Source organism: Carettochelys insculpta, chromosome 1, assembly GCF_033958435.1.
Source record: "Carettochelys insculpta isolate YL-2023 chromosome 1, ASM3395843v1, whole genome shotgun sequence".
In the NCBI taxonomy this organism is placed as follows: Eukaryota; Metazoa; Chordata; order Testudines; family Carettochelyidae; genus Carettochelys; species Carettochelys insculpta.
In genome coordinates, this window is record NC_134137.1 from 8,521,270 (window position 1) to 8,592,735 (window position 71,466).

Sequence of the window (71,466 nt, forward strand, 5' to 3'; positions counted from 1 at the left end):
GCACTCTGAGTGCTTTACCTAAGCCACTCAAGGAGAAACAGGAGACTACAGACAATTTCTTAGCCCCCAACCCTTCACACCTGCTATCATATAATCATGGCATCACAGAAACTTGTAGAACATCAGCATCTGTACAATGTAAGCTTGTTAAGATAGTTCACTTTCCCTTCATAGCGGGGAAGATGTACAACTGCCTTTGTTTAAAGAGTGGAGATTTTCCCAGCCACTTCACTGATAACACGGTAGATATGAGAATACCTATAAGAAGTTCATTAACCACAGAAAGACAGATTTTGCATTAGTATAGCTATGGCCAACAAATCAAAGCAGATTACATTGCAAATATGAAAAGCTGCAAACTGGACATAACATACGAGATTGACAGTAGAGGAATTGATTGATTATTGTACTACGGCTCACCAAATGAAAGTAATGGGTAGCAGGTTTAAAACTTTTAAAAGGCGGAGCACTGTAGGCCTGTGGAACCTCTTGCCAGAGAATGTTGTGAAGACCAGGATTTTAACAGGCTTAAAGAAACTATTATACAAATTCATGGAGGTTATGCCCATCAATGGCTGTTATCCATAAGAGAGAGGAATTATGTCCTTATCATCTACTTGTCAGGGGCTGAAGATGGATGACAGGAGAGGGATTGCTTGATGATTACCTTTTCTGTTCACTCCCTCTGGGGCATCTGGCATTGGACTCTGTTGCTAGACAAGACAGTGGGTTAGATGGAGCTTTGGTCTGACCAAGGATGGTCATTTTTTTATGACTGGAATTAGGAATTTCTCACCCCAAATCATGATACAAGGAATGCACCAATTTTCCTGGTGCAAGCTAAAAATGTCTCATCCTGGGACCATCCCTTCCTTCTCTTTGTTTTTTGACATGTTTCCAGGAGTTCCCTTACGTGGGAGGAGGAAGCAAAGCCAAAAAATGATGTCACTCCTCACTATATAGTGTCAGAGGTGTAGCCGTGTTAGTCTGTACCTTCTCAGAGCAAGCTAAGTTCTGCTCCAGAATCTGTAGAAGTGGATCTTTCCCACAAAAGCTCTTTACTTGCTAAATAATACTTTTAGTCTTAAAGGTGCTACAGGACTGCTTGCTTTGTTTCACTTGCTTCAGCCTTATTTCTGAGAGCAATATTTGGAAAAATAAAGGTACCAAAATGAATTATAGTAACAGAGATAGCTGTGCTACTCTATATATTATCAAGACAAAAAAGCGGTCGAGTAGAACTTTAAAGACTAACAAAATAATTTATTAGGTGATGAGCTTTCGTGGGACAGACCCACTTGATCTGAGGAAGTGTCATGTGTTATGGTGACGTGACCGACAGAATCATTACCGCCATCACTCCTCTGTTAACTGAAATATTTACTGGAAGGGTAAGTTCCTCCAGGGCCATTTTCATTGCTGATGAGGAGTCAATGCTATCTAGCTCCTTTACTGATGCTCCTGAAAAGCTACTTGTGGGTGTTAACCACAGTTTGCACATTTGAAATGCAGTTACGTAGTCAATATTCATTAATTCAAGCATAAAAATGATACATGAACACAAATAAAATAACCATATTCAGTAAATCGTACTTCCAATCTCATCTCCCAAGAAATATCTTGTGTGAGATGCATGAAAACATTGTCACAATCATTTCTAAATTAGACCAGTGGCATGGATACGGGACGCAGCATCACAATCTTCTCTGGCTCCTCAGAAACATCAGTTTTAGAGCACCACTCAGGTGTGGGCTTCTCCTGCATATCCTCTGCAGGGAAGACCCCAGGAAAGAATTTTTTTAACCTCTCTTCTACAGTCTCCTGTAGATGGTTAGAACATTTAGACGCTCTTTTGGATAGTGACCCTATTCATTTTTTGGCTAGTTTACAGCTCCTGATATGCCTTGAAAAAGATGCTTTTATTTTTGCTATTCTTTGTTAGGTGCCCTTCCTACTTTTTAAACTAAGTGGCCTAATGGCCAACCCCATTCAAGCATCATAGGCATGTCTACACCAGCCAGTACATTCAAATCATTCATCCCTCTTTCGAAAGAGAGCATGGAGCGTCTTCACACGAAGCACACCCTTTTGAAAGGAAATTGAAGGAGTGTATATAGTTCTATTCCCAGTTGTTTACATCTACACATTGCTGTTAAACATGATATAGTTTATTTAGTCTAAATAACAGGGTGCTGTGCACAAGGCGAAGTGATGGGGTGAGGGGAGTGTGCTGGGGTGGTGATGGGGAGGGGGAAGTGCGTGGTGTGGTGACAGGGAGCCTGCTGGGGGTGGCTGGGGAGTTGCTTAGTGGGGCACCTGAGAGAAGTGCTCACGCAGGACCTCTCAGATGTGGTCCCTGTCCCGGTGGGTTTGGAGGCTAGAGGCAGCAGCTGGCTGTTCATAGGCCGAGCCAGAATTGGCTTCCCAAAACTGGTGGAAAGTTTCACCCTTGCTCTCAACAATCTTTTGCAAGGTGCAACAAGCACCCACCACGTGGAGGATTTTTGGTCAGGAGACACTGTCACCAGCCCTTCAAACGCCCGAAAGCTCACTCCACCACATTTCGGGAACTGTTGAACTGGGAGTTGCAGAGCTCCTGGCAGGGTCTTGGATAGCCTGTATACGGACGGCCTCATGAGCCAGGCCTGGAGGGGATAGGCGGCGTCTGGGGCACAGTGGTTTGGTCAAGTGGAAGCTCTCTCCAGGCAATGGAGGTCCCTGCTGCCATGTGGCGGTGTTGGCCAAAGTTGCTGAACACCTGAGCATTGTGCTTGTGGCCCGCCCAGCCCACATAGATGTCCTGGAACTGACCCCTGCTGTCCACCAGGGCATGGAGCACCACGGAGTCATAACCTTTCCTGTTTATACGCTGTCCCCTGCTGTGCTCCAGTGCATGGATCAGTATGTGAGTCCCATCCAGGGCACCAAAGCAGCTAAGGAACTTGAGTGCTGCGAAGCTGGCAATGGCCATACCCAGGTCCATTGTACGGATCACCCTTTGCAGCAGCATGGTGTTGATGGCCTGAACCACCTGCATGGGATGGAGGACACGTGCACTAATGAGGGCATAATGGAGAGTGCCTGGCTCCTCTGCCCACCAAGGCCTTTCTGGCCCCTGCCCCCATGTCCTTCCCATCCCTTTTCCTCCTCAAGCCCTTTCTGGCTCTCAGTCCCTAATGATCCCGCTATCCTGGCAGCCCCCTCTCCCTGGTGGCTGTGTGACCTGGGCAGGACTTACTTCCATTAGTACAGCCCAGATTGTGGCCTTGTCCAAACTGTTGGCCAAGAGAGCGGTAGCTATCCAGGGTGGCTTTCTTCCACAGGGCTATGGAGACCCTCTTTTTGATGGGAAGAGCAAGCTGAATCTGTGTGTCCTAGTGTCTTGAGGCAGGAGTTAGCCACTGGCAGGTCTCTGTGGAGGTCTATCTCCTCATCCTAAAATTCTGGAGCCATATGACATCATCCCATTCCCCCACCACTAGCTGCTCCCACCGATTGGAGCTACTGGGATGGCTCCAGATTCAGTGGGGCACTCAGGTGAAGAGCTGTCAGGATCCCAGGTCTGGGGGTTTCACGGCCATGGCAGAGGGGAGATTCCCAGGAGAAGGTGGAGGATGGCCACCACTGCTATGGACAGGGGAGAGAGAGCACACCGTTTGGGAGGGCCAGCAGGAGCTCCAGGCCTCAATTGTTCTGTCCAGTGCCTGCACTCCACCCACCGGGCTCATGGCAGCTCTGAAAGCCTGAACGTGTGTAGGTTAAGAGTGTTGGCAATGGGATGATTAAGGGAGCCCCTGGCTGCGGGGCTGGGAGATCTTCCCCACCATAAAACCCCACCTGTGTCATTTCCTGGCCCTTTCTTTCCAAATGCCATTTGTGGCAGTGTGGACGCTCTCTTTTGAAAGAGCACCTCACCTTCTGGGAGGGCGGCTCGGAGGTGCTAGACACTGCTCGTGCCAGGACACTGTATTCCAAAAGGCATCTTTCAACCATGGATTTCAAAAGAGCGTTTTTCGAAGTCACACTGTGGTGTAGACATTGTTTATGAGTAACACCTCGCACTAAGGTTTCCTCACTAGGACTTACATTTTAAAGAATGACTTTTATACTCTCACTGCTTTTATTCTCTAACTTTTTTTTTTAACTATGGTGACACTTTTTTGATTCTCCTGCTTTGGTTTTTAACTTGGTGTTGTGCATGTAAGTTTCACCCCCATTATAGTGTCTTTGAATTTTCTCCATGCAGGGATTTCATGTTGGGCAATGTACTTTTTAATTTTTGTCTGACATATACACTTTGTTTTGTGTAGTCTGAAATTTTGAAATTTAATGCTCCAGTGTTGGGATGCAGTGATTTTTTCCCTATCTTAGGAGTGTTAAATTTAATCATATTGAGGTAACTATTGCCAAGAGCTCAAGTATTAACACCTCTTGGACTAGATCCATGCTCTACCTAGCACCCAATCCAGAATTGTCTCTTCTCTGCTGGCTACCAGGAGAAGATGCTTTATAAACACTCCCAAATTAACTGTCATAATGTAGTAAGAAAAGCCAAAAAAGAGTTTGAGGAACAGCTAGCCAAAAATTCAAAAAACAATAGTAAAATGTTTTTTAAATACATTAGAAGCAGGAAGCCTGCTAAAAAAGCAGTGGGGCCCTTGGATGATAAAGATATAAAAGGAGCAATCAAGGAAGACAGTGCCATTGCGGAGCGATTAAATGATTTCTTTGCTTCAGTCTTCACGGCTGAAGATGTTACAGAGGTTCCTAAATCTGAGCCAGCCTTTTTAGGCGACAAATCTGAGGAACTCACTCAGATTGAAGTGACATTAGAGGAGGTTTTGGAATTAATTGATAAGCTGAATAGTAACAAGTCTCCAGGACCAGATGGCATTCACCCAAGGGTTCTGAAAGAACTCAAATGTGAAATTGCGGAGTTATTAACAGTGGTTTGTAACCTATCCTTTAAATCCACTTTGGTACCAAATGACTGGAAGACGGCCAATATAACACCAATATTTAAAAAAGGCTCTAGAGGAGATCCTGGCAATTATAGACCGATAAGTTTAACATCAGTACCAGGCAAATTAGTAGAAACACTAGTAAAGAGTAAAATTGCAAGGCACATAGAAGAGCACGAATTGTTGGGCAAAAGTCAGCATGGTTTCTGCAGAGGGAAGTCGTGTCTGTCTAATCTATTAGAATTCTTTGAAGGGGTTAATAAACATGCGGACAAGGGGCACCCAGTGGACATAATATACCTAGATTTCCAGAAAGCCTTTGACACGGTCCCACACCAAAGGCTTTTATGTAAATTAGGTGGTCATGGGATAGGAGGAAAGGTCCTTTCATGGATCGGGAATTGGTTAAAAGACAGAAAACAAAGGGTGGGAATAAATGGTAAATTTTCACAATGGAGGGGGGTAACTAGTGGTGTTCCCCAGGGCTCAGTCCTGGGACCGATCCTGTTCAACTTGTTCATCAATGATCTGGAAAATGAGGTAAGCAGTGAGGTGGCAAAGTTTGCAGATGACACCAAGTTGTTCAGAACAGTCAAAACCAAAAGGGATTGTGAAGAACTACAAAAAGATCTCAGCAAACTGAGTGATTGGGCAGCAAAATGGCAAATGAAATTTAATGTGGGTAAGTGTAAGGTAATGCATGTTGGAAAAAATAACCCAAATTACACGTACTACATGATGGGGTCAAATTTAGCTACGACAGATCAGGAAAGGGATCTTGGAGTTATAGTGGATAGTTCTCTGAAGATATCCACGCAGTGTGCAGCGGCAGTTAGTAAGGCAAATAGGATGTTAGGAATTATTAAAAAAGGGATCGATAATAAGACAAAAGATATCATACTTCCCCTATATAAATCTATGGTACGCCCACATCTCGAGTACTGCGTGCAGATGTGGTCTCCTCACCTCAAAAAAGATATATTGGCATTAGAAAAGGTTCAGAAAAGGGCGACTAAGATGATTAGGGGCTTGGAAAGGGTCCCATATGGGGAGAGGCTAGAGAGACTGGGACTTTTCAGTTTGGAAAAGAGGCGATTGAGGGGCGATATGATAGAGGTATATAAAATTATGAATGGTGTGGAGAAAGTGAATATAGAAAAATTATTTACCTTTTCCCATAATACAAGAACTAGGGGACACCAAATGAAATTGATGGGTAGTGGGTTCAAAACTAATAAAAGGAAATTTTTCTTCACACAGCGCACAGTCAACCTGTGGAACTCCTTGCCCGAGGCGGCTGTGAAGGCCAGGACTCTGTTAGGGTTTAAAAAAGAGCTTGATAAATTTTTGCAGGTCAGGTCCATAAATGGCTATTAGCCAGGGATAAAGTATGGTGCCCTAGCCTTCATAACAAGGGCAGGAGATGGATGGCAGGAGATAAATCACTTGTCTTCTGTTCTCCTTCTCTGGGGCGCCTGGCATTGGCCACCGTCGGCAGATGGGATGCTGGGCTTGATGGACCTTTGGTCTGACCCAGTATGGCCATTCTTATGTTCTTATGTTCTTATGTTCTTATTACACTATCATTTAAGATATCAAGAAGCTTTTTCTCTGCATCCCTTCCTGAAGTAACAAACCCAGTTAATGTGGAGAAAGTTGAAATCCATTATTTTTATGGGAAGTGTCTCTCCAACATTCCTGTTCTTTTCATACTTCCTAGCACCATCCTGGTCTGGTGAGATCCCCACTTCTACAATTTTATTATTTGGGAATGAAATTTCAATCCATGGAGGTTTATGGTAGATTTTGGCTCACTTAAGATTTTTAATTCATTATATTCCCATGTCTGGGAACAAGGGATGTGGCCATCTTTGCTGGAAGGTGGTCCCAATGGTGGGAAGCAATGACTCTAAAGCCGTGTCTACACGTGCACGCTACTTCGAGGTAGTGGCACTAACTTCAAAATAGCGCCCGTCACGGCTACACGTGTCAGGCGCTATTTCGAAGTTAACTTCGACGTTAGGTGGCGAGACGTCGAAGCTGCTAACCCCATGAGGGGATAGGAATAGCGCCCTACTTCGACGTTGAACATCGAAGTAGGGACCGTGTAGTCGTTGCGCGTCCCGCAACGTTGAAATTGCGGGGTCCTCCATGGCGGCCATCAGCTGAGGGGTTGAGAGACGCTCTCCCCAGCCCCTCAGCTCAATGGTGGCCACATGGAGCGGCCCCTTAAAGGTCCCCTCCCGCTCCTTTCCTGTGCAGGAAGCTGAGGGAACGTGCAGGCAGCAGCTCAGACACGCGGCCATGCTGCACGTCCCTCAGCAGCCACAGGAGGCACAGGACCTTTAATGGCGGCCCGGCAGCCCCCCCAGCGCCGCCAGGGGACCCCCCCCAAGGGGAGCCAGGGCAGCCAGCCCAGCCAGGCTGGCAGCCAGGCCGGCAAGCGGCAGCGGGGCCCCTCCTGGACGGAGGCCGAGCTGCGGGACCTGCTGGCACTCTGGAGCGAGGAGGAGGTGCTCCAGGTAATGGGGAGCAAGAGGCGGAACGCAGATGCGTTCGCTCGACTGGCCGAGGGCCTGGCCGCCCGGGGTCACCCTGCCCGCACTCCTGATCACTTCAGGAGTAAGGTGAAGGAGCTGCAGCAGGGTTACGCCTGGGCCCGGGATGCGGCCAGCCGATCTGGGGCCGCCCCCATCACTTGCCCCTTTTACAGGGAGCTCAGGGACATCCTGGGCCCCCGGCACACCTCCTCCCCTCCGGCCACCCTTGATACTTCAGCCGACGAGCCCCAGCAGGCCCTGCAGCCGGACTCCGCCCCGGAGGTAAGCCCTGCACCCGGGGGCCCCCCCGGAGCCCACCACCGGGCCATCGTGGCAGGAGGAGGAGGAGGAGGAGGAGGAGGGGGGCTCCTCCTCCGCAGAATCTGGGCTGCAGATCCTCCTCCTGCCATCCCGGAGCAGCAGCCGGGCCTCCACCCCCCAGGGATCTCCGGACCGTGGGAGTGGACCAACAGGTATGTACCCCCCTCTGGTGTACACCCCTGGGCTTGAGGGGCGGGGGGTAATAGATGTGTGTCCAGGGCCCCCCACATGCTCACATGGCCATGGCCCCAAAGACAGCAGGGCCATGTCCCCCACAGCAGTGCATCAGCCCCTGCCCCCTCCCACCCAGCACGACACTGCCATGCCCCATCCCCGGGGCAGGGGGAGCGGAACCTCGAGAGGCCCCCGGGAGGAGGGGGTGAGACACCCCGCAGCAGCAGCAGCAGCAGCAGCAGCAGCAGCAGCAGCATGTGATGGAATGGGGGGAGTGCAAAACGGAGACTCAGGCTAGATATGAGCAACAAGAGCCGAATGGCTCCCAGGGCCAAAGGAGGATCCTGGGGCTACAGCTGGCAGGTGACACCTCTGCCCTGAACAAAGAGGAGGGAGGAGCCGAGCTGGCTTTGAATGGCGGGGGGGCGGGGGCAACAGGTAGAGGCTAGGGGAAGGGAGAGCTGGAAGGCAGCCAGCCTGAGGAGGGGGAAAGCTACACCCCAGAGGGGCACCCCTTGGGGTCTTCTCCCCAGGATGGGTTGGAAGGACTGTCTCTTCTGACAGCTGGTGCTGTCACTCCTGAGAGAAACTGGGCATCTGTGGCCTAAGAAAGCTCTCCTGTCAGACCCTGCGGAGTGAAGTGAGAGTCGCTCCCACCAGGGGATGGGGTGCAGTGCAGGGGGACCCCTGAACCCCATCCATCACAGCAGCATCTCCCGGGGACAGGGATGGGGAACCTGCAGCACAGGGCTGGGGGGACAAAGGCCACTGCTCGGGGCCCACACTAACGCCTGTCTCCATTCTTCTTCCCCCCCTCTTCTCCTGTGTCCCGCAGCTGCACCATCGGAAGGACCGGAAGAGAGCGCCGGCGAGGCATCAGTGGTCCCGGAGACCCCTCCAGGGCCAGTGCTCCAGGCAAGCCCCTCGGCCGAGGACCGACCGGTCCCACGGCGGGCTAGACGGCGGACCCCGCACCACCACCAGCCGACGGCGACGGACCCCCAGCTGCTGGCCATCCACCATCGGCAGCTGGAGGTCACGGAGCAGCACCTGCACCTGCAGGAGCGGGCTCTGGCCTGGCGCCAAGAGGCGGGGGGGGCCTACATGGACACTTTCAACCGCCTGGTGGACTACCTGGTCCCCCATGCCGCGCCGGCCGCCACAGCGCCCGCCCTGCCTGCTCCACCCATCGCACCACCAGCTGCTCCGCACGTCACCATCCCGTCCGCCGTCGCCCCGCCACCCACCACCGAGGGCCAGAGTGCCGAGGGACCCCTGGAGCCAGCTGAGACTTGCCGGGCATATCTTTCGGTCCGCCCCACCCCCAGCCAGCCCCGGACAGGGCTGCGGCCGCGGCGGGGCTCCCGGCCGCCCACGCCCAGTGCCGGACTTTAGGGGTGAGGGGCCCGGGACATGGCCCCCCCACTTGTATATAGTTGTGACTTATTAATTTGTGCCCCCCGTTTGCCCCGTCCCCCCCATGTAAATAGTTCTCCCTTTTATCATCCCTGGTTTTCTTTTTATTACTGAACAAACTTTTTTATTACTATCGTTTTATTTGTACATATTACTTTGGTTCCACACATGTTGTATATAGTTTGTTCTTGTTTTATTTATAGTTAAAAAAAAAAGTTCTAAAAGAAAAAGCAGTTTAAGTTCAGCCACAAGTGCGTGCTGTCATTTGTCCAGGAAAAGTGGGGTGGGGGGTGCGGTTGGGTGCTCCATGGTGTGGGCGTTGGGGCAGGGAGTGTTGTGGAGGAAGGGGTGGGCAGTGGGGGGCCTGGCAGAGTTCACCCTGAGGCCTCATCATCGAAGTGGGCCCGCAGGGCCTCCCGGACCCTGGTCCCTTCGGGGTCCACCTGCTGACTGGGGGCAGCGGGTGGCTGCATGTCGGCCCTGCCGGCCTCCACAGCCCAGCCCTGGAAAAAGGCCTCCCCCTTGCTCTCCATCAAATTGTGCAGGGCGCAGCAGGCACCCACAATCAGGGGGATGTTGTTGGGGCCCGCATCCAGGTGGGTCAGGAGACATCTCCAGCGTCCTTTCAGGCGGCCAAATGAGCGCTCCACCACCTGGCGCGCGTGGTTCAGGCGCTGGTTGAAGCGCTCCTGGCTAGCAGAGAGATGACCCGTGTACGGGTGCATGAGCCAGGGCCGGAGGGGGTATGCCGCATCTGCGATGACGCAGAGGGGCATGGTGGTGTCCCCCACAGGGATCTCCCACTGGGGGATGTAGGTCCCCGCCTCCAGCTGGCGGCACAGGCCCGAGTTCCGGAAAACCCAGGCGTCGTGGGTGCTGCCAGGCCAGCCCACATAAATGTCCTGGAAACAGCCCCGGCTGTCCACCAAGGCCTGGAGGACCACAGAATGGTAGCCCTTGCGATTGATGTAGCGTCCTCCACTGTGATGCGGGGCGCGGATGGGGATGTGAGTCCCATCCAGAGCCCCGAAGCAACTGGGGAAGCCCAGGGTGGCAAAGGCCGCGATGGTGGCATCTGGGTCCCCCAGCCTCATGAGCCTGTGCAGGAGCATGGCATTGATGGCACGCACAACCTGCAGAGAAAGCACATGGGAGAGCACCAATGAGGGGTGAGCAGGGTGTGCGTGGCCCTGCCCTGCCCTCCCCTCCCCTCCCCTGCCCTGCCCTCCTCTGCCCTGCCCTCCCCCCGTGGGTTCTCTTACCTCCATGAGGACAGCCCCGACGGTGGCCTTGCCGACACCAAACTTCTGTCCCACGGACTGGTAGCTGTCTGGAGTGGCCAGCTTCCAGACAGCGATGCCGACCCGTTTCTCCACAGGGAGGACACGCCGCATGGCAGTGTCCTGGTGCCTGAGTGCTGGGGTGAGACACTGGCACAGCTCCATAAATGTCTGCCGGCTCATCCTGAAGTTCCTGAGCCAGCGGTCGTCGTCCCACTCCTCAAGCACCAGCCGCTCCCACCAGTCGGTGCTGGTGGGGTAGCTCCACAGCTGCTGGCGTGTGAGGTGGGGTGGGGGTCGGGGTGCTGCAGGGTTGGGGGTTGAGCCCTGCTGCCCTGGGGGCAGCTCCTCTTCCGGTGTAGCAAGGAGGTGCTCAGCTGCCTCCCACATGGCATGGATCAGGGCAAGCCCTGCTCCTGCCGGGAGGGCTGGGTGGACCTCTGGCTGCTGCTGCTGCTTCTGCTGGGGGTCCATGCCTGCGTCGCCCGGGGTCTGTGTGCCTATGGCTCCTCAGACCGCGTGCTGTGCAGGCTGAGTGTGTCTGGGAGGGGCCCTTTAAGGGAGCGGCTAGCTGTTGCCCCGGAAGCGCTAGTCCGCCCTGTGACCCTGTCTGCAGCTGTGCCTGGCATCCCTATTTCGATGTGTGCTACTTTGGCGTGTAGACGTTCCTTCGCAGCACCTATTTTGATGTTGTGCTGCGCAACGTCGAAGTTGAACATCGACGTTGCCAGCCCTGGAGGACGTGTAGACGCTATTCATCGAAATAGCCTATTTCGATGTTGCTACATCGAAATAAGCTATTTCGATGTAGGCTTCACGTGTAGATGTAGCCTAGAAGGGTCTTCACAAAACACCATTAGCAGATCTTGCAGGCACTGCATACCCCAACAGGTCCAGCTTGCACATACATGCTGAACTTGGTCTGACAGGGAGTGGGAGGGGGTCCTGAAACAGGAAAGGAGACCAAGAGATAAATGGGGATGGGCCCAGTAACCAGAGAATCACTGAGAACCTTGTGGAAACTTCCTTTCCTGGCTGCATCCCAGGTGTGTTATGCAGGAAAGGGGCATGACAGAGAGAAATCTGATTCTGTGTACTTATTTTATTTTATTTTTATTTAGTTTAGTTTAGATTATAAAGATAACAGCTGCAACAGCATTAAGGTGACCACCTCATCATCCTTGAAGGAGCCATGTCACTTATCAAACCTCTCTGAAAAAATGGTAACAAGCTCAGAGTCCAGGAAAGGAGCCTGCAGCTGGGCTTGTGCTGCATTCCAGTTGTTTACCATCACTACCCAGCCCCTGTGATTTGGCCGAGTGCACTTTGCTATTGGCTGTGGTATGGTTAACGCTGGCACAAACAAAGCGAAGCAGTTGAGGTTCCCTGATGGCCAAGTGGCCCCCAAGGGGATGTGCCGGCATGCTTCATAAATGCAATGGCCTCCCTCTCTGAAAACACACTACCTTCTGCCACTGCCACCTCTCTGATAACTGCACGTCCATTAGGGTGAACACCTCTGGAGTCAGGTCTCCTGATGTATCTGCAATTGGGTACGTTGCCACATTTCCCTGTTTTTAAAATGTGCCCTGTTGGTGCAGTTTGTAAGTGGTTCATATTTGCTGATGCTCTGTTCTTAAGTAGAGGATGCAGATGGATTGCTGGGCTAGGTGAGTAACTGGGCTGGAGGTCAGGCGCAATGGAAGAGAGCTGGGAATCTGTCCCTTGCATTAGCTCAAGCTTTACAGTAGTCTGTTCAAGCTTCACAGAACTCTGACGTTAACAGTAAGACTGAATAGTAACAGAGAGGGAGCCGTGCTAGTCTATACACTATCAAAACAAAAAAACCCAGTCAAATAGCGCTTTAAAGACTAACAAAATAATTTATTACGTGAGCTTTCGTGGGACAGAGCTGATAACAAGGTTTGTTGCATGGATGGGTCCCTGAGTTAGAGTGACTGTGGTGCAGTGTAGAGTTGTTGGTTAGGATTTGCTTCAGGTTGGCAGGTTGTCTGTGGGCAAGGACTGGTCTGCCTCCCAAGGCCTGTGAAAGTGGGGGATCATTCTCAAGGATGGGTTGTAAATCCCTGATGGTGCACTGTAGAGGTTTTAGCTGAGGACTGTAGGTGATGGCTAGTGGTGTTCTGTTGGTTTCTCTCTTGGGCTTGTCCTGTAGTAAGAGGTTTCGTGACACACGTGTGACTCTGTTGATCTGTTTTTTCACTTCCTCAGGTGGGTATTTCAGTTTCAAGAATGCTTGGTAGAGATCCTGTAGGTGTTTGTCTCTGTCAGAGGGGTTGGAGCAAATGTGGTTATATATTAGTGCTTGGCTGTAGACAATGGATCATGTGGTGTGTCTGGGATGGAAGCTGGAGGCATGAAGGTAGGCATAGCGTTGCCAGCTCTGCCCACACATCTACAGCAGCAACACCATTACAGGACCTAACCAGATCAGCCAGACCATCGTGGGTTCATTCAGCTGCACATCTACCAATATAATTTATGCCATCATGTGCCAGCAATGCCCCTCTGCTATATACATCAGACAAACTGGACAGTCTCTACGTAAAAGAATAAACGCACACAAATCAGATATCAGAAATGGCAATACACAAAAACCCATAGGAGAGCACTTCAATCTCCCAGGCCACACAGTAGCAGACTTAAAAGTAGCTATCCTACAGCAAAGAAATTTCAGGACCAGACTCCAAAGAGAAATTTCTGAGCTGCAATTCACCTGCAAATTTGACGCCCTCAGCTCTGGCTTAAACAAAGACTGTGAATGGCTGGCTAAATAGAAAAGCAGCTTCCCCTCCCTTGGTGTTCACACCTCCAGATCAACTGCTGGTAGTAAGCCTCACCCTTGCTGACTGAGCTAACCTTGTTATCCCCAGCCTTGCTCTGGCTTGTTTATACCTGGCCCTGCAGATTTCCAAGACCAGCATCTGATGAAGTGAGTCTGTGCTCACGAAAGCTCATGCTCAAAACTTTCCTGTTAGTCTATAAGGTGCCACAGGACCCTTCGTTACTCTGAACTCAGACTTCAGACAGACATAACAGAACCTGAGGAGAACCAATCAGCAATTACACCAGGGTTACAGGAATTACTAGATGGTTGTTTGATGACCAGCGGCAGAATGTGATCTCATTACCTAAGACAGAAGATCGCAGGAATTTGGCTTGTTTAGTATGGGCAAGGGAAGACTGAGAGGGGACCTCAGAAAGTCTTTAAAGTGCCTAAAATATTGTTACAAGGAGGAGAGAGAATAATTATTCTGTTCTGGTCTGGCTATGGTCTGAAGAAGTGGGTTTGTCCCACGAAAGCTCATCACCTAATAAATTATTCTGTTAGTCTTTAAAGTGCTACTTTACTGCTTTTTTGTTTTTATTCTCCTTCCAATGTTATGATGGGATAAGAAGCAATAGGCTTAATGTACAGCAGTGATAGTTTACGTTGGACATTAATAAAAGCTTCTTAAGTATCAGTGGCTACGTCTACACTAGCACACTACATCAAAGTAGCTTATTTAGACGTAAGGACATAGAAATAGGCTACTTCAACACGTATCGTCTACACGTCCTCCAGGGCTGGTGCCGTTGATGTTCAATGTCGAAGTAGCCACAGGGAAATTTGAAAGGAGCTGCCCCGGAAGGAAATGTGGAGCGTCCACACACACAAGCACTCCCTGTCGAAATAAGGGGCCAGCAAAGCCCCAAGCTGCTCCCTTAAAGGGCCCCTCCCAGACACACTTGGCCTGCACAGCACGAGATCCACAGAGCCGACAACCAGTTGCAGACCCTGTGCATGAAGCATGGACCCCCAGCTGCAGCAGCAGCAGCAGCAGCCAGAAGCCCTGGGCTAAGGTCTGCTGCATGCGGCGATCGTAGAGCACTGGACAGAGAGTCTCTCATCCCTTCAGCTGATGGCCACCATGGAGGACCCTGCTATTTCAAAGTAGCGGAACGTGGATCATCTACACACACCCTACTTCAACGTTGCACTTCGAAGTAGGGCGCTACTCCCATCTTCGGATAGGAATAGCGATTTCAACATCTTGCCGTCTAATGTTGATTTCAACATCGAAATAGCACATGGTGCGTGTACACGCAACACGTGCTATTTCGATGTTGTTCCAGCTACTTCAAAGTAGCTGGCTAGTGTAGATGCACCCAGTGTGCTTAAGCTTTGGAATAATTTACCTACGGAGGTTCTTGAATCTCCTTTGTTGGATGGAGAAACACAATTTAGTCATGGTCTAGATGGTGCTTACTCCTGCCATAAGGGCAGGGGACTGGACTTGATGACTTCTTATGGTTCCTTCATGTTCTGTGAATCTATGATCTTGCCAGATTCTGCAGAAATCCAGATGACAGACACTACACTGCAAGTCCCACTCTTGCTGTGAAATCCTCCCTGAAACCAGGTCAGAGGGGAAAGACTGGACTGATCCGTGTGTACCAAAGTGTAGATGTGTAAAAGTTATGCCAAAGCTGTACACTGCATTACAGACATTATAAACCAAACTTCCAAGACATGCTTATATAATGAGAGAATTCAGCAAAGCTGTTGGAGTTTCTACAGGAAGGAGCTGTGGTAACTTCACTATTTAATGACTTTTGCTTTTGAACGCATTTCAGAAGTACTCCAAATTCTGTTTGCAAGGGTTTTCTGGTTCTCTGCTCATACCCCTTTGCTCTGTGAAAAGAAAAAAAATAAAAAAGTTTGCTCCTGTCTCCTGGTAATGAGCAAGAAATTTTTTTTTTAACACTGACATTCAGAGCCATGAGCATTTACAATGTGAAATACGTGTACATGACTTAATAAAAGATCCTGAGAGACCAGAACTGCTGGTCTGTGTTTCAGTAAAGAGCAGAGCTGAGGTTCAGGAAAGGAACATATATATATTTCACCATCTGTTACACACATATTGCTGAATAAATTGACACACTCAGTAGATATTAGTAAAGACCTAGTGTTTGCACTGTTCATTCATGTGTGATACCTATGGCTTCACTGTCAAGCTGAAGTAACTATGTGTCATCCGGACACTTTGCATATAGCTACAGATTGCAGATACCTGTATGGGGAGAGGGTGCAGGTCCCATCAGGAAGAAGAGAAGCCTGTAGGATGATTGAATTCTCTGGATTTAGCCAAAACTTGCCAAACAAAGCACTTCAGCTTCTCTTGCCGGGATTCTAGGGTAGTGAAAGTGTATCAGGAGATGTTAAATTAAATTTAATAAAGCCCAAGTCCAATTGAGCTGGTACCTATAACTCTGGAAGGCTGCCACAGCAGTCGTTGTTGAGTTGAGAAGCTACCCCGAATAGTTTATCCCATGAATAGCAGAGAGACAGTGACATTCTGCGCACTCTCAGGAGTTGAAAAATAGAAAAAAATACATATAGAATCAAATAAATATGTTTATAAATAGCTTTAGCACAGGGAAAACAAGTACGATGATGATTTTTACCAGGCAAATGCCATGTGGTGATAGAAAGGGCCACCTTCAGAAGTGGAGGACCAGAACAGATATCTGTGGGAAGGTCACTATAGTAAAATCACTCACAACATAACAGGCTGTAGTGCTCACAGGTAAAACATATCAAAGGATCCAAGAGTTTAGAAGAATTCAAGGAGGGTCTGGATGATTCTAAGGCAAACAAGCAAAAACAATTGCAGTGGGGAGGAATTTTAAAAAAATGGTCTCATAAGGGCTCTTAGAAGCCTTCCTACTTTATATCACAAAATTTGCCTAACTTCTGGGTGTCAGGGACAAAATTTCTCTGAAAGCAGGTTAACTCATAGCTATTTACTGCAGGGTTTCTTTCTCTGTCCTCTGCATTGTATCAGAGAGGTAGTCGTGTTAGTCTGTAGCTTGGAGAACAACAAGAAATCTTGTGGCACCTTATAGACTAACATTTGGGAGCATAAGCTTTCCTGGGCAAAGACCCGCTTCATCAGATGCATGAGTGGGATGGGGTTCAGATATTTAAAGAGTGGGGTCCCAGTAAGAGGGAGGGCCAGAGCTGACAAGGTCTTTTCATCAAGGTGGAAATGGCCCAGTAACAACAGTACCTACCAAAAGAGGAAAAAAGTAAGTCAGATCAGACAGGGGGGTGTGAGCCTTTGTCAGAGTCTAATGGGGAGATATTAGCACCCAGAGCAGAGAAACTGCTTTTGTAAGCTGCAAGACACTCCCAATCTCTGCTTAATCTATGGTTAATGGAGTCAAATTTGCAAATAAATTGCAGTTCAGAGATTTGCCTCTCCATTTTATTTTTAAATTATTTTTGTTTCAGGACTGTCACCCTTAAATCTGCTACTAAGTGTCCAGGGAGATTGAATAGTAACAGAGAGGAAGATAATCTGCATACTTGCATAAAAAGACGTCTGCATACTTGGCTCAGTCTAATTCTTGACCTTCCCCTCCACTCTCTGATTTGCTCACCTTGATTATCTTTTTCTGATTTGTCCTCCTTGCTTACTGTTTTTGGTTCTCTGTGCCTTAAATATTGAGTCTGTTCTGGTGTGGCTATGGTCTGAAGAAGTGGGTCTGTCCCACGAAAGCTCGCCCAATAGACTATTTTGCTAGTCTTTAAAGTGTTACTTGACTGCTTTTTGTTTTGAGAGGGAGATTGAAGTGTTCCCCCACAGGCTTCTGTACATTAATGTTCCTGATGTCTGATTTATGTCCGTTTATTCTTTTATGGAGAGACTATCCAGTTTCATCATCATCATCATCAATAACCGTGGGCTCAGCGCCCATTGGTGTCTGATGCCTCTCTCACTATTTCCTTCCATCTTTTCCAATCCAGTGCAGAGTGGCTTAGTTTCTGTAGACTAGCTCCGCACCAATCTACTACATCATCTATCCATTCTCTCTGGGGTCTGCCTCTCCCATTCGAGCCATCCATTTTGCTGAATACTAGGGTCTTGATTTTTCGTTCGTCGTTCATTCTGCAAATATGTCCAAATAGTTGTAGCTTCCATTTTATAACCTTCTGCAGCAGGTTCTCTTTTGGCTGTATCTTCCTATATAATTCCTCACCGGTGACCTTCTTCATACAACTTATTCTCAGAATCTTTCTATAACAACTCCTTTTGAACGCCAATATTCTTCTTTTCCAATCTTTCGTTATCACCCATGTCTCACATCTGTACAACATGCTGCTGAATACACGTTTTCAAAACACGCAGCTTTATTCTTAAGCAATTGCTTTGCTTTTCTGGATCTTATCACTCTTGATTTCGCTATTCTAGTCGCTATTTCCTTCCTACAGTCTAGATCATACGTTATGTTGTTCCCCAGATACGTGAACTTCTCTACATTTTCTAGTTCAATACCATCCACACTGATCTTCCTTCCTATTTCCTTATCTCCAAATACCATTGTTTTTGGTTTATTGATGTTCATCATCAGTCTGTACCACTTCCCTTCTTTTTTTAACATCCGCAAGGTTTTCACTAGCTTCTCCTCATCTTCCTCAATGATAACTATATCATCCGCAAACCTCAAGTTGTTAATTCTCTCCCATGCACAGATATCCCTTCTACCTCTTCCTTGATCTTGTCCATCACTCTCTCCATATGTGCGATGAAGATACTTGGCAATATTGGGTCTCCTTGACTCGTACCTCTACGGACATGCCGATCAAATGACAGGAAGTCCAAGAACATGATAGATATGATTTTGATAAGAAGAAGATGTATAACATCAGTACAGCAGTGCTGAACTTTCCAAGAAGCGGATATAGACTCAGACCAAAGCCTAGTGATTGCAAAAATTAAGAAAGAACTCAAAAGAAAATGTAAGACACTGTCCAGTTTGGCCAATGTAAATTTCAGTGGGGCACTGCTGGCACATGATGGCCTATATTATATTTGCAGATGTGCAGATCAAAAAGCCCCTGATGGTATAGCTGGTCTTAGGTCCTGTGATGATGTCACTGGTGTAGATGTGTGAGCAGAGTTGGCAGCAGGGACTGTTTCAGGGGCTGGTTCCAAGCCTAGAGTCACTGGTTTGTGATTTGTAGTGGCTGGTGAGGATTTGTTTAAGGTTGGCAGGCTGTCTGTAGGCGAGGACACTCATGCATCTGATGAAGTGGGTCTTTGCACATGAAAGCTTATGCTCCAAAATATCTGTTTGTCTGTAAGGTGCCACAAAACTTCATCTTGTTCTCGGTCCTCTGCATAGTTTTGTACCATCCACTGGATAATGGGACAGAAGAACTATAGGTCTGATCCAGTCTGTGTCAACCTTCCTATTTGTGATATATAACCAAGACAAAGTTCTTGGTGTTTTATCTGACATCCAGCTAGTTTCTATGCTTGTACACAGAACAGAATACTGTGCAACTATGTATCAAGTAATGTCCTATTCTTTTTTCAATTTAGGAAAGAAAGCTAAAATCCAAGTGGATCAACCCAGTACGCTATGTCATCTGTCAATGACAGCACATTCACACATACAGTGCTCCTTCTCACTGGGATGCCAGGGCATGAAGATGACTATCTCTGGATCGGTATCCCCTTCTTTTTAATTTATGTTATTCTGATACTAGGAAATTCCCTTATTCTGTTCATTATAAAAACAGATTCAAACCTGCATGAGCCCATGTACATTTTCCTTTCCATGCTGGCTGCCATAGACCTTGGTTTATCATTAGCCACCATACCAACAATACTGGGCATATTTTTGTTTAACTCTAGGGAGATCGGCATCAATGCCTGTTTTGCCCAGATGTTCTTCATCCACTTTAGTCAATTAACTGAATCCACTGTGCTCTTGTATATGGCTTTTGACCGCTTTGTGGCCATCAGTAACCCTCTGAGATACACTTCCCTCTTAACCCTGCCGAGAATAGCCAAGATGGGGTTAGCATGTATGCTAAGAGGGTTCGCCATTATACTCCCACTCCCCCTTCTCCTTAAACGATACAGATACTGTCAAGACAACGTTCTTTCCCATTCCTACTGCTTGCACCAGGAGGTCATGAAACTGGCTTGTTCAGACTTCACAGTCAGCAGCATCTATGGTTTGTCTGCTTCACTTTCAACAGTGGGGTTGGATTTTGTGCTCATCTTCTTCTCTTATGTGATGATACTCAAAACAGTGCTGAATCTTGCATCCCGAGTGGATTCTCTTAAAGCTTTGAAAACCTGTGGATCCCACATCTGCATCGTCCTGCTCTTCTACTCACCCAAGATAATCTTGTCTCTGATACACAGATACATGAATAGTTCTTCACACTTGCTTCAGATACTTGCGAGCTATGTAAATATATTTGTGCCACCCCTTATGAACCCAATTGTGTACAGTGTGCGAAGCACGCATCTGCGTGGGAGGTTAAGTAGGATATTTGTGAAATAAATGTTTAATTCATCAAAAGGCTCCAGTGGTGGTGAGACAAGAGAAAGAACATGGTACATGGCTCCATATTCCATACTGGATCCTTACCTCCAAGACGAGGTGAGAGCCTCATCTCCCCTCTCCGGTGTTTGTGAAGAACTAGGACACTGGCAGGATGTTGTCCCACAAAGAGCTGTGTTCGTTACTGCTCTGATCTCGGAAATCCTGTTGATATACTCAATAAAGAACAGGGAAGAGGACGTAGTTTCTCATAACACCAGCTGTTGTGCAGTCACAAATCAGACCTTTCTTTAGCTCTGTGGGTGCTGTGTGATACAGGGCTTCTGCACCAGGTATAAACAGCGGCTGATCAAGGGAAGCAGTGAGCCACCTTTCCCTACACCCTCAGCCAGCTGCTTGCCACTCTGTCTTGTGAGAGAAATGGGTTTCTGAAGAGCCTCATGAGAAGCCAGTCAGGCAGCTTTCACTCGATTGATGGCTCTGCACATCACACAGCTGAGGTGTTCACTCCTACCACAGCAGACCCAAGCTGTGTGTGAGTGAATGCCTTGAATGAAGGCGACTCAGGCCCCTTTGGGTTGTGCTGTGTTTCTCCAGAACTCCTGGTGAATATTATCAGGCCCTGGTGACTTTTGATGTTTATTTTTTTCAGTTTGTTTTATACCTCTGTGACAGATGGTAGCTTTATGGTACAGTCTCAGAGCTGACAGATTTTACATTATTATACCGATGGCCAATGTATCAAAGCACGTTACCTATTAATATGGGAATTAGATGTAACATTCTAGATTGATAATTGGTCAGTCAATCAGTAAATTAATTATTGAATGCTACCAGAGGAACTAGGGGTTACCAAATGAAATTAATGGCTAGCAGGTTTAAAACTGAACAAAGCAAGTTTTTGTTTGTTTGTATTTTTTTCTTCTTGGAGAGCACAGTAGATCTGTGGACCTCCTTGCCAAAGGATGTTATGAAGAACAGGACTTCAACAGGTTTGAAAAAAGAACTAGGTAAATTCATGGAGGTTAAGTTCACCTATTATCCAGAATGGGTAAGAATATTGTCCCTATCCTCTGTTTATCAGAGGCTAGAATTGGAAGACAAGAGGGGGATCACTTGAAGATTAACTGGCTGTTCACTCCCTCTGGGCCATCTGGCATTGGGTTCTATTAGAAGACAGGACACTGGGCTGGACGGACTATTGGTCTGAGCCAGTACGACAGTTCTTATTCTTTGAATTAGGAAAAGCTAGCCCCAAATCATGATAAAAGTCATTAGTTCAGATTTAAAAATGATATTTGCACACAGATAATATAGTCATAGTCTGCAAATCATATCATGTCCAATCACAACTGACAAGAAAAATCTTGGTACAGATGTATGATAATGATGTTGTAATAATTTCAAAACTACACCACTGGGATCAATATGGGGCAAAGCATCACAACCTTCTCACTGTCACACAGGTCCTCAGAATCATCACCTGAAGAGCACGGCTCAGGTACGAGACTATGTCGCATATGCTCTGCAGGGAGGACAAAACGAAATAATTAATTTAACATCTCGGTAACAATCTCCTCTACCTTGAATGATCATTTTGAACCTTAGTCATCTATTGGCCCCATTCATTTATTGGCAACTTACAGCTTCTGATGTCCTTTGAAAAAGATGCTTTTTTTTTCTTTTTTTTAAGTTGCCCTTTCGACCTTTCAAACATAGTGCCTCTTTGGTAAGTCCCATTGAAAGAATGGGAATCATAACTTACACTAGGGTTTCCTTCCTTTTTAAAGAATGTTTTTTTTTCCTTGCTTTGTTGTTTAACCATAGTGGCATTTTTTTTATTCTCATACTTTGGTTGTTCATTTGGGATGCACACGTAAGTCCAACCTCTATTATGGCGTCTTTAAAATTTTTCTTGTACCTTGCAGGCTTTACATTTTGGGCACTGCACCTTTTAATTTTTCTTTATCTTATATTCTTAGTTTTGTGTGTTCCCCTTTTCTGAAAATAAATGCTCCAGTGTCAGGATGAAGTGCTGTTTTCCCCATCTCAGGAGTGCTAAATTTAATTATACAATGCTTATTCTTACCAAGACGTCAAGCATTTTATCCTCCTGGACCAGCTCTGTGCTTTACTTAGAATCAAATCAAGAATTGCCTGTCCTCTTGTAGGTTCCAGGAGAAGCAGCTCCATGAAACTGCCTTTTAAGTTATCAAGAAGCTTTAGCTCTGCATCCTGTCCTGAGGGGACATACTGAGTTAATATGGAGAGAACTGAAATTATTATTATTATTATTATTATTATTATTATTATTATTATTATTATAGCATCTCCAATCTCACTGAGAATTTCACAGTTAATAGAACCATCCCGGTCAACTGATATCCTCACTTCTACAATTTAATTCTTCGAGCATGGAATTGCAATCCAGAGATTCTATGGTCGATTTTGGCTCTTTGAAGATGTTTACTTCATTAGATTCTACTTTGTATTTCACATGTAATGCTGCTCCCCTACCAGCATGAATTGTTCTGTTATTTTGATAGATTTTATGCCCTGTTAGTGCAGTTCCCCATTGACTACTGTCATTCCTCCAAGGTTCTGTGATACTTAATCTGTGGGCTTGGCTTTTTCATCAGACATCAAGTCTGCCTGGTAAAAGTAGAAACAAAGCATAAACCAGGATATGAGGGCCCGGCTCAGTGTGGAAAGGATGCAGTAGAAGGTGCGAAATGGGAGACATCATGAGCTTTTGGGTGTTCTACTGACAGAATATAGCCAAGTGCTTATAATAGCCCCTGGTAAATTGGAAGTGCACAGAAGCAGGAGAAAATATAAACAGGGGTGAGGGATTTAGCATGGAAATTATTGGGCGAAGACTGAGACTAGAACTTCCCACCTGGGAGACGGTGATCGGATCATTGCAATAAAAGGGGAAATATCAAAAAGTCTTGGTGCTCAATCTTCAATATGGGGAGGAGGTAAATGGGGGATGCTTATTTCCTCTCCCTTCTGGAGAAGTCCCTGGTTCAATGCATGATAATCTCGTAACTGAAGACTCCAGTCCTCTGGTGTTCCCGTGTGTCCGCTCCGCAAGCCCAATGATAGTGGGATTCCAGCAAACCACTAAAATATGGGTCCGCAACCCCCATCATGCATACCGAGACTGGTACGTGAGCCGATTTGCCTTGTCATATGAGATGGAATCTCAGCCCTTCCCATCACGTGCAGCTGGGAGCTTATTGAAAGCCTGTAGATTAACAAAAGGCCATTTTATGCTACCACCACCACCGAACTGGTAAAACTCTGCATCTTCATTTATTATTGAAGCTATTGTAAGTTGGACTATTAGTTATTTTAAAAAGTATCACCATCACTTGGACCATCCATAGAAGTTAAAATGTTGCTGACTCCTGCTCTAAAACATACTGTCCTCATCTACATGGGCTCTTTCTGTCCACAAAACTGGGATTTTGCCAACAAAACCTGTGGAGCATCTACAAAGCTGAAGCACTGTGTCAGAAGTTTGTCGACGGAACCAAGCTCTTCAGCAAGCAGCTTTAAACCTCTCCCCTATCGGCTATAGTGTCTCGGTCGTCAGTGTTTTGTCTACAGAGTGCCTGTGTAAGCAGTTCTTTTGAAAGATGGGGCTTCTGGTTCACCGTGCAGCCCTGTTTGCAGAGCTTCCAGTCAGCTGCTCTGTCAAGAGAAGTCCGGGCGGTCTGGCTGCTCTCTGTTAAGAGAGTGGATTGCTCTGTTCTGCTTTATGCGTAGCTGTAATCCGTCAACAGAGGTGCTGCCAAGGTTTCTGTCAACAGTGACCTCTTTTAACAGAGTCTGACCATGTAGAAGTAGTGATTATATCAAATCCTCATAAAGTACAAGGTATTCTAGTTCACCCATCTTCACATTTAGATTCCTATCCATATTTTATCATCATCTTTCATCCTCTTCTCTTTACCAGAAAAAAAATGTTGACTATTAAATTCTCCACAAACGATGTCTCTCTCCAAACCATGTTCTCCTCTGCATCTGCCCAACATTTTCTGAAAGTCCAAGTGCACTAAAATATGTCCCCAGATCACCCTTTTGCATGCTTGTTGGGTCCCTCAGAAATTCTGAGATTAGCGATGCATGATTTACCTTTTAAAACCTGTATTGATTATTCCCCAACAAAGTGCCTGTCTATGTTTCTGATCAGAGAAGTTATACTACACAGGGGGTCCCTGACTTACAAACACATTGACTTATGACCACCCGTACCTGTGACCAACCTCCAGTTTACCCCATCCCCGTGTATGTCGCAGCTCACCTCCCCTAGCAGGGGGCTCCAACTACACTCCTGGGGCTCCCCTCCAACCCCCGCTGACCTGGCTCCAACCCCTGTTCCCCAACCCCCCTGCACACCCAGATCTTGACCCCATCCAACCCAGCCCTAACCTCCTTGAACCTGTCCCCCATGCCCCCAGCTCCCAAGTGGCCCAGATCACGCCCCCCGCGCAGCTGGCTCACCACTCACAGGGTTCCAACCTAGCCCCCATTCAATCCCCCTGCCCCGATCCACCCCTTCTGAAGCCTTATTTGAAAACAAGCATCACATTAGCTGTCTCCAGTCACCTGCCTCAGAGGCTGATTTAACCATTCATTGCCTATGGCAGTTTGAATTCCTTCGGAGCTCTTCAGTGACTACCATCTGGTCCTGGTGACTTTCTACTGTAAAATTTATCACTTTGTTGGAAAACCTCCTCTTGATGTGCCAGTGACCTGTCACCCACACATGAGATCACAACTGTGGGAATCTCCTTCACCCACTGCAGTGACGACAAATGCAAATAACTCATTTCATCTCTCCACAAGTGCATTATCTTCCCTGACTGCTCCCCTCGCAGCTCCATTGCTGTAGCTCACTGATGAACTTTTATTTTTTTAAGTAATTGCTATTAACTTTGTCTTTTCTGCTACTTCTTCATGGATGGGCGTACATGGACCTGTTGTGCTGACAGATTCATGGAAATGAATTGTCGCACAATTGTAGATGGCTTCTCATTAGCATAATCATGCAGCTGATTAACATAGCCACCCAATATCTCCCTGCCAGTGGCAGGTGCTGGCAGTAAATGGTCTTGTAGGAAAAAAACCTCTGTTGCCAGCTCCTTGTGCCTGAATTTTTTGAGCACTTGTTAGTGCATCTGATTCAGTGTTTCTAGCTTTTCTGCAACACATTTTTACAAACAAAACCCTTCCTTGGTAAAACAGGGAGCTGAGGTTGCTGTAGAGTCTCTCGATCCCAGAAGTTGGGTTTCTTAGGAAGACAAGACATAGTGCAAGACTTGCAATAAAATCCCAGAAGTTGGGAGCACACGGAGAGTGACAATGAGTTGATGTTTTGCTCACACAGTCCATTAGCTGTAGGAAGGTTGCTTCACTCTGCATTGCCCCTACATGTCAGTGCTGCACAATTGACAGGCAGCCGTAATGGTGGTTGTCTTGCAGTGTCCCTGGGTACCTGAGTAACGGCTTAGAGGTGTTTCTCCTCACAGTCAGGCACATGAGGCAGTTGTCAGATGGAGTTTGACAGGATTTTTCACCAGACGACATGCCTGGTGTCCCCTGCCATAGCAGGGAACTGGGCTCAGAGACTCAAGTGATCACTTTTAGACCCATGTCCTATTGGTCATGTTCACTCATTTTGTTTATACCAGGCAGTCCGGGGGGTGTTGTGTGTTCACTCAGACCAGGAGTGCTGGAGATATTTTTAAAGTGGGGGTGCTGAGTTGTGCCCCTCCCTGTACCTGTTTGCACCCTTCACTGCCCCACCCTGGGGTCATATCTTGGGCTGCCAGTCCTCCCAGACCAGCTTCCATTGCAATAAAAGGGGTCTGGTCTGCCCCTTTCAGGTGAGCTGGCACAATAGCCACAGCTGTGGAGCCTATAGCGCTGGTGGGCTGGACCCTGGGGCTGGTCAACTGCAGAACCTATAGGGCTTGCTGTCAGTGAGATCCAGTGGTACCCCAAAGAGATCACTCGTGGTGCAAAACCTGAGGCACCTCCACCTTCCCTGCCTGGGAAGTCAGAAAGTCTGGTCCCCACAGCACACTGGCAGCAGAGGGATATCTCTGGGGGTGGGAGAGGCCTGTTTCTGGAACTGAGCACATCAGCAGGGGGAGATTTTCCTGTGGGAGTCTGGGGGAAGCCCCGGTGGGCACTGTGGTGGGCAGGGCGACATCACCAGGGGTCACCTGAACTCTTGTCAAGAGTGGAAGTAGAGGCCATAGTGGGGGGCAGGGCACTCAATGGGGTTTTGCAGGGAGGTGAGGCTGACGGAAGCAATCTTGGCCACAGAGGAGGCCGTGGAAGCTGGGCAGGAAGGGAGGCTGATCACATTCTGGACTTTCCCAGAACATGTTCATGACTACAGTGAGGTGGACAGACAGGTGGGTGGGCACGTCTCCTATTATAACAGTATAGTTTTATTTTAATTTATTTCTGCAAGAACACAGCTGTGATGGCATCAAGGTGACCACCTCATCACACGTGAAGGAGCCACGTGATTTATCAGAACTTTGTGATAAGTTTGTGACAAGCCAAGTTCCTAGGAATGGAACCTGCAGCACGGTTCTTTAGCCTTATCCCCTTTAGCCTTACCTGAAGTCCAGTTCTTTAGCCTTACCCCCATCCTCTCAGATTTTGCCTTCTGCATTTTGCCACTGGCTGTGACAGTGGCTAATGCTGTTGGACACAAATCCAATCACCTGAGGTTCCCTGATGGCAAAGAGGCCCCCAAGGGAATGTGCCAGGATACTGCATAAATACAATTGCCTCCCAATCAGAACACACACTGCCTGCTGCCTGTGCAACCTCTCCGCTGACTCCATGTTCACTAGGGTGGTGACCTGAGGTGTCAGGGCTCCCCATCTAACAAGAACTGGGTACGTTGGCAGATTTCACTGGCTTTAAAATGTGCCCCGATTCTTCAGGTTGTGAGCGGTTCACACTTGCTGGTGTTCTGTGCCGAGGAAAAGGATTCAGTCGGGTTGCTGGGGTAGCAGAGTGACAGGGCTGGAGGGCAGACATTGTAAGAGAGCTGGGAAACCCTCCCTTACATCAGCCCAAGCTTGACGGTAGGTTGTTCAGGCTTCACAGAAATCTGACATTAACAGTGAGCTTGGAGCAGTAAAAACCTAATCCAGCTTTTCACAGCTGGTCCTATTTCTAAAGGTGCCTGGTGCTCTGTACTTGAACCTGTCTGGGGCTGAGGATGAGGAGACAGTATAGTCACCTCTGAGTGGTCCCTTGACAGGTTTGAGTTCAGAGCACTGGCACCTCTAGAAATGGAACCCAGCACAGAACATCAGCAGAAACTCCCAAAGCACCTACGGTGAGTTTCCTCCCACAAATGTACTGTGTAAAGGTAATAACATGACTTTATTCTCTGGCTAGTTTCTGAAGACAGGACTCAGAGCTTCATTGCTGGCTGGTAGAAGGTTCAATAGGGCACAATTTTCTTTCCGGACTAGATGTGTGCTCTGATATTTCCACACAGTAGATTCACCTGAGTTACAGGGCTACCAGCATCTCAGACCCTGTCTGCACTGTAAGCGCCAGAAATCAGCCCTCCTACCCAGCCCTCTCATGGGATGGGCTCTGACACTACTCCAGCTTCAGACAGAACCCTGGACTACAGCATCGTCTCGGCCCACCGGGCCTGGCTGGCAGTTCCAAAAGGGTTTGACACCTGTGGTCCTTCCCAAAGGCAGGAGCTGGTAAGTGGTGCGATTGGGGAGCAGACAGCTTCTTCACCCAAAACACTTTTTAAGCAGAACAACAGGAATTAAGCATAACGTGGGCAAATAAGAGGGTTTTAAAGAACACTCTACATGTCTCTGACCTCAGATCCTCCCACTTTCCTGCAGACAAAGGGCCTTCAGACTTCCCAATGTTGTCTGTGCCTGTCAGTCGGAAGGGTTTCTCAGCAACTGCACACTGTCTCCCACCCCGGGAAGAACAAGAAGCATAATGTGCCTGGAGCCCAGAAACAGGCTATTCCCAGCTGGTAGCTCTGGTGTGGCCTATAATCCTCCCTGAAGCGCACACTGAGATATGCTTGCTTTTTAACTGTTGCTTCCCTTCCTGGTGGTATTTATGCAGCGTAATGTTGAACTAAGAGAAGCCAGACTGGTAATCCTAATACAGCCATGACATAGAATATCCAACCATCTACTCAGCATAAGCTCACAGCAAACACACCAACACCCAGGTTTAACAGAAACATTCATTAAGGTCCCACTCTGGATTGAGGCAGCAGGTGAACAGAATGGAACCTGTGGAGAACCAGTCAGCAATTACTCCTTGGAGAGAAAGCAGTCAAGTAGCACTTTAAAGACTAGCAAAATAGTTTATTAGGTGAGCTTTCGTGGGACAGAGCCACTTCTTCAGACCATAGCCAGAGTCTGTTCTGGCCTGGCTATGGTCTGAAGAAGTGGGTCTGTCCCACGAAAGCTCACCTAATAAACTATTTTGCTAGTCTTTAAAGTGCTACTTGACTGCTTTTTGTTTTGATAGTGCATAGACTAGCATGGCTTCCTCTCTGTTACTATCCTTAGAGAGAGGAACTACGAGACGTTTGTATGCCAACAAGTGGCAGAATGGGTGCAGAGATGCTGTGATCTCATTACATTTGAGAAAAAGTTGCAAGAATTGGACTTGTTTAGTCTGGACCAGGGAGGACTGAGAGAGGACATGCTGATGGCTCTGAAGTATCTAAAATATTGTTATTAGGAGGAGGTGAATAATTATTCTCTTTGCAATCTGATGACAGGAGAAGAAGCAATGGGTTTAAACTGCGGCACGGAAAGTTTAGGTTCGGTATTAGTAAAAAACTTCCTGAGTGTCAGGAAGCACTGGTATTAAGTGACTTCAGAGGTTGTGGAATTTCCATCCGTGGAGATTTATAAGGACAGGATGGACATATACATCAGTGATCGTCTAGATGGTTCCTGGTCCTGCCATGAGGGCAGGTGACTTGACTCGATAACTTGTTGTGGTTCCTTCCTGTTCTATAATCTATGATCTTGCCAGATCCTGCAGAAATCTAGACAGCCAACGCTACTGTAAGCCCCAAAGGACAGATGTGTAAAAGTTAGGCCAAAATTATACAATGCTTTACAGATGTTATATCAAACTTCCACAGCGTGCTTTTATAGAGCACCATCGGCAGAACTGATGAAATTGCTACAGGAAGGAGCCGTGGTAACTTTACTATTTAATGATTTTTGCTTTCAAAAATATTTCTGAAGTACTCCAAATTCTGTTTTCAAGGGGTTTCTGCTCTTAACTCTTTATTCTCTGAAAAATGGTATGTTCCTGTCCCCTGGTAACAAACCAGCAGCTGTTATACCACATACATGACTGAACTCTCTGGATTAAGCAAACATTGGCCAAACAAAGCACTTCAGCTTGTCTTGAGGTGTAAGAGTGTGTTACCAGAAGCCTTGGTTAAGGGCAATTTAATAGACCCTGGTCTGATTGAAATAATACCTATACATCTGGAGGGTTGCCACAGATGTCACTGATGTTGAGTCAAGAACCTTCCCCTAAGAATTTATCCCATGTATGTCAGATAGGATTTGTGTATTGTGTACTCTCAGGAGTGGGAACATAGAAAAAAATACATATAATGAGTCTAACAAATACATTTATAAATAACTTTAATGCAGGAACAATAAATACAATGGGAATTTTTACCATGCAGCAAGCATGAGTTTATATGTGTGTGTATATATACAATGGGTCACCTTCAGAAGTGGACTGTCAGAGCCAAGGTCTGTAGGAAGGTCAGTACAGTAATATGTCTCAATGCACAGCAGGCTCTAGTGCTCACAGTTAAATAACACAAAAGGTCCCAAAAACTTAGCAGGACTGAAGGAGGGACTGGATTATTCTACAGTTTATAAGCAAATGAAATTACAGTAGTGAGGGCTTTTAGACTTCCTTTGTCCTTTATACTAAACAAATTGTATAACTTGTGACTGGCACAAGTTCCCTGCAAGCAAGTTGTGTCATAGTTATCTATTTCAGGTCTTCTTTCTCCATCTTCTCCACTGTCTTCTACTGGCCACTGGACAGTGGGATTGATTGACTAACAAGCTGATCCAGTCTGGCAGTGCCTACATTCCTATTTGAGATATAAAAGCAAGACCATGTTCTTCGTGTCTTCCATGAGTTTGGGGGAGTTTCTAGGTTTGTGATGAGCACAGAACGAAGTGTCATTATATATCGTCTGAAGAAGTGAGTTAACTCACGAAAGCTCATGCTCTAAACTTTTCTGTTAGTCTATAAGGTGCCACAGGACCCTTCGTTGCTCTACAGATCCAGACTAACACGGCTACCCCTCTGATATTATATATCATGTAATCACCTTTTCTTTTTCCATTTAGGAAAGAAAGCTAAAACTTCATTGGATCAACCCAGTATGCCATGTCACCTGTCAATGACACCACATTCACACATGCAGTTTTCCTTCTCACTGGGATACCTGGGAAGGAAGATATCTATCTGTGGATCGCTATCCCCTTCTGTTTCATATATGTTATTTTGATCCTAGCCAACTCCATCATTCTCAATGTTATAAAAACAGATTCAAGTCTCCATGAGCCAATGTACGTTTTTCTTTCCATGCTGGCTGTCACAGATCTTGCCTTATCGATAACCACCATGCCAACAATATTGGGCATATTTTTGTTTAACTCAAGGGAGATCAGTTTCAATGCCTGTTTTGCCCAAATGTTCTTCATCCACTTTAGTCAATTTGCTGAATCCTCTGTGCTCTTGTTTATGGCTTTTGACCGTTTTGTAGCGATCAGTAACCCCCTGAGATACGCTTCCATCTTAACCCTGCCAAGAATAGCCATGATGGGGCTTGTGTGTGTGTTAAGAGGGTTGGCTATTATACTCCCACTTCCACTTCTCCTGAAAAGGTACCGATATTGTAGAGACAATGTCCTCTCCCATTCCTACTGCCTACACCAGGAGGTCATGAAGCTGGCTTGTGCAGACATCACAGTCAACAGCATCTATGGGTTGTCTGCATTAGTTTTAACAATGGGGTTGGATGCACTGCTCATCTTCCTCTCTTATGTGATGATCATGAAGACGGTGCTGAACATTGCATCCCAAGCGGATTGTCTGAAGGCCTTGAAAACCTGTGGATCTCACCTCTGCATAGTCTTGCTCTTCTACTCACCAGAGATAAGCTTGTCTGTTATGCACAGATTCATGAATAGTTCCTCACACTTGCTTCAGATAATCCTGGGCTATATCTATCTTCTGGTGCCACCCCTGATGAACCCAATTGTGTACAGCGTGCAAAGCACACACCTGCGTGCAAAGTTAATCAGGTTATTTCTCAAGTGAATATTAGTTCACCACCAGGTTTCAGTGCTGGTGACATAAAACAAAGATGATGGGACATGGCATCTTACTCCATCATAGATCCTTACCTCCAAGATGAGATGAGATCCTCACCTCCACTCTTCTGTGTTTGTGCAGAAGTAGGACATTGATAGGATGTTGTCCCATAAAGAGCTGTACCTGTGGCTGCTCCAATCTGAGAATTCCTTTTGATATACTCAATAAAGACAAGGAATGGGGATGGGGGTGCTTTCTCATTACACCAGCTGTTGTGCATTCACTGTCTAGGCCCTTCTCGAGAACTCTGGATGCTGTGTAATCCATGGGCTCTGTAAGAGCTATAAAGATCAGATGTTCAAGGGACACAGTGATCCCCCTTTCCCTACAGCCTGGGCTGGGTGCTTGCTACTGTACCATTTCACGCACATGGTTATCAGAGGAGCCTCAGGGAAACTAGTAGCATCTCAATACTGCTGAGCCCACTCCCACCACAGCAGACATGAGCTGTGTTTGAGTGAATGTCTCGCATACAGCAGGCTCAGCTCCCCTTGATTTGCACTGCATTTCCTCAGAACACCAGGGTGAATATCATCTGTCCCTGGTGATTTTCACTGCTTTATTTATCAATTTGTTGTTAAACCTCTGTTACAGGTTGTCACCTGAGGGTGCAGTCCAAGGAAACTGCAGAGCCCCTTAACCATTCAGCTGTGCCCGCCTCTCCCACAGTCCTCTTCTGCTGATATAGCCTGTCTGTCCTGGCCCTTTTATCACCCACCAGAATAAAAGTTAGCACCATGCACCAAACTGAGCATGCTGAATACTTTACCCTAAGACACTGATAGAGAAACAGAAGACTACAGCCAAATTCTCAGCCCACCCAACCTTGCACCCTTGTTGATGTACAAACATGGAAGTAGAGAATAGTGTATCACACAAGCATCTCTATCATGTGTACTTGTTAATATATGTAACAGAGAGGTAGCCGTCTTAGTCTGTAGTCCAATAAAACAAAGCAGAGGACATGTAGCAATTTAAAGACTAACAAAATTATTTTGTTAGTCTTTAAAGTGCGGCATTTCCTCTGATTTATTTTGTTAATATAGGTCACTTTCCCCTCACGGTGGGCAAGACATACCACTGCCTTTGTTTACAGAGGGGAGATTTTCCCAGCCACTTCGCTTAAAGGAGGGTGGTTATGAGAAAACCCCACAGAAATTCATTAAATACAGAAAGACAGATTTTACATTATTATAGTGATGGACAACAGATCAAAGTAGATAACCTAGCAAATAAGCAAAGCTCAAATTTAACATAATATGCTAATCTGATAGAAAAGCGATCAATCAATAGATTGATTAATGAATGCTAACATAAGAACTAGGAGTTACCAAATGAAAGTAATGGGTAGCAGGTTTAAAATTAACAAAAGGAAGTTTTTCTTCACCCAGAGCTTGGTTGGCCTGTGGAACTCCTTGCCAAAGGAAGTTGTGGGGACCAGGACTTTAACAGGATTCAAAAAATAAATAGATAAATTCACGGAGGTTAGGTTCATCAGTGGCTATTAGCCAGAATGTTCAGGAATAGTGTCCCTAGCCTCTGCTTATCAGAGTCTGGAAATGGAAGACTGGAGAGGGATCACATGATAATTACCTGTTCTGTTCACTCTCTCTGGAGAATCAGGCATTGGCCTCTGTCAGAAGACAGGATACTGGGCTGGATAGAGCTTTGGTCAGACCCAGGATAGCCGTTCTTGTGATTTGTATTAGCAATTTCTCACCCTGATGCATGATCAAAGGAATCCACCAAGTTTCCCTCCCGCAGTTCTCTCTTTGTCCTTCTTGGCTGTGGCCAAACTAGCAAGGGCCATTGAAAGGGATAATCCCGATCTGTAATTTCGAACAGAGTCATTTCGATGTGAAGCATATACACACAAAGCGTGGCTCGATACTGCACTGCAATGTCGAAAAGACCCCTCGTCCTTTCAAAAGAGAGTGGCTACACCTCATAGAGCCTCCTTTCGAAAAAATGGGTCAGGAAATGGGGCAGAAAGGGTCAAATGGCCGACAAGCCCTTCCTGGAGCATGGACCAGCCGCCACCTTAAGGTGCCCCTCCCAAACACCTCCCCCCATTATATGCTGAGGGTTCAGGATGCATGCCGCGCACGTCCTCCAGCTCAGCATCGGTGGAGCCTTGCTCATCCCCAACCCTGCAGCATGCCATGGACCAGCAGCACCTCCAGGACGAGGCCACCCTCCACATTATGGCCAGCCTGATGGCCATCCTTGCTGCAGTCCGTCTGAGAATCCGGACTACCTGCCACATGACTGGCTTCCTGGAGACCCCCACCTCTGATGGTGCACCCAGAACACCTGCTTCCCCAGGCCTGACATCTCCTCTGGCAGTACCCCACCAGCAGGGAATGGTGAGACTGCATCATTCTGGAGGAGTGGGACAACGAGCGGTGGCTCCACAATTTTAAGATGACCAGGGCCACCTTCATGGAGTTGTGTCAGTGGCTGGCACCAATACTAAGCCACCAGGACACTCTCATGTGCCCTGCCCTGTGGACACTGTCATGTGCCCAACCTGTGGAACTCCTTGCCCGAGGAGGCTGTGAAGGCCAGGACTCTATTAGGGTTTAAAAAAGAGCTTGATACATTTTTGCAGGTTAGGTCCATAAATGGCTATTAGCCAGGGATAAAGTATGGTGCCCTAGCCTTCATAACAAGGGCAGGAGATGGATGGCAGGAGATAAATCACTTGATCATTGTCTTCTGTTCTCCTTCTCTGGGGCACCTGGCTTTGGCCAGCGTTGGCAGATGGGATGCTGGGCTTGATGGACCTTTGGTCTGACCCAGTATGGCCATTCTTATGTTCTTATGTTCTTATGTTCTTATGCCCTCCCTCTGGAGAAAAGGGTGGCCATCGCTGCATGGAAGCTAGCTACCTGGACAGCAATCACTCAGTCAGCCAGCAGTTCAGGGTGGGTAAGGCCACTGTTGGGGTTGTCCTTCTTGAAGTAAGTCAGCTGGGGCTATGAACCCACAACAGGACCCGGGGGGGGTTAGGGAGGGGGATCAGGGTTGAGGCTGGGGAAGGGGCTGGGGTAGGCCAGAGGAGGGGGGCAGAGAGGAGACCCCCATGCACCCCTCTTGAAAACAAAAATAAAAACCTTTCTTGGTAAAACTGAAACCTGAGATTCCTGTGCACCCTCTTGATTCCAGGAGTTGGGGGTTTCAGAAAGAAAAGAAATAGCACAAGACATTCAATAAAAACCCAGAAACTGGGAGCACCCGTATACAGAGAACCAACAAATGAAGTCACTGGAATTAGTTGATGGTTTTGGCCACATAGTCCCTGAGCTACAGAAAGGTTGTTTCACTCTGCACTATAGCAGGGAGCCCCCAGTTCTCAGGGCTATACTGTCAACAGCCGGACATAATAATGGTTGTCTTGCTGAGTTACAGGGTACCTGAGGCACAGCTCAGAGGGGTTTCTCCTTATGTTCAGGCAGGGGAGCTGGTTGTAAGAGGGTGTTTGACAGGTTTATGCACTGGATGGTATAACTGGGGCCACCTGCCATAGCAGGGAACTGGTCCCATTGACAAGGGAGGTCATTTCTAAACTCGTGTCCAAATGGGTCATATTCACTCATTTTGCCTCCTCACTGGAACTCCTGTGGCATTGCTTCCTCACCATGACCAGCCACACTGGAGCTAGCTTTAGGATGGGGGTTCTGAGTTGTGTCCATCACTACACATGTATGTGCCCTTCCTGCCCCTAACCTAGGGGTCACATCACGGGCTGCCAAAGCTCGCAGCCTGGACACAATGGAAGTTAATGGGGTCTGTTCTGTCCCTTTTGAGTGAGTTGGCACACTAGCCACAAATGGAGACAGATGCAGAGCGTCCAGGGCTGGTGGCCTGGACCCTGATGCTGGAGGACTGCACAGCCTGTGGGACTGGCAATTAGTGCGACTCCAGGACGTAGTGAATAGTGTGGGACCCCATTACGGGTCACTCAGCATGCAAAACCAGGAGCACACTTACTTCCTGCACATGTATGACTATGACCCTGCTCTGGGCCCTGGCTGATGGATTTCCTCAGTAGATTCAGGAGAAAGCATGACTCAGTGTTATTGTCTGTTAAAGGAATTGAAATAAATAGATGGTTGGAGATACACATCTCCTAGAACTGGAAGGGACCTTGGGAGGTTATCTAGTCTAATCCCCTGCCCTCTTAGCAGCACCAAGCACCATCCCTGACATCTATTTGGCCCACTCTCTAAATGGCCTCCTCAAGGATTGAGCTCACATCACTGGATTTTGGAGGGCAATGCTCAATCAACTGAGCTACCCCTCCCCCTTGGGCTCCTGATGTTTTGGGTTCCTGTTTAGTGCTGTCACAGGAGTGTAATTCCCTGCATTTCTGGTAATCTCCGAATGTGAAACTGCAAGATGTCCCTCCCAGCTGCTACCTCCTTGGAGGAAGAGTCGTTCTGGGGTTAATGTGCTGACCGGGGACTCAGTCGCTCTGGGTTCAGTTCCAGGTTCTTCTACAGACTTCTGTGAACTTGGGCAACTCACCTAGTCCCACTGTGCCTCAGCCATATATACACGAGCCCCCTTCCTTTCAGAAAGGGCAAGTGAATAAGCGAGTTGAAAAGGTGCTAATGAGGCACTGTTATGAATACGCAGCACCTCATTAGCATAATGGTGGCCATGGCAATTCGAAAGTGCCGCTTTTGAATAGCGCGCTGCCTGTGGAGACAGGGCCTTTCAAAAGGACCCCCCAGTCTTCAAGAGCCCCTTCTTCCTAACAGATAGGAAGAAGGGGCTTTTGAAGTCCGTGGGGTCCTTCTGAAAGGTGCCCATCTCCCCAGGCGGCACCCTATTCAAAAGCGGCACTTTCAAATCACCACAGACACCATTCTGCTAATAAGGTTCTGCATATTGATAGCAGTGCCTCATTAGGATCTTTTCAACTTGCTCATTAACATGCTTTTGAAAGGAAGGGGCTCGTGTAGACACAGACTGTGTGTTTGGATAGGGCTCCGTGTAAACAGGTACATCTGGGAACAAGGGGTTTTGGCCATCCTTGCTGGAAAAGGGACCCAATGCTGGGAGGCAGTTACTCTGAAAACTGATCAAAACCCCATTAACAGATCTTAAAGACACTGGCTACAACAGCAGGCCCAGCTTGCACATCTGTGATGAACTTGGGCTGGCAGGGGGTGGGCAAAAGTCCTGGAAAAGAAAGAGGTCCAGAGACAGTGGTGGATTGGCCTAGATGCCAGCAGATCACTGAGATCAATACCTAAATTTAGTCATCCCTGGAGCCTTTTCAGTCCTCAGATATGGCCCAATAAAATCCCCAGGGAGATGGGAAGGGACCTGCCATGCTGGAACAACGTGAGGCTTTAGAGCCTTTTGAAATCTTCTTTTTCTTGCTGCATCCTGGGTTTGCAATGCAGGAAAGGGGCCTGACAGAGAGAAATCTGCTCCGATTTTATCATTATTGTTATTTGATTCTATTTTACTTTAAGACAACCACCTTGTCAGGCCTGAAGGAGCCGTGTGAGTGGTCAGACATTTATGAAAAATAGTGACAAGCCCCAGTACCAGCAATGGAGCCTTGGGCAGGGCTGTCCCTTCAGACCAGTTATTTAGCATCACCCCCTGTTATTTGGCCTCCTCCCATTGGCCTTTGGCTGTGATGGGGTTAACGCTGGTGCATATGAAGCCAGGCAGCTGAAGTTCCTTAATGGCCAAGTGGTCCCCAAGGGAATGTGCCAGCATGCTTCATAAAGGCAGTTTGCTCCCTGTCTGCACACACATTGCCTGCTGCCTGCGCAACCTCTGCACTGACTCCATGTCCTTTAGGTTGATGATCTCGGGTGTCATGTCTCCATATTTAACAAGAATTGGGTACGTTGGCAGGGTTCACTGCCTTTAAAATGTGTCCTGAGGGTTCAGGTTGTAAGTGGTTCACATTTGCTGATGTTCTGTGCTGAGGCAGAGGATGTTGACGGGTTGCTGGAACAGCAGAATCACTGGGCTGGAGACCAGGCAGCGTAAGGTAGTGGATCCCCTTCCTTACATCAGTGTGAAGGTCGGTTGTTCAGGTTTCACAGAAATCTGACTTTAACAGGGAGCTTGGAATGGTAAAAACTTGATCCATGTTTTTGGAGCAGATTCCATTTCTAGAGGTGCCAGGGGCTCTGGGCTTGAACCTACCTGAGGCTGAGGGTGAGAAGATAACATGGTTTCCTCTCACTTGGCCTCTGATGGATTTGAGCTCAGAGCACTGGCACCTCTAGAAATGGAACCCCACACGGAACATCAGCACGAACCCCCAAATCACCTCAGGGGCCTGTTCTTCCAGAAATGCAATCTGTAAAGGCATTTACAAGGACTTTATTTTCTGGCTTGTTTGTGAAGGCAGGAACTCAGAGCTTCATTGTTGGGCAGTAGAAGGTCCAACAGGGCATGTTTTTGTTTCCTAACTAGATGTGCTCTGCACTATTTCTACGCTGTGATTTCATCCTCAGAGTTACAGGACTGTCAGCATCTCATGGAGTGGATTCTCCTGAAATTCCAGCCTTAGTCATGGCACTGGGTACAGCACACTGTGGGTCCTCTCTTACTGGCTGGTAGACTTGTCAGGACTGTACAAAAAATGGTGAGAAGCCTAGATTCCAGGAACAGATCCTGTAGCAGGGCTGTCGCTGCAGTACAGTTCTTTAGCACAATCCCCCAACTCCTGTTATTTGGAGCCCTGCAGTTTGCCATTAGCTGTGATGGGGTTAATGCAGGTTCATACAAAGCCGAGCAGCTGAGGGTCCCTGATGGCCAAGTGGCCCCCAAGGGAATGTGCCAGCATGCTTCATAAATACAATGGCCTCCCTATCTGAACAGACAATTAATTCTGCCTGTGCAACCTCTCTTCTCACTCCATGTCCACTAGGGTGGTGACCTCAGGTGTCAGGGATCCCCATCTAGCAAGTATTGGGTACGTTGGCGGGTTTCACTGTCTTTAAGATGTTCCCTGATGCTGCGGGTTGTGAGTGGTTCACATTTGCTGATGTTTTGTGCCAAGGAAGAGGACTCAGTCAGGTTGCTGGGGTAGCAGAATGACAGGGCTGGAGGGCAGGCACTGCAAGAGAGCTGGGAAACTCTCCCGTACATCAGCCCAAGTTTGACGGTAGGTTCTTCAGTCTTCGCAGAAATCTGACATTAACAGTGAGCTTGGAGTGGTAAAAACATGATCCATGTTTTCTGAGTGGACACCATTTGAAGAGGTGCCAGATCCGCTGGGCTTGAACTGGTCTGGGGCTGAGGGTGAGGAGAAAGCATGGGGTTTCCTGACAGGTTTGAGCTCAGAGCACTCTCACTTTTAGAAATGGAACCCCATATGGAACTTCAGCATGAACACTCAAATTTCCTCAGGTGCATTTTCTCCTATACATTTAATCAGTAAAGGATTTTCTCTGGTTTGTTTGTGAAGACAGGAACACAGAGCTTCATTGCTGGCTAGTAGAAGGTTCATCAGGGCATGCTTTTGTTTCTTGACTAGATGTGTACTTCACTATTTCTGCATTGTAGATTCATCCTCAGAGTTACAGGACTACCAGCATCTCAGCCCTTATCTACACTGCAGGTGTCAGATGTCAGCCCAGGCATCTCATGGGGTGGCTTTTCATGATACTCCGACCTTAGACATGGTGCAGGGCTACAGCACATTGTGGGTCCTCTCTCACCAGGTAGTAGACCCAAAAGATGTTAGCACCTGTGGTGCTTCCCATAGGCAGCTCCTGATAAGTGGTGAGATCAGCACAGAGACGGCTTCTTCAGCCAAAACACTGTTCAAGCAGAACAACAGGGATTAATTGCTACATGGGCATCTAAGAGGGTTTTGAAATAATAGTCTACACATTTCTGATACCAGGCCCTTCCACTCTGACAGGAATCCTGGAAGGCAGAGGGGCTTCAGACTTCCCTAGTGGTGTCTGTTCCTGACAGTCTGTTAAGCCTGTTGGTCACAGCTGCCCCACATCTGCACAGACTCCCAGCTCTGGTGGAATGACCCAGGTAACATGGCTGGAACCCAACACTATGCTTTTTCCAGCTTGTAGCTCTAGTGTGATCTTTAAACCTCTCTGAAGTGCTCACCAAGCTATGTCTGCTTTTTGGAGTGGTGTTTCCCTTCGTGCTTGTGTTTAAACAGCCTGAAGCTGAGCTAAGTGAAGCCAGACTGGTTTATCCTAATACAGCCATTACATAAACCACCCAATAGTTAACTCAATATAGCTGCACAGCAACTATCCCAACACCCGGGTTTAATAGACATATTCATGAGGTACCACTCTGGATTCAGGCTGCAGATGGACAGAGTGGAACCTGAGGGTAACCCATCAGTAACTACTATGAGGAGAGAAAAACTACTAGACATTTGTTTGCTGACAAGAGGTGAAATGGGTGCGGAGATGCTGTGATCTTATTACCTTGGAGAGAAGTCTGAAAGAATCGGGCTTGTTTAGTGTGGACAAAAGAAGTCTGTGAGAGGACATGATAATGACTTTGAAGCACCTAACAGACTGTTACAAGGAGGAGGGGGAATAATTATTGTACTTATGATCTGATGAGAGCATGAGAAGAAAATGGCTAAAATTTAAGCAGGAAAGGTTATGGTTGGACATTATGAAAAAAATTCCTAAGTGCCTGGGTGGCTAAACACTGAAATAAATTGTCTGAGGAGGTACTGGGATCTCGACCACTGGAGACTTACAAGTGCAGGATGGACAACCGTCTGTCAGCGATGGTCTGGATTGTGCTCAGTCCTGTCGAGAGGGAAGAGGAATGGACTTGATGACTTCCCATGGTTCCTTCCTATTCAATGAGTCTATGATCTTGATAGATTCTGCAGAAATCCAGACGATAAAGACTACACTGTAAGTCTCACTCTCGATGGAGAAATCCCCGCTGAAATCAGATTAGAGGGAAAAGACTGGTTTGATGTGTGTGTATCAAAGTATAGATGTGCAAAAGTTATGTCAAAGCTTTTCGCATCTTATTAACCAAACTTCCATGACATGCTTTTATAGCGAGAGCCAATATTGAGTCTTTCTGGTCTGGCTATGGTCTGAAGAAGTGGATCTGTCCCACAAAAGCTCATCACCTAATAAATTATTTTGCTAGTCTTTAAAGTGCTACTTGACTGCTTTTTGTTTTGATAGTATGTAGACTAGCACAGCTCCCTCTCTGTTACTACAGGAAAGACGTGTGGTATTTTTACTATTTAATTATTTTTGCTTTTGAAAGTGTTTCAGAAGTACTCCAAACACTGTTTGCAATACATTTCTACTCTTAACTCTTCGTTCTGTGAAAACTTGTATGTGCATGTCTCCTGGTAAAGGACCAGAAGCTGTATTAACACTTACATTCAGGGTCACAAACATTAACCATGTGCTGTACCTTGGCAAAGGGATATTAGTACATATGTAGTGTTTGCACTATTCCCTCATGTGTGGTACCTACTGCTTCTCTGTTGTGCTGAAGTAACTCTCTGTGTCATCTAGACACTTTCAAATAGCTACAGTCCCTTGCATAGGGAGCGGTTCTGGTCCTCTGCAGAGGTAGAGAATGCTGTAGGATAATTGCATTCGCTGGATTTATTAAACACTTCAGCTTCTCTTGCAGGGGATTCTTGGGTGGGTGAGAGTGTATTACCAGGAGCCTGTTGTTAAGGGAAAGTTAATAAAGCCCAGAAAATAGATAAATACATATAATGAGGCAAACACATTAACAATGAGGTTTTTTACCATGCAGCCGCCACGAGTTTACCTATGTGTGTTGCTATAACAGGAGACGTTCAGAAGTGGAGGCCCACAAAAGGTGTCTGTGGCAAAGCCATTACTGTAAAATCACTTCGTGCTCAACAGGCTGTAGTGCTCACAGCTTTCTTCCTCCTCTATACCACAAAACGTGTCTGTGTGTCAGGCAGAAAACTTCCCTGGAAGAAGTGCTCTCATAGCTGTGTACTGTCGGACTTCTCACACCTTCTTCTGCAGTGTCTTGTACTGGTCACTGGATACTGGGATAGATAAACTGTTGGTCTGATCTAGTCTGGCTGCGCCTACCTTCCTATGTGTGGTATAAATCCCAGACCATGTTCTTGGTTTCTCCCCTGAGATCCTGGGAGTTTCTATGTGCTGAGAGAAGAAGGATGTGCCATTATGTAAAATGTAATTGCCTTTTCTTTTTCCATCTAGGAAAGAAAGCTAAAACCTCATGGGATCAACCCAGTACACCGTGTCACCTGTCAATGACACCACATTCACCCATGCAGTTTTCCTTCTCACTGGGTTACCCGGGCTGGAAGATGTCTACCTCTGGGTCGGTATCCCCTTCTTTTTAATATATGTTATTTTGATACTAGGAAATTCTGCCATACTGTTCGTTATAAAAACAGATTCAACTCTCCATGAGCCCATGTACATTTTCCTTTCCATGCTGGCTGTCATAGACCTTGGCTTATCAATAGCCACCATACCAACCATACTGGGTGTATTTTTGTTTAACTCGAGGGAGATCAGTATCAATGCCTGTTTTGCCCAGCTCTTCTTCATCCACTTTAGTCAATTTACTGAATCCTCTGTGCTCTTGTTTATGGCTTTTGACCGCTTTGTTGCTATCAGTAACCCACTGAGGTACACTTCCATCTTAACTCTGCCAAGAATAGCCATGATGGGGCTGATGTGCGTGCTCAGAGGGTTGGCCATTATACTCCCAGCCCCACTCCTCTTGAAACGATACCGATATTGTCGAGACAATGTCCTTTCCCATTCCTACTGCCTACACCAGGAGGTCATGAAGCTGGCTTGTGCAGATATCACAGTCAACAATGTCTATGGCTTGTCTGCTTCAGTTTTAACAATGGGGTTAGATGCACTGCTCATCATTCTCTCTTATTTGATGATCCTCAAAACAGTGCTGAACATTGCATCCCGAGCAGATTGTCTCAAGGCCTTGAAAACCTGTGGATCCCACCTCTGTGTCATCCTGCTCTTCTACTCACCAGAGATCAGCTTGTCTGTGATACACAGATACATGAATAGCTCTTCACACTTGCTTCAGATAGCCCTGGGCTATATCTATATGCTGCTACCGCCCCTCTTAAACCCAATTGTGTATAGCGTGCAAAGCACGCACCTGCGTGTGAGGTTAATCAGATTATTTGTCAAGTGAAGGTTTAATTCAGCAGCAATTTCCAGTGCTGGTAACACAAAACAAAGAACAGGGGACATGGATTCTTATTCTACCCTAGATCCTTACCTCCGAGACGAGGTGAGGGACTCATCTCCAGTCTCCTGTGTTTGTGAATATCTAGGACACTGGTAGGTTGTTGTCCTATAAAGATTTGTATCTGTGGCTGCTCTGATATTGGAATTGTTTTTGATATACTCAATAAAGTCATGAGATGGGAATTCCCCTACTCGTGTCACTGCTGTTGTCACGGCACCTCTTGAGCACTCTGGGTTCTGCGTGATTGATGTGGTCTCTGCCAAAAATAAACAGTGGCTGTTGATGAGACACAGTGACCCACCCTTCCCCCACACTCTCAGCCAGGTTCTTCCAACTGTGTTATGTCACAGATGTGTTTATCCGATGAGGCTCATTGGAAGCCAGTCAGGCAGCTTCCAGTCGATTGATGGCTCTGCACATCACACAACTGCTGAGCCCACTGCCACCGCAGCAGACCTGAGGCATGTGAGTGAAGGTCTGGCACACAGGAAGCTCAGGCTCCATTAGTTTGCACTGAGTTTTTTGAGAACTCTTGGGTGAGTATTATCTGGCACTGGTGACTTTCACTGAGTAATTTATCAGGTTTTTTAAAACCTCGGTTCAGTCTGGGAGCTCCTGAAATGGGAGAGCCCCTTAATCATTCAGCTGTGCTGGCCTTTCCCACACTGCCCTGCGGCTGACATATCTGGTCTATCTTGGCCCTTTTATTGCCCACCAGGACAGCGTCTGGTACCACAAACACAACTGAGCAGCTTGAGTGCTTTACCTAAGCCACTCAATGGCTCCTTCTACATGAGAAAAACCTTTCGGAAGACCCAGGGCTCTTTCGAAAATCCCATGGAGCGTGTACACACAAAATACATTTGTTCTAAAGGAAATCAGAAGAACTTGTTGCTTCTTTTGGAAGGGCTTTTCCGATCCTGGATCAGGAAGACCTTCTCCTTCAGAAAGACTCTTTTGAAAGAAAATGTGTGTAGATGCTTGCATGTGGAGATACTCCCTATATCTGGCTGCATTTAAAGCTGCAGGGACCGAGAAACTCTGTGACAGGATGGTGACAGCATGCAGAGACCAGGCATGTGAGCTGCTCAGTACTATGGCCTTGGAGCCATCCCTGGACCTGACAGCCTAAATCAGCCTGACCAATGGCCAGCAGCCATGTAACCCCTAAAGACCCCGCCAGTGAGCTGACCAGTCCCCTGAAAAGCAAGACAGCACCATTCTGAAAGGGGCTGGGGCTCAGTGATCTCCTTGGGCTATGGTGGACAGGTCTGTAAACCATACACATGGGGAGGGTTTGAGCAGGGCTGGACCATGCCCGATGCATGGCCCACTCATGTTGGGCCCCCTCGGGGGGGGGAGGGGGGAGCCACTGCCCATGGAGGGAGCTTAGCCCCCGGGGATGGACTGTGGGACTGACATGTCATCCATCTCCATACAACTTCATTGTCTAAGGGCCATGTGAGACCCATCCCATCCCTGGGGCCAGACACTCCACCAGAAGTGATGGAGAGGACCGGGGTGGACCTGTGGCCAGAGGACCCAGAGGCACACAGCAGGTGACAACATGTACACCACCACCATCTGCTGCCAGATGGAGGTGGTAGAGCAGAGGGTCAGGGTGGAGAAGGCAGACCTGGCCTGACGGCAGGAGGCCTGGCCTATAAGATGGGCAACCTCTGGGACATCATGGCCATTCCGCAGGAGCACGTGACCCAGCTTCCAGCTCCTGCCTTCCCCTCCCACTGTCCAGCCACTACTCCTTCTTCTGCTGCCAAGCTGAAGCCCACCAAAGCCCTCCCATAGCCCTACCTCCCTGTGCTTCCTGCCCCATCCCAGACACACTGGGGACACCTGGGTGGGGGGATCCCAGGGCCAAGGGGGCTCATGGCCCTCCACCCCTACTCTGGACTACTGCTCCCCTTTCCCCTGTCACCTTCTGGATTGATGTGACCTCCCTTCCCTTGCCCCCTAGTGTATGTAGTTAGCACCTCTTCCCCACTGTACATAGCTGGTTGTCCCTATTGTATTATTCCACAGGTTCTCTCATTATGTTAAATGTTTATTTTTTCACCACTCCTGTGTCCCGTGTTCATGGTGGGGGGACAGTGAGGGGTGGATGTGCGGTGGGGGTCTGTTGGGGGGGGTTCATGGGTGAGGGTCACTGGGTCCCCTGGGTGAAGATCTCACGGAATGACTCCCTAATTTGTACACTGTCCTGGTGGGCCTGACAACTGAGGGCAGCGGCCAGCTGTTCATAGCCAGGACTGGACTTGGTGACCCACCTCTGGACAAAAGTCTCACCCTTGACATCCCCAGTGTTGTGGAAGGTGCAGCAGGCCCCCACCACCTGGGGGACATTCTGCAGGACAACCTCCGGGCATATTAAGGTGCTCCTAAATCAGCCCTCCAGGCTCCCAAATGCATACTTGGCTAAGTTACAGGTCTGGTTCGGCTGGGTGTTAAATAGCTCCTAGGTGGGGTCTGTGTGGCCGGCATAAGGCTGCTTAAACCACAGTTTCAGGGAGTAGGCTGCATCTGTCGCCCTGCACAGAGGCATGGTGATCTGCCGGAATGGGAGCTCCCACAGGGGGATGTAGGTCCCCACCTGCATCCGCCAGCAGAGGCTGGAGATCCGGAACTCACAAGCATTGTGTGCCCAGCCCAACCAGCCCATGTAAATATCCATGAATCACCCCTTAACTTCCACCAGGGCCTGAAGCAGTGCCAAAAGGTAACTCTTGCAGTTTCTGTACCGGTCCATGCTGTGGTCTGGGAGAAGCATGGGGATATGGGTCCCATCCAGGGTGACAAAGCAGTTCAGGAATCTGACCTCAGGGAATCATGAGATGGCCAAGTTCAGATCCCCCATGTGGGTGACCCTCAGGAACAGCATGGCATTGATGGACCTGATGCCCTGCATGGGATGGACAGTGCACACACTTGTGAGTGTGTAATGGGATGTACACAGCCTCCTCCCCACATGCCTAGAGTCCTTTTCCCACACTGCGAGGCCTATGTGGGGGTGGTGAGGCAAAGTCTCCTGGGGATGGTTCTCCCTGCCCCCCAGCCTACCTCCTTGCACCTCTGCCCCCCCTCCACCGCCAAGGGTCCCCCTTGCCTGGGAGCCCTCTCCCCACTCCCCATGGCAGGTGTCTGACAAGAACATGCTTACCTCCACCAGAACAGCCCTGATGGTCTCCTTGCCCACCCTGAACTGGTGTCCCACAGACCAGTAGCTGTCCAGGGTGGCCAGCTTCCATACCACAATGGTGACCCACTTTTCCAGGGCAACAGCTGGCCTCGTGAATGTTCTAATGTTGGAGGGCAGGAGCCAGCTAGTTTCAGAGCTCCAGGCAGGTCTGCTTGCTCATCCTAAAGTTCTGGAACCATTGGGCATTGTCCCACTTTCACATCACATGTTGGTCCCACCAATAGGAGCTGCTGGAATGGATCCAGAGGTGCCAGAACACCGGGGGCAGGCTGGGTCATGGGACCCTGAGGAGACAGGGGCTCCAAGGCCCCAGTGGGGAGCTAGACCACCAGAGAAGGTGAAGGGCAGCCATGACCACCATGGCCAGCAGGTCAACCACAGCATTAATGATGTCCATGTCAGGGAGCTGCTGGGGATCCATGTGGCTGTGGAAAGGCTGCCCGGTCCCAGCACAGTCTCAGCTCCGCTGCAACAGCTTGGTAGGCCTTAACTAAATGTGCACAGAGGGGGCGTTTGGGGGGTCCCTTTAAGGGAGCGACTGGCCAAGGCCCCTTGATGGGCTTGGCAGCCATGGGACCCTGTCCGCATCATTTCCTGGCCTGTTCTTTCAAAAGAGCAGCCGGGGCTGTGTGATCACTCTCTTTCATAAAAGCAGACTGATCTTCATAAGGATGGATCGCTCTTTCAATCCACTCTTTGTGGGCAGACGTGCTCTTTCGAAAGACAATATTCCACAGGATATCTTCCAGAAGATCGTCTTTCAAAAGAGCACTGTAATGGAGACCACAACCAATTTCTCACACTCCCATCCCAGTTTTGCACCCTTGCTGGTGCCTAAACATGGAATTATACTATCTTGTACCACGCAAGAATCTCTACAATGCAAACTTGTTAATAAAGGTCACTTTCCCCTCACAATGGCAAAGACATACAACTGCCTCTGTTTACAGACTGAAGATTTTCTCAGCCACTTCCCTTACAACATGCCAGTTGTGAGAAAACCTAAAAGAAGTTCATGAAGTACAGAAAGACAGATTGTATGGCATTATTTTGAAGGCCAACAGATCAAAGCTGATTACTTAGCAATTTTGCAAAGCTGCAAATTAGGCATAAGATCCAAGACTGATAGTTGAGGAATCAATTAATAGATAGATTATTGAATGCTAACATGAGAACTAGGGGTCAAGAAATGAAATTAATGGGTAGCAGGTTTAAAACTAACAGAAGGAAGTGTCCTTGCCAAAGGATGTTGTGAGGACCAGGACTTTAACAGGGTTAAAGAAACACCTCGATCAATTAATGGCGGTTAGTTCCATCAATGGCTATTATCCAGCATGGGTAGGAATGGTGTCCCTGGCCTCTGTTTGTCAGAGGCTGGAAATGGATGACAGGAGAAGGATCACTTGATGATTACCTGTTCTCTTCACTCCTTCTGGGGCATCTGGCATTGGCCTGTGACAGAAAAAAGTACCCTGGGCTAGCGGGAGCTTTGGTCTCACCCAGTACAGCCATTCTTGTGACTGGAATTAAGAATTTCTCACCCCGACTCATGATACACTAAACCCTCAAAATATGCAATTTCGTGTGGTGCTTAACTCACAATAACGCATAATTCATGAGTTAAGCACAACTCAAAATCTGGCTCCTGCTGGCCCTGGCTCAACCACTGCCTGGCCTCACACAGCCCAGTTTAACGCCCCCCGACCCTGTTAAAACCCCTCCCTGGCTCTGGTTCAAACCCCCTGTGGCCCAGATCAACCCTCACCACGCAGCTCCAGCCCAATCCCTGCATGTGTCTCCAGCTCTGGCTCACCCCCAGCCCAGCTGCAGCTAAACCCTCCCATGCAGCTCTGGCTCAGCTCCAGACCCCACCCCCTGCAGCCCTAACCCACCCCAGGCTTAATCCCTCCGCCCCTTCCAATGGCCTCAACCCCACCACCATTCTTAACACTTCCCAAATGCCCCCCAACCCCAGGACTTGCCTTTCAAAAGAGCTCCAGGTGCTCCTGCCGCTTCCCTGCTGCTTTCCACCAGGGAAAAAGCCTCCCCTGACTGACGTGAAATTCGAGTTATGCTGGGTGCGTGGGAACAGAATCCTCACATAACTCGAGGGACTAATGTACAAGGAATCCACCAAGTTTCCCTGTGCAGCCTATAAATCTCTTTAGCTTGGGACCAGCCCTTCCCCCAGGTCTCTCTTTGTTCCTCAGGTGGTTCCAGGAGTTCCCTTGTGTGAGGGGTGGAAGCAAAGCCAAAAGTTGACATTGCTTCCCACTTTATATAGATTATTGATATGGTGGGAACTATTTGTTTCAAGCTTAGTTCCCAGCCCAGTTTTTGGAAAAAATACAGGTACCAAAATGGAGTTCAGTTTCAGGTGGTCTGGTAACATTACATGATGAATCACTCATAGGTTGAGTGGTGCATTTACTGGAAGGCTTAAGTTCCTACATGGCCAATTTCCAAAGCTGATGAGATGTCAAACCTGTCTGGCTTTTTCACTGATGTACCTGAAAGGCGACTTGTGGATGTTAACCAGAGTTTGCACAATTGAGATGTTGCTGTATAGTCAACATCGATTAGTTCAGGCACAAAATTGATATATATGCAGGTAAATAAGAATATCATGTTCAGCAAAGAGTATTTCCAATTACATCTCACAAGAAATATCCTTTATCAGATATATGAGAATGATGTCATAATCATTTCAAAATTATGCCACTGGGATGAATATGGGATGCAGAATTACAACCTTCTCAGGTTTTTACCATTTTTTCCTGCAGACATCTCAGTTTTGGGACTCTACCTTTTAATTTTTGTTAAACTTCTATCCTCACTTTTGTGTAGTCCCCATTTCTGAACTTAAATGCTCCAATGTCGGGATGTAGTGGTGTTTTCCCCACCTTAGGAATGTTAAATTTAGTTACACTATGGTTACTTTTATTAAGGGGGTCAAGTATTTATACTCTTGGACCAGGTCCATGCTCTACTTAGGACTCAACCAAGAATTGCCTCTCCTCTGGTGGGTTCCAGGAGAAACTGCTCCAAGAAGCTGCCATTTAAGGTATCAAGAAGATTTAGCTCTGCATTACATCCTGAGGGGACATACCCAGTTAGTATGGAGAGCGTTGAAAGTATTCTTATTCTTATTCTAGACTTTCCAGTCTCGTTGAGCATTTCATAGTTCCTACCAGTATCCCAGTCAGGTGATATCATTACTGCTTCGTTTTTTATAATTTTAGCATGGAATTACAATCTGCAGTATTCCTATGGCAGAGTTGGGTACATTTAAGATTTTCACTTCAAAAGATTCTACGCTGTATTTCAGATATAGTGCTGCTCCCCCACCAGGACAACCTGTTCTGTCCTTTGAATATATATTTTTTGTGCCATGTTATTGCTGTTTCCCATTGATTAATGTCATTACCCCAAGTTTCTGTGATGCCTCTGGAGGGGTCCTGCCTGTTTCAGACATCAAGTCTGTCTGGTAAGGTGGCAGCAAAGTGTAAACCAGGATGTGAGGGACTGGCTCAGTCTGTCAGGAAGTTGGCGGAACATGCAAAACAGGAGACCCTATGACCATAAGCTTGTGGGTGTTCTAAAGAGAGAGTATAACCAAGTGCTTCAAACAGCCCCAGGTAATGTAGAAGTAGGTAGAAACAGGAGAAAATAGAAACAGGGGAGAGGGATTTAGCAGTGAAATTATTGGTCCAAGACTGAGACCCAAACTTCTCACCTGGTGGGGGGAAAACTGATGATCGCAATAAAGGGAACCACAAAACAACCTTTGTGCACTCTCCTCAGGATATGCAGTTGGTAAACAGGTGATGGTTCTTTGCTTTCACTTCTGGCAAAGCCCCTGCTGGAATACATGGTAGTCTCATATGTGAAGATTCCTCTTTCTGTTTTTCAGCTATTCCTCAAATTCATTTGAGGGCTGTGTTCTCTCAGTGGATCCCACCATCTCGGAAGAGGGATCTCGTAGCTGTGGGCAGGCACAAGAGGTTCCACCTGGATTTTGCTGCTCTGACTGTTACTCTGTGTGTCAGTTAAGAAAGCCCAACAATAGTGGGATCCCACCAAACCTTCAAAACCCATTATTTCAATATCCTCATTGAATATGAGGTACTCTAGTTCACCCATCTTAATGTTTAGACTTCTCAGATAAGCCCTTTAAGCACATGCCTCTTTTTAGCTGTATGCCATTAGATGATATTTGACTGTGTTCCTTGTCAGATCTCACAAATATTTTATCATTTCTCATCCTCTTCTCTTTACCAGCTCATAGAATCATAGGATCCTAGGGCTAAAGGGGACCTCAGGAGATCCCTGCCAAAACAGGACCAACCCCAATTAAATCATCCCATCTAGGACTTTGTCAACAGGGGACATAAAAGCCTCTAGGGATGGAGATTCCACTACCTCTCTAGGTAACACTTTCCAGTGCTTCACCACGCTCCTGGTGAAATAGTGTTTCCTAGTATTCAACTGAGGCCTACCTCACTGTGACTTGAGACCACTGCTCCTTGTTCCTCCATCCATCACTTCTGCAACCAGCCTCTCTCCATCCGCTTTAGAACCCTGCTTCAGGAAATTCATAGAATCACTGAACTCTAGAACTGGAAGGGACCTTGAGAGGTCACTGAGTCCAGTCCCCTGCCCTCATGGCAGGAGCAAGCACTATCTAGAACATTTTGCTGATTCCCACCAATATGCCTTTAACATTCTTGGCTACCAGGGTACACTGTTGACTTCAATCCAGCCTCTCATCCACTGTAATTCCCAAGTCCTTTTCTGCTGCATGGCTACTTGGCCAGTCAGTCCCCAACCTGTAACAATGCTTGGAAATTCAGAGAAAAATCTGGGAGCACCCTCATACAGAACACACAAGTGTGAAGGCACTGAGAGTTGGTTGATGATTTTGGTCACAGAATCCTTCAGCAGGAGAAAGGTTGTTTCACTCTGCACTGTAATATGGAACCCCCAGCTCTCCAGGCTACACCGTTAGCAGCTGGACACAATGGTAGTTGTCTTGCAGAGTCAATGAGTACCTGAGGCACAGCTCAGAGGGGTTGTTCTTATGTCCAGGCAGATGAGCCAGTTGTCAGATGGAGTTTGACAGCTTTATACACCAGATGACATGCCTGGAGTCACCTACCATAGCAGGGAACTGGGCCCAGTGACACAGGATGTCATTTCTACAGCCATGTCCCTTTGGGTCACATTCACAAACAAACAGTGGTTTGTAACCTATCCTTTAAATCCACTTTGGTACCAAATGACTGGAAGACGGCCAATATAACACCAATATTTAAAAAAGGCTCTAGAGGAGATCCTGGCAATTATAGACCGATAAGTTTAACATCAGTACCAGGTAAATTAGTAGAAACACTAGTAAAGAGTAAAATTGCAAGGCACATAGAAGAGCACGAATTGTTGGGCAAAAGTCAGCATGGTTTCTGCAGAGGGAAGTCGTGTCTGTCTAATCTATTAGAATTCTTTGAAGGGGTCAATAAACATGCGGACAAGGGGCACCCAGTGGACATAATATACCTAGATTTCCAGAAAGCCTTTGACACGGTCCCACACCAAAGGCTTTTATGTAAATTAGGTGGTCATGGGATAGGAGGAAAGGTCCTTTCATGGATCGGGAATTGGTTAAAAGACAGAAAACAAAGGGTTGGAATAAATGGTAAATTTTCACAATGGAGGGGGGTAACTAGTGGTGTTCCCCAGGGCTCAGTCCTGGGACCGATCCTGTTCAACTTGTTCATCAATGATCTAGAAAATGAGGTAAGCAGTGAGGTGGCAAAGTTTGCAGACGACACCAAGTTGTTCAGGACAGTCAAAAGCAAAAGGGATTGTGAAGAACTACAAAAAGATCTCAGCAAACTGAGTGATTGGGCAGCAAAATGGCAAATGAAATTTAATGTGGGTAAGTGTAAGGTAATGCATGTTGGAAAAAATAACCCAAATTACACGTACTACATGATGGGGTCAAATTTAGCTACAACAGATCAGGAAAGGGATCTTGGAGTTATAGTGGATAGTTCTCTGAAGACATCCACGCAGTGTGCAGCGGCAGTTAGTAAGGCAAATAGGATGTTAGGAATTATTAAAAAAGGGATCGATAATAAGACAAAAGATATCATACTTCCCCTATATAAAACTATGGTACGCCCACATCTCGAGTACTGCGTGCAGATGTGGTCTCCTCACCTCAAAAAAGATATATTGGCATTAGAAAAGGTTCAGGAAAGGGCGACTAAGATGATTAGGGGCTTGGAAAGGGTCCCATATGGGGAGAGGCTAGAGAGACTGGGACTTTTCAGTTTGGAAAAGAGGCGATTGAGGGGCGATATGATAGAGGTATATAAAATCATGAATGGTGTGGAGAAAGTGAATATAGAAAAATTATTTACCTTTTCCCATAATACAAGAACTAGGGGACACCAAATGAAATTGATGGGTAGTAGGTTCAAAACTAATAAAAGGAAATTTTTCTTCACACAGCGCACAGTCAACCTGTGGAACTCCTTGCCCGAGGAGGCTGTGAAGGCCAGGACTCTATTAGGGTTTAAAAAAGAGCTTGATAAATTTTTGCAGGTCAGGTCCATAAATGGCTATTAGCCAGGGATAAAGTATGGTGCCCTAGCCTTCATAACAAGGGCAGGAGATGGATGGCAGGAGATAAATCACTTGTCTTCTGTTCTCCTTCTCTGGGGCACCTGGCATTGGCCACTGTCGGCAGATGGGATGCTGGGCTTGATGGACCTTTGGTCTGACCCAGTATGGCCATTCTTATGTTCTTATGTTCTTATGTTCTTATGTTCACCCAATTTGCCACATAGCTGGACCTCCTGTGGTGCTGCTTCCTCACAATGTCCACTAGCTCTGGGACTAATTTTAGGTACTGAGTTGTGCCCCTCCCGACACCTGTTTGCACCTTTCACTGTTCCATTCTGAGGTCAGATCTTGGGCTGCCGGATGCTATTGCAGCTAATGGGGTCTGGTCTCTCCCGGCCGAGTGAGTTGGTGCACTAGCCACCACTGGACACAGCTGCAGAGCTTCCAGGGCGAGTGGCCTGGATCCTGGGGTTGGGGGATTGCAGAGCCTGTATGGCTGGTTGCCAGTGGGACCTCTGGGCATCATGAATAGGGGTGACACTAGAGGGGTAACACAGAGTTTAAACTAGGGGCAATCCCGTTTCACTCACATGTGACTATGACTCTGCTGTGGGCCCAGGCTGATGGACTCGTCACTGAACAGATTCAGAAGAAAACATGACTCAACATTGCTGTCTGTCAAGGACATTGATCTTAAGCTCCGCTCTAGTGACTCCACAGAAGTATAATTCCCTGATTCTCTGGGTATCTCAGCATGCTGAGTTGCCACCTTCCCCTCCCCAACAACTACCCCTAGAGAGCAAGGGTGGTATGGGGGTTAAAGTGCTGGCCTGGGACTCAGAAATACTGGCTTCAATCCTAGGTTCTTCCACAGGCTTCTCGTGACCTTGAGCAACTCACTTCCTTCCTCTGTGCTCAGCTGTCTGTGTTTAAGTAGAGCTCAGTCTAAACATGCACGTCTGGGAACAAGGGATGTGGTCACCCTTGCTGGAAGGGGGACCCAGCGGTGGGAAACAGTGCCTTTGAAAAAGTCTGCACAAAATCCCATAAGCAGATCTTACAGGCACTGGGTACGTTAGCAGGCCCGGATAGCACATCTGTGATGTACTTGGGCTGTTGGGGGAGGGAGAGAGTCCTGGAACAGGAAGCGAAATCCAGAGGTAATGAGGGATGGGCCCAGCTACCAACTGATCACTGAGAGCTTGGTGGAATCTTCCTTTCCTGGCCACATCCCAGGTGTGTAATGCAGGAAGGGGCCTGCCAGAGAGAAATCTGCTCCTGTGTTATAATCAGATTAGTTGAGTTGAGTTTGTCATGATCACAACTGTGACCACATTAAGGTTACCCCTGCAGAAGCCATGTGATTTCTCAGAATCTTTGGAAACAAAGTCAACAAGCCCAGACTCCTGGACCGGAGCTTGCAGCACTTTTGACGCTGCAGTCCACTTGTGTGACACCACTGCCCAGACCCTGTGATTTGGCCAACTGTAATTTACCACTGGCTGAGACAGGGTTACTGTTCACACACAAGAAGCCAAGCTGATGAGGTTCCCTGATGGCAAGTGGCCCCCAAGGGAATGTGCCAGCATGCTAGATAAAGACAATGGCCTCCCTATCTGAACACACACTGCCTGCTGCCTCTTGTAACTTCTCCGATGACTCCATGTCCATTAGAGTGACGACCTCCGACATCAGAGCTCCTCATCTGTCTGGAATTTGGTACGTTGGCAGGTTTCACTGTTTTTAAAATGCGCCTTCAAGAATGGAGGCTGCAAGTGGTTGACATTTTCTGGTGTTCTGTGCTGAGGCAGAGGACTCAGGTGGGTTGCTGGGGTTGCAGAATGGCATGGGTGGAGGGTAGGCAGTGCGAGGTAGTGGGAAACCCTCCCTGAGATCTGCCCAAAATTTACAGTACGTTGTCCAAGTTTCACATAAATCTGACATTAACAGTTAGATTGGAGTGGTAAAAACCTGAGCCAGGTTTTCTCAGTGGGTCCTATTTCTAGAGTTGTCAGGTGCTCTGGGCTTGAACCCATCTGGGGCTGGGTTTAAGGACAAAACAAGGTTTCCTCTCAGTCAGTCCCTGACAGGTTTGAGCTCAGAGCACTGGAACCTCTAGAAATGGAACCCCAAACGGAATTTCAGCACGAACCCCCAAAGTGCCTCAGGTGCATTTACTTCCACAAATGGAATCAGCAAAGGCATTTGCTGTGACTTTATTCTCTGGCTTGTTTGTGAAGCCAGGAACTCACTTTTTCAATACTAGGTGGTAACAGGTCCAATAGGGCATGTTTTTGTTTCCTGACTACATGTGTGCTCCAATATTTCACCTCAGAGTTACAGGGCGACCAGCATTTTGGCCCCTATCTGTGTTGCAAGCGCTAGATGTCAGAGGTCCAACCAGTCCTCTCATGGGATGGATTTTCACTTTACTCTGAGCTTAGACAGGGCCCTGGGCTAGAGCACATTGTAGTTCCACTGGGCCTCGCTGGCAGCTCCAAAAGGGTTTGGCACCTGTGGTTCCTCACACAGGCAGAGCCTGATAAGTGCTGATCTTGATGAGCAGCTGTCTTCTTCAGCCAAAACACTGTTAAGCATTACAACAGGAATTAAGCGTAACATGGGAGAATAATAGTTTTCCAACTGCACTCTACACGTCTCTGACCCCAGATCCTCCCGCTTTCATGGGATCCCCAGTGGTATCTGTGCCTGGCACTCTGTAAAGTCTCTCAGTTATAGTTGCCCCACCTCAGCACAGCAGTGTCAGAAAAAGCTGTGTAAATTGGCTGGAGCCCAGAACTAGGCTCTTCCCAGGTAGTAGCTCTGGTTTGGTCTCTCAGCTTCCCTGAAATGCTCACTCAGCCATTTTTTCCTCTCAACCTTGTATTTAATCGGCTGCTGTTGAACTAAGAGAAGCCAGATTTATTTATCCTAATGCAGCCATAACATAAACTAAGCAATAGTCAACTTAATATGGCCGCAGAGCTAACATCCCAATACCTCGGTTTAACAGACACACTCATAAGGTACCACTCTGGAGTCAAGCTGGGGTCAGACAGAACAGAACCTGAGGAGAAGCTCTCAGCAATTACTCCGGGGGGAAAGGAATTACTCAAAGTTTATTTGTTGACAAGTGGAAGAATGGGTGCGGATATGCTCTGCTCTCATTTCACTGAGAGGAAAGATTGAAAGAGTTTGGCTGGACAAAAGAAGACTGAGAGAGGACATGATAATGGCGTGATTGTTCCAGGGAGGATGGGGAACAACTGTTTCTTCTTCCAATCTGGTGAAGCATGGAAGGTTATGGCTGGACATTAGGAATAGCTGCCTAAGTGTTAGAGAAGTTAAGAACTGGAAAAATTGTCTAGGGAAGTTGTGGAATCTCCATCATTAGAAATGTAGAAGTGGATGATGTACAAACACTGCTAGAATGGTCAAGATAGTGCTTGGCCCTGCCAAGGGGCTAGGGAACTGGACTTGGCTTGTTAGGTTCCTTCCTGTTCATAAGCAGTTTATGTTATAGCTGTCTATTTGCAGGACATCTTTCACCATCTTCAGCAGTGTCCTGTACTGGCCACTGGATACTGGGATAGATGGACTGTAGGTCTGATCCAGTCTGGAAGTGCCTAACTTCCTTCATGTGGTATAAATCCAAGAGTATATTCTTGATGAGATCCTGGAAGTTTCCACAATTATTCTGAGAAAAGAATGATGTGCCATTATGTATCATGTAATCACTTGTATTTTTCCATTTAGGAAAGAAAGTTAAAACATCATTGGATCAACCCAGTACGCTATGTCACCTGTCAATGACACCACATTCACACACACAGTGTTCCTTCTCACCGGGATACCTGGGCAGGAAGATGTCTACCTCTGGATCGCTATCCCCTTCTGTTTAATTTATGCTATTTTGATATTGGGAAATTCTGTTATTCTGTTTGTTATAAAAACTGATCCAAACCTGCATGAGCCCATGTATATTTTCCTTTCCATGCTGGCTGCCATAGACCTTGGCTTATCAATAAGCACCACACCGACAATATTGGGAATATTTTTGTTTAACTCAAGGGAGATCAGTATCAATGCCTGTTTAACCCAGATGTTCTTCATTCACTTTAGTCAATTCACTGAATCCTCTGTGCTCTTGTTTATGGCTTTTGACCGCTTTGTTGCAATAAGTAACCCCCTGAGATACACTTTGATCTTAACCTTGCCAAGAATAGCCATGATGGGGTTAGTGTGTGTTCTACGAGTATTGGCTGTTCTTCTTCCAGGTCCCTTTCTCCTAAAACGGTACCGATACTGTCGAGACAATGTCCTCTCCCATTCCTACTGCCTGCACCAGGAGATCATGAAGCTGGCTTGTGCAGACATCACAGTAAACAGCATCTATGGATTGTCTGTTTCACTTTTAACAATGGGGTTGGATGCAATACTGATCTTCATGTCTTATTTGATGATCCTCAAAACAGTGCTTAAAATTGCATCCCGAGGGGAGTGTCTCAAGGCTTTGAAAACTTGTGGATCCCATCTCTGCATCATCCTGGTCTTCTACTCAGCAGAGATAAGCTTGTCTGTGATACACAGATTCGTGAATAACTCTTCACACTTGCTTGAGATAATCCTGGGCTATATCTATCTGCTGGTACCACCCCTGATGAACCCAATTGTGTACAGTGTGCAAAGCACACACCTGCGTGCGAGGTTAATCAGGTTATTTATCAAGTGAAGGTTTAATTCATAACCAGGATCCAGTGCTGGTGATACAAAACAAAGAACACAGGACACAGCTTCTTATTCCTTCATGGATTCTTACCTCCAGGATGACGTGAGAGCCTCATCACCAATCCCCTGTGTTTGCGGAGAATTAGGACACTGCTAGGATTTTGACCTATAAAGAGCTGTATCTGTGGCTTTTCTGCTCAGAATTCCTCTTGACATAGTCAATAAAGACAAGGGATGAGGATGTACTTTATAATGATACCACTTGTTTTGTTGTCATGCTTTGAGCCCTTCTTGAGCACTCTGGGTGATGTGTGATCCACGGGGTCTGCACCAAGCAGAAACAGTGGATATCCAAGGGACACAGTGACCCATCTTTCCCCTACACCCTCAGCCAGATACTAACTGTGTCATGTCAGAGACATGATTATCAGTGGAGCCTCTTGAGAAGGCAGTCAGTAAGCCTCCACTCAGCTGATGCTCTGCACGTCACACAACTGCTGAGCCCACTCCCAACACAGCAGACCTGAGCTGTGTTTGAGTGAACATCTGGCATGCAAGAGACTCAGGCCCCCTTGGTTTGTACTATGTTTCTTCAGAACACCGGGGTGGATATTATCTGGCCCTGGGGACTTTCACTGCTTAATTTATCAGTTTTTGTTTTAAAACTTCTTTTACAGGTCGTCAACCTAGGGTGCTGTCTGGCAGCTGATTAAAATGCAGAGCCCCATAACCATTCATCTGCGCTGGCCTCTCCATACTGCTTTCCTGCTGACATAGCCTGTCTATCCTGGCTCTTTTATCACTCGCCAGGACATCAGGTAGCACCATACACCCAGCTGAGCAGTCTGTGTGTTTCACCTAAGCCTTCCAATGAGAATCAGGAGACTACACCCCCCCGCACACTTGCCCTTTCCTGGGTTATAAACATGGAGCTCTACAGTCCTATAATGCATTAAGCATCTCTACAATGCAAAATTTTTAATATGTCACATTCTCCTCAAAGTGGGAAAGACATACAACTGCCTTTGTTTATAGAGTGGAGATTTTCCCAGCCACATTACTTAATACATGCTGGTTATGAAAAAACAAAACAAAAGAAGTTCATTATCTACAGAAATACAGATTTCACATTAATACAGTGGTGGCAAACAGATGAAAGCAGATAACCTAGGAAATATGGAAAATTGAAAGCTAAGAGTACTATTCTAGACTGGTATGAGAGAAATCAAACAATAGATTGATTATTGAACGTTAACATGAGAACTACGGGTCGTGAAATGAAACTAATGTGCAGCGGGTTTAAAAAAATAAAGGAAGGTTTTCTTCGAGCGGCACACATTACGTCTGTTTAACTTCTTGTGAGAGGATGATGTGAAGATCAAGATTTTAACAAGGTTCAAAAGCGAACTAGATAAATTCATGGAAGTTAGGTCCACCAGTGGCTATTATCAAAGATGTGTAAGAGTGGTGTACGTAGCCTCTGTTTGTCTGAGGCTGGAAATGGATTCCAGGAGAGTGATCCTTCAACAACTACCAGTTCCATTCAATCTTTGTGAGGCATCTGGTATTGATCACTGTTGGAAGTTGGGATACTGGTCTAGTTAGGCCATTGTTCGGACCCAGTATGTCTGTTCTTATGATTGGAATTGGCTTAATCTAATTCTTGATCTCCACCCCCCCCGGCCCCTCTACTCTCCGATTTACTCACCTCAATATTTTTTTTTCTGATTTGTCAACCTTGATTCCTATTTTTGGTTCTCTGTGCCTTAAATATTGAGTCTGTTCTGGTATGGCTATGGTCTGAAGAAGTGGGTCTGTCCCATGAAAGCTCAGCTAATAAATTATTGTGTTAGTCTTGAAAGTGCTACTTTACTCGTTTTTTGTTTTCACACAGACTCATGATACAAGGAATCCACCAAGTTTCCCTGTGCAGGCTAGACCTTTCTTTATCTGGGACAAGCCCTTCCCCCAGTTATCTCTTTGTTCCTCAGGTGCTTCCAGGAGTTCCGCTGTGTGGAGGCAGGAAGCCAAGCCAAAAGCTGGTGTCACTCCCAGCTTGATACAGTTTAGTGATATTGCGGGAATCATTTTTTTTCAAGCTTAATTCCCAGCCCAATTTCTGGAAAAAAAAATACAGGTACCAAAAATGAGATACATGCCATATGATCTGGTTGCATGTCTACTGAATCATAACAGTCACACATAGGTTGGGTGGAACATCTATTGGATTGGTAAGTGTCGTCAGAGTTGCCACCAGCGTGGTGCTCTGCTCTCTCCAACGTATCACTCGGCTGCGTGCGTGTGTTCCCTCTGTGTGCTGCCCCAGCTCTGCAGATAGCTGACACAGCAGACTCGAAGAGAACCCCCAATGACCACAGAGTCTAGTAAGGTGCGAAGGCGCGTTGGCCAGGTTTATTGCCGTATTGGATACAATAGTAGTTCCCTGTAGATTTCTTAGTCTAAGTCAGGGCATACTACAAATATGTACCCACGGTCAATGGACTCGGCTCAGTCAGTGGCGGGACTTTCCACTGCCCCCTCGGCCGGACCCAGACCACATCCCAAGATTACATTCTTATACACAGGTACAAACAACTTACACATCACTCCTGACGTATTGAGGTACACCCCTTCTACATAGTTAGGTGCCGCCTCCCCCTTTGTACATGATGGTTTGAACAAAACAGCTCTATCCATCATATTATCCTTTTGCCCCTGTCATTGGGATGTATCGGCCTATTCTTTCTTATCTGAGGGATGTTCAAGGGTAGGGAGTTCTTGTACCATGTACCTGCCATACTACCCTTTTGCCCCTGTCATTGGGATGGATTGGCCTATTCTTTCTTATCTGTGCAATGTTCTGGGGTAGGGAGTTCTGGTACCATGTACCTACTTCAATATGCTAGGTAGATACGTTTATGCACCAGCAACCCTCTTCTTGCCAAGGTCTGTGAGTAATGCATTCCTTTACTGCACAGCTGCACTTTGCTTTCTATTAGCAAAGTCTTGACCATTACTTTGGTTCAGGCCTAAGGCCTCATACTGGGCCTGTGCTTACTACAGTAAGATAGTACATGGCCAATTCACAGCCAATGTTCACAGCCAATGTTCAAAGTGTCAGGTATCAAAATAGCACATGTATAGAAACAAGATAATCATATTCTGCAAATTACATTTTTAATCCCATCTCACAAGAAATATCTTGTGTCAGATGCATGGTGATGATGTCACAATTATTTCAGAATTATACCACTGGGATGAATTTGGGGTGCAGAACCACAACCGTCTCGGAATGGGACAGATCCTCCAAATCATCGCCTGCAATGCATGGCTCATGTGCGGGAGTCTCCCTCAGATCTTCTGCAGGGAAGACCGAAGGAAAGAATTCATTTAGCCTCTCAGCATCAGTCTCCTGTACCTTGAATGAGCCATTAGAACCTCAGTCAGCTAGTGGCCCCATTCAATTTTTGGCATGCTTACAGCTCTAGTATACTTTGAAAATGATGCTTCTATGTTTCTGGGTTTTGCTAGTTTCCCTTCCTACCTTTTTACCTAAGTACCACAACAGCCAGCCCCATTCAAACATTATGAATCACACCCTCAATAGGACTTCCTTTCTACAGTTTGGCTTTTAGAATCTCACTGCTCTGTTCATTTACTGTGTTGTTTAGCCATGGTGTCACTTTTCTGACTCACATAATTTGGTTTTTAATTTGGGGTGCATGTGTAAGTTGCACATCGATTGTAGTGCCTTTATTTATTTATTTGTTTCCTTATTTATTTTCCATGCAGGAATTTCATTTTGGGCACTGTACCTTTGAAGTATTTTTTGTTTTGTTTTGTTTTAATTTATATCTCTAGGTTTGTGTAGTCCCCAGTTCTGAAATTCAATGCTCCAGCGTTGAGATGCAGTGGTGTTTTCCCCATCTCAGGACTGTTAAATGTACTTATCTTAAGGTCACAATTACCCAGCGGCCAATTATTTTCACCTCTTGGACCAGCTGCCTGATCTACTTAGGACCAAATCAAGAATTGCCTTCCCTCTGGGGACTTCCAGGAGAGGCTGCTCCAACAAGTTGTCATTTAAGGTATCAACAAGTTTTATATCTGCATCTTGTCCTGAAGTGGCATACCCTGTTGATGTGGGGAGAGTTGAAATCCGTTATTACTATTATTATTATTATTATTACTATCAAGAGTAGTAGTATTATTACCTATCCATCTTCCTGAGCATTTCATGGTTCCTAGCACCATCCTAGTCAGGGGACATCCCTACTGTTGCAATTTCATTGTTCTAGTGCAGCCCCATCTGTATTCAGGAGCCTCTGCCTGTTGCAGTGTGCTGCAATCTGGCTGTAGAAACTACAGATCCCATGAGGCTTTGGGAAGGACAGCAGGTTTTTTGGCTAGATTGGTAGGGGAGTGTGGTCTCCTGTTGTTGCAGAGTTAGGGCTGGTTGAACAGAGTGCTTCAGGGTAAGTGTGAAGTTTTCTCCAGCCAGAAACTGATTAGGGGAACTACAGCCTGCTGAGGAGAGACAATGTAAGAAAGAAACTTTACCTGTGTCTCTTAAAATGCAGCAGAGGCCAGAGCACCTGGTCAGCTTGTTGCCTTCCCTTTCTTGCATAATATTAATGGATTCAGGTTGTCAGCAGAAGGGATTGAACTTGTGACTATAGGGGCTAAGGCCTAGAGTGCTGCCATGGGAGCTGAAGGCCACCTGGCTTCTAGTAAAGCTGCAAAGCAGAAGCATCACTGTCCCTAGTCCGTGGTGTCAGTACCTCTAGGTACTTCCCAAGCTTCTGAGACCTTCCAACAGTTCATTGCAGACAAGGACCCCCTTGTAACACTTACCCACCTCAGTTGCCCGCAGAATGGATTGAACCTGGTATTAGACTAGCTATAGGTTTGTGCTCTATCATAGTGTTTCCCAAAATGTGGTCTGCGGCCTGGTACCGGTCCTGGGGAAAAAAAAAAACCAAGACAGTCCTTGGAAAATATACACATTTTTGCACACAATCCTATTAATTTGGTACATTTCCTATTTTCCTGTTCAAATTCTAGTGGTTAATTGTAATTAAGGTCGTAACAATAAGTTAGGCACTTAAGTATTTGATATCAAGATTTATATTATTATGTAATGTTATTGTGAATAAATATTAAACAGTGAAGATTTATTCATTTTTAATTCATTTTTATATGCATTTATATTTTTGGCTGCAAAAAGTACTGAAAAAAACCTTGGATTCCAACTCTATAAAGTCTGGGAAACCTACTCTATCATACAAACCAAAGACCAGTTGCTGCTCAGCCAAGGCTATAGAGCAGGGACCTCACTCTCTCTAGTATTAGTGCCTCTGGGTTACACCTGGACTGACACACAGATCCCTCAGCAAGCTGTCTGCAATCCAGTGAACAAGAGCTGCATGTCAATGCAAGCAAACAACTAGAAGTTTGATAATGAAAGAGTGTGCACCCTGGGGCGGGGTAACTGAGGGCAGTGTGCATGCCAGTTGTATATTGGTAATTGATTTCATTCATGTTTAGTCTGTAACCATCTCCTTAAGTTGTTAAGTAAAGGTGTGTGTTGATTGTAATTTGGTCCATTACAGGTATACTGTTTATAATTGCTGTTTGGGAGTTAAATCCAAATTATAACTAATAATTTTCCTGAGAGTTCCCAAGGCACACCATTAAGTGTGTATGGGGGCCAGCAAGGTGGTGGCACCTTCATTTTACAGTGCTTTAGAAATCAGGGGTGGAAAGGGGACTCCCAACTATCCAACATCACCACAGGAAAACTCAGGATCTCCTTTAGTATTGAACCCATTAGGCGCACAGGCAGACAAGAGAGCTCTGCCTGCTCCCAGGTAACCCAGGGAGGGGAGGAAAGGAAAGGGCTTACACAAGCCTGGAACTGCAATCCATAGAGATTCTATAGTAGAGTTTGATTTGTTTATTTATTTATTTTTTTACTTCATTAGATTCTGTGCTGAATCCTACATAGATTATGTCCCCACAGCAGGCACTATTTCAGGATACAAAGGTATTAGCTGTCTGCAGCTGTGCAGCGTGCCTGTTGTCTTGAAATAATTCTTGAGATAATGTGAACATTATTCTGGCATCCCTGTAAACCTTGTTACATGAGGAGTAAAAGGATGCCTTTAAATCAGGCTTTATTTTGGCATGTGACATCATTTAGACAGCACCACGTGCCAAAAAAGCCAATTTCAAAATCCATTCAAAACCACCTACGCAATTCTGAGTCTTATTCCCAGGTTAGGATGTCGTAAAGACACAGCCTCATAGTGTGGCTCCCCCACCAGCACAATCTGTTCTGTCCTGTGGATAGATTTGGTACCTTGGTATTACTGTTCCTCATTGATTAATGCCATTCCCCCAAGTTTCTGTGGTAATTAATCTGCGGGCCTGGCTCTATCACACATTAAATCAATCTGGTAATCTGGGAACAAAATATAAAGAAGGACAAGAGGTCCTGGCTCAGTCTGGTTAGATGCTGGCAGAAGGTGCAAGACAGGAAGTCCCAAGACCTTTACGGTGTTCTACTGACAGAATATAACAAAGTGCTTAAAACAGCCCCAGGTAAATTAGAAGTGGGCAGAAGCAGGAGAAAATATAAACAGGGGTGAGCAGGGAAACTACTGGGCCAACACTGAAACCAGAACTTCCCACATGGGAGGCAGTGAACTGATGATTGCTATGAAGGGGAAACACAGAAAACCCTGGGTGTTCACTCCTCAGTAATCAGAGCGCATAAATTCGTGATGCTTCGTTACATTCATTTCTGGTGAAATTCCTGCTACAGCAAATGGTAACGTTGCCACTGAAGACTCTGATCTCTGGGTGTTCCTGTGTGTCAGCTCAGCAAGCCCAGCTATAACTGGATCCCACCAAACCTCCAAAATGTATTATATCGATGTTCTCATTGAATACAAAGAATTCTAGTTCACACATCTTAATATTTAGACTTCTAACATTTCTATATAAGCCCTTTAAGAACATGTCACTTTTTAGCTGTCTGCCATTACATCATGTTATTGACTGGGACTCTTTTTTACTTCAATGTTTCTTATTCGATCCTACATATATTTTATCTTTTCTCATCCACTTCTTTTTACTAGCACATAGAATCATAGAACCCTAGGGCTGGAAGGGACTGCAGGATATCATTGAGTCCTGCCCCCTTCCCAAAGCAGTATCAGCCCTAACTCAATCATCCCATCCAGGACTTTGTCAAGCTGGGACTTAAAAACCACTAGAGATGGAGATTCAACCATCTATCTTAGTAATGCACTCCAGCACTTCACCACCCTCCTGGTGAAATAGTTTTTCTTAATATCCAACCAACACCTCTCCCTCAGTAACTTGAGGCCATTGCACCTGCTTTTCCCATGCATCACTTCTGAGAACAGCCTGTATCCATCCTTTTTTGAAGCCCCCTTCAAGAAGTTGAAGACTGCTAGCAAATCACCCCTCACTCTTCTCTTCTGCAAACCAAATAAGCCCAGATCCCTCAGCCTCTCCTCGTAGGTCATACGTTTAATTCCCTTAATCATTTTCATTGCCCTCCACTGGACCCTCTCTAATACATCCACATCCTTTCTATACTGGGGACCCAGAACTGGAGGTAATACTCCAGATGTGGCCTAACCAGTGCCAAATAGAAGCAAATAATAAGTTTTCTAGACCTGCTGGAAAAGCTCATCCTAATGCAACCTAATATGCCATTAGCCTTCTTGGCTACAAGGACACACTCCAGTCCAGCCTCTCACCCACTGTAATCCCGAGGTCTTTTTCTGCTGCACTGTTACTTAGCCAGTTGCTCCCCAGTCTGTAACAATGCTTGGAAATGCATAGAGGAAGTTGGGAACACCTGCATGCAGAAATCCTCAAGTGAAGGCACTGAGAATTAGTTGATGTTTTGGTCACACAGTCTTTCGGCAGCAGATTTTTTTTTCTCTCTGCAGTGCAATACAAAGCTCCTTATTCTCAGGGCTACACTATCGAATGCTGGACAAAATGGTGGTTGTCTTGCAGAGTCCCTGGGTACGTGAGGCACAGCCCAGAGGGGTTTCCCCTGGTGTTCAGGTGCATCAGCCAGTTGTAAGGTTATGTTTGACAGGCTTATGAACCAGATGACATGCCTGGGGTCACCTGCCATAGCAGGGAATTGGGCCCAGTGACACAGGAGGTCATTTCTAGACCCATGTCCCTATGGGTCACATTCACTCTTTTTACCTCATATCAGGACCTCCGGGGGTGTTGCCTCCTCACTATGACCAGAGGTGCTAGAGCTATTTTTAGGGTGGGGGGGTGGTGAGTTGTGCCCCTCAGTATATCTGTTTGCATCTTTCATCTCCCATCCCTGGTGGTCAACCCTCCCAGACCAGACGCTGTGGCAGCTAATGGGGTCTGGTCTCTCCCGTCTGACGGAGTTAGCACACTAGCCACTGCTGGACACAGCTATGGAGCTTCCAGGGCTGGTGGCCTGGACCTGTTGTTGGCTGATGGCAGAACCTGTGTGTCTGGCAGCCATTAGGACCCCTGGGCACAGTGAATAGGAGCCACCCCAGAGGGGTCACTCGGAGTGCAAAATCGGAGCCACACCTACTTTCCAAACATATGCCTATGGCCCTGGTCTGTGCCTGGCCGATGGATTTGCCCTTCACTAGATTCATGAGAAAGAATGACCCAGCATTATTGTCTATCAAAGGCATTGTTCTGGAGCCCCCTTTAGTAATGTCACAAGAGTGTAATAACCTGAATTCTGGTAATCTCAATAGGCTGAGCTGACAGTTGCCCCTCCCAGCTCCTGAGAGGAAGGGTAGTTCATGGGTTAATGTGCTGGCTTGGGACTCAGAAGAACTGGCTTCAGGCCTAGGTTCTTTCACAGAATTCTCATGTGACCTTGGGCAACTCACTTAGTCCTCTGTGCCTCAGTAGCATGTGTTTCATTTGGCTCAATGTATAAGTGTACATCTGGGAACAAGGGATTGTGGCAACCCTTGCTGGAAGCGGGACCTAATGGTGGGAAGCAGTGCATCTGAAAGAGTCTGCACGAGACCCCATTAGCAGATCTTACAGGCTCTGAATACCCCCACAGCACCTACTTGTACATCTTTGATGAACTTGGGCTGTCAGGGATGTGGAGAGGGTCCTGGAACACAAAAATGACCCAGAGATAATGAGGGGTGGGCTCAGCTACTAACAGATCACTGAGAGGCTTGTGGGATCTTCCTTTTCTGGCTGCATCCTGGGAGTGTGATGCAGGAAATGGGCCTTCCAAGGACAAGTCTGATCCTGTATTATCCTTGTTTTATTTTCTTTTTACTTTCATTTTGTTCAATTTATCATGACCACAGCTGTGAAGGCACTCAAGTTACCACTTCATCAACCCTGAAGGAGCCGTGCGATTTATCAGAACCTTACAAAAAATGGTGAGAAGCCCAGATTCCAGGGACCGCACTGCAGTCCATGTCTGTAATATTGCCACCCAGACACTGTGATTTAGCTTTCAGTGGTTTGTCATTGGCTGTGGCAGGGTTAATGCTGGTGCAGAGGAAGCCAAACAACCGAGGTTCCCTGACGGCCAAGTGGACCCCAAGGGAATGTGCCAGCATGCTACATAAAGACAATTGCCTCCCTATCTGAACACACACTGCCTGCTGTCAGTGGAACATCTCTGATGATTCCTTTTACTCTTGAGTGATGACCTCAGGCAGCAAGGCTCTTCACCTATCTGGAACTGGGTACGTTGGCAGATTTCAGTGTTTTTAAAATGTGCTGTGAAGAAAGGAGGCTGTCAGTGGTTGACATTTGCTGATGCTCCGTGCTGAGGGAGAGGACACAGGTGGGTTGCTGGGGTAGCAGAGTGACAGGGCTGGTGGGCAGGCAGAAAGACAGCTAGGAAACCCTCCCTTACATATGCCCAAATTGGTAAGTACATTGCTCAAGCTTCGCAGAAATCTGACATGACCAGTGAGACTGGAGTTGTTAAAAACCTGAGCCTTGTTTTCTCATGGGGATCCTTTCTATAGGTGCCTGGTGCTCTGGGCTTGGGCCTGTGAGGGGCTGAGGATGTGGAGGGAGCACAGTTTCCTCTCAGTCAGACCCTGACAGGTTTGAGCTCAGAGCACTGGCACCTCTGGAAATTGATCCCCGCACAGAACATTCGCACGAACCTCCAAATGATGTCAAGTGCGTTTCCTCAACAAATGAAACCAGCAAAGGTGTTTGCCATGATATATTACCAGGCTTCTTTGTGAAGACAGGAACTCAGAGATGCATTGCTGGAGGGGCAGTAGGCACAAGAGGACACGCTTTTATTTCCTGACTAGATGTGCATTCCACTATTTCCACACTTTAGATTCACCTCAGACCTACAGGGCTACCAGCATCTCGGGCCTAACCCTCAATGGGAGTGTCGGATCTCAGCCCTCATACCCAGCCCTCTCATGGGGTGGAATCTCAAGATACTCCAGCCTTAGATAGGGCCCTGGGCTACAGCTCATTGTGGATCCACTGTGCCCAGCTGGCAGCTCCAAAGGGTTTGGCACCTCTGGTTCTTCCCATAGGCAGCCCCTGATAAGTGGTGAGATTGATGAGCAGGCGCCTTCATCAGCCAAAACACTGCTCAAGCAGAACAACAGAAAATAAGTGTAACATGGGAGAATCAAACAATACACCAGGGGTCTCTAACCCCAGAACTGCTCTCTCTGACAGGGACCCAGGCAGGCCGAGGGGCTTCAGATTTCCCCAGTGGTGTCTGTGCTTGATAGTCTGTAAAGCCTCTTGGTCACAGCTGCTCCACCTTTGCACAGACTCCCAGCTTTGGCAGAACAAGAAGTATAATGTGGCTGGAGCACAGAAATAGGTTCTTCTGAGCTAGTGGCTCTGGTTTGGTCTCTAAGGTTCACTAAAGTGCTCACTGAGCTCTGGCTGCTTTTCAGCCCTTGCTTCCCTTCCTGTTTGCATACAAGCAGCCTGATGTTGAACTAAGAGAAGCCAGACTGGGTTATCCTAATAGAGCCATAACATAAACTACCCAATAGTTAACTCAATATAGCCGCTCAGCTAACATCCCTTCATGCAAGTTTAACAGACATGTTCATAAGGTAACACTGTGGATTCAGGCTGGAGATGGACAGAAATGAATCTGAGGAGAACCAGTCAAAATTTACTCCAGCGGGATGGGACAGGAACTACTAGAGTTTTGTTGGCTGACAAGTGGCAGAATCAGGGTGGAGGTGCTGTGATCTCATTATCTGAGAGAGTAGATTGAAAGAATTGGGCTTATCTAGTCGGGAGAGGAGAAAACTGAAAGGGGACATAATGTCTCTGATAGTAACAGAGAGGAAGCCGTGCTAGTCTATACACTATCGAAATAAAAAGCAGTCAAGTAGCACTTTAAAGACTAGCAAAATAGTTTATTAGGTGAGCTTTCGTGGGACAGACCCACTTCTTCAGACCATAGCCAGACCAGAACAGACTCAATATTTAAGGCACAGAGAACCAAAAACAATAAGCAAGGAGGACAAATCAGAAAAAGAGAATCAAGGTGAGCAAATCAGAGAGTGGAGGGTTGGGGGGGAAGGTCAAGAATTAGATTAAGCCAAGTATGCAGAAGAGACCCTATAGTGACTCAGAAAGTTCCCATCACGATTTAAACCATGTGTTAATGTGCCGAATTTGAACATAAAAGCCAGCTCGGCTACTTCCAGTCCGGTGCAATTATTCTTCTTCAGTAACACACATACCTTTAGGTCATTGACAGAATGCCCCATTCCATTAAAATGTTGACTAACTGGTTTGTGGATCTGGAGTGTTTTCATGTCTGTTTTGTGCCCATTAACCCTTTGTCTAAGGGAGTTAGAAGTCTGTCCAATATACAAAGCATCTGGGCATTGTTGGCACATGATGGCATATATGATGTTAGTAGAGGAGCATGAGAAAGTGCCCGTGATTCTATGAGTAACCTGGTTAGGTCCAGTGATGGTATTTCCAGAGAAGATATGTGGACAAAGCTGGCAGCAGGCTTTGTTGCAGGGAAGTGTTCCAGGACTGGTGTTCCTGGGGTATAGACTGTGGCTGTTAGTGAGGATCCTTATAAGGTTGGGAGGTTGTCTGTAGGAGAGAACAGGCATGTCAGTGAGGGCCTTCTGGAGTGTGGCATCCTGATTAAGGATAGGTTGTAGGTCTTTAATAATTCGTCGCGGTGGTCTGAGTTGGGGGCTGTAGGTGATGATCAGTGGTGTTCTGTTCTTGGCTTTTTTGGGCCAATCTTGGAGTAGCTGGCCTCTGGGTATTCGTCTGGCACTGTCGATTTGTTTTTTTACTTCTCCTAGTGGGTAATTTAGGTTTATGAATATTTGGTCTGTCCCACAAAAGCTCACCTAATAAACTATTTTGCTAGTCTTTAAAGTGTTACTTGACTGCTTTTTGTTTTGATAATGTCTTTGATGTTCCTAAAAGATTGTTACAATGAAGATAAGGAATGCTTGTTCTCCTTCTGATCTGAAGCAGCAGGGATGGTTGTGGTTGGATATTAGGAAAAGCTTCATAAGGTTAAGTAATGGAATGAAATGTCCAAGAGACCACAACATTTCTGCCATTGGAGATTTATAAATCGCAGAAGGGACAAACACCTGTCAGCGATGGTCTAGATGGTGCTTGGTCCTACCAAGAGGGCAGGGGACTGGACTTGATAACTTCTCGTGGCTCCTTCTTCTTCCCCAAATCTAAGATCTTGACAGATTCTGCAGAAATGGAGATGTCAGATGCTAAACTGTAAGTATCATTCTATCCTGAATAACTCCCCTTGGAATGAGATACAAGGGCAAAGACTGGATTGATATGTTTACCAAAGGATAAATGTGTAAAAATCATTACAAAACTTTTCACTTCTTTACAGACATTATAAACCAAACTTCCATGGCATGCTTTTACATTGACAGTCATCAGCAGAGCTGTTGGGATCCTTGCAGGAGGGAGCCGTGGTAACAATGCTATCTAATGACTTTTGCTTTTGAAAGTATTTCAGAAGTCCTCCAAATACTGTTTGTGATGAGTTTCTGTTCTTAACTCTTTGTTCAGTGAAAAATTGTATTGTACCTGTCTCCTGGAAACAGACCAGAAACCGTTTTAACACTTACATTTAGGGTCATGGACATTTACTGTATACAATACCTATGCACGTGGATATTAGTACAAAAGTAGGCTGTGTCTATACTGGTACAAATCTTTGAAATAGCCATGCTAATGGCCATTTCAAAGATTACTAATGAGGCACTGAACTGAATGTTCAGCACCTCATAAGCATTGGCATGGTTCAGGCCGTGGTGCTTTGAAAACTCTGCTTTCGAACGCCTGTGGCTTGGCGCGGCTACACAGGGTCCTTTTCGAAAGGACACCTCACATTGCGAAATCCCCTTATTCCCTTCAGCTGGAAGTGTGCTAATGCTAATGAGGTGCTGAATATTCAGTTCGATATTCAATTCAGCGCCTCATTAGTTATCTTCGAAATGGCCATTAACATGGCTATTTTGAAGATTTGTACCAGTGTAGACAGACGTAGTGTTCATTTAACCCACACACCTCTGTGTGGTGAACCATCCCATGTAGTGCACCTAAATCACTTCGTAGAAAAAGAATAAGTGTCCCCTATAGCCAAAGCTGAAAGCCAGCTGGCCTTCAGCTCAAGCTTTTGCAGCATCTGCATCAAGCTCTAGAGGTCCCAGGTTCAATCCTGTGTGGACAGTTACATTTGCACTATTCTGTCATGGATGATAACAACTGCTTCACTGTTGCACTGAAGTCACTCTCTGTATCATCTGGAAACTTAGCAAATAGCTACAGAGCCTTGTATAGAAAGAAGGTGCTGGTCTCTGAGGATGAAGAAAAACCTACTGTATGACTGAACTCTCTGGACTGAGCCAACACAGGCCAAAAAAACACTTCAGCTTTGCTTGCAGTGGATTCTTAGGGGGGAGATAGTAAAATTGCTTAATGCTCAATAGGCTGTAGTGCTTACAGCTAAACTCATCCAAAGCCCCAGTAGCTTGGCAAGATTCAAGAAGGGACTGAATGTTTCTATGGCTAAA

General features: G+C 46.7%; 4 protein-coding genes across 5 annotated transcripts; all 4 read left to right on the forward strand.

Moving 5' to 3' along the window:
- The first annotated feature begins 19,128 nt into the window (after nucleotides 1–19,128).
- Nucleotides 19,129–20,064, forward strand: LOC142002919 (olfactory receptor 51G2-like). Its single transcript, XM_074979424.1, has one exon. The coding sequence runs from the start codon at nucleotides 19,129–19,131 to the stop codon at nucleotides 20,062–20,064; it is 936 nt and encodes a 311-aa protein (XP_074835525.1).
- Nucleotides 20,065–30,540: 10,476 nt separating this feature from the next.
- On the forward strand, nucleotides 30,541–34,868 carry LOC142002925 (olfactory receptor 51G2-like). Of its 2 annotated transcripts, XM_074979435.1 has the most exons (2): nucleotides 30,541–31,460; nucleotides 34,847–34,868. In XM_074979435.1, the coding sequence occupies exons 1-2, from the start codon at nucleotides 30,541–30,543 to the stop codon at nucleotides 34,866–34,868; spliced, it is 942 nt and encodes a 313-aa protein (XP_074835536.1). The 2 variants fall into 2 exon arrangements, with proteins under 2 accessions (XP_074835536.1, XP_074835545.1); XM_074979444.1 differs by lacking the exon at nucleotides 34,847–34,868 and having other exon boundaries at nucleotides 30,541–31,476.
- Nucleotides 34,869–41,763: 6,895 nt separating this feature from the next.
- Nucleotides 41,764–42,720, forward strand: LOC142007678 (olfactory receptor 51G2-like). The gene has a single exon (XM_074984366.1). The coding sequence runs from the start codon at nucleotides 41,764–41,766 to the stop codon at nucleotides 42,718–42,720; it is 957 nt and encodes a 318-aa protein (XP_074840467.1).
- Nucleotides 42,721–56,414: 13,694 nt separating this feature from the next.
- On the forward strand, nucleotides 56,415–57,350 carry LOC142002937 (olfactory receptor 51G2-like). The gene has a single exon (XM_074979456.1). It carries the CDS (start codon nucleotides 56,415–56,417, stop codon nucleotides 57,348–57,350), a length of 936 nt encoding a protein of 311 aa, XP_074835557.1.
- The last annotated feature ends 14,116 nt before the right edge of the window (nucleotides 57,351–71,466 follow it).

Bases quoted from the DNA above. Each gene is read 5' to 3' on its own strand.
- LOC142002919 (XM_074979424.1), top strand. From the start codon at position 19,129: ATGTCATCTGTCAATGACAGCACATTCACACATACAGTGCTCCTTCTC.
- LOC142002925 (XM_074979435.1), top strand. From the start codon at position 30,541: ATGTCACCTGTCAATGACACCACATTCACACATGCAGTTTTCCTTCTC. The intron at 31,461-34,846 runs GTTATTTCTCAA...AGCTACAGAAAG, and splicing joins CTGCGTGCAAAGTTAATCAG to GTTGTTTCACTCTGCACTAT.
- LOC142007678 (XM_074984366.1), top strand. From the start codon at position 41,764: ATGGGATCAACCCAGTACACCGTGTCACCTGTCAATGACACCACATTC.
- LOC142002937 (XM_074979456.1), top strand. From the start codon at position 56,415: ATGTCACCTGTCAATGACACCACATTCACACACACAGTGTTCCTTCTC.